This window comes from Cupressus sempervirens, chromosome 9 (assembly GCF_028749045.1).
Source record: "Cupressus sempervirens isolate cs-2001-9-10 chromosome 9, ASM2874904v1, whole genome shotgun sequence".
Taxonomy (NCBI): Eukaryota; Viridiplantae; Streptophyta; class Pinopsida; order Cupressales; family Cupressaceae; genus Cupressus; species Cupressus sempervirens.
Window position 1 is genome coordinate 249,324,717 of NC_143126.1, and position 72,089 is coordinate 249,396,805.

Below are 72,089 nucleotides of genomic sequence, written 5' to 3' on the forward strand. Positions count from 1 at the left end.
GCTTGACCAAGTTGTTAGAAGGTTCTGAGCAAAGTTAGTGGAAGCCAAGCAAAAAGTCAGTTGGAGCCAAGTGAAAGCAAATTTCTAGTGAATGGCGAGTAAACTAGTAGGTGCTAAGCAAGTTAGTAGATGCCAAGTAAAATTTAGTTGATGCCAAGCACTAGTAAAATCTAGAACTTGATGCTAAGTGATTTTACAATAGTTGTCGAGTAACACAGTATGTGCCAGGCATTAGTAAATTGATAATGCCGAGCTAATGCATTATGAAAAAGATCAAAGATTTGCCAAATAAAAGCCAACAAGTTTGTTTTCTTGGAACTTGTAAATTAGGAGGAAGATAAGATTGATAAGTTGGTGGCACAGAATCTCATATAAACTATTTTGCAGGCGAATTCAAATGGATTTTAGGAGAAGTTTCTAGAAAAGACAAGATATGGGGTAGATACATTGTATCCTACCCAATCCATCAAAAACCTTAATTTTGGTCATGAATAATGAGTGGGAAAAGTGTTCTAATTTTATTTATGTAGCGATGTCTGGTCATGAAGCAAAGATTTAGAAGTTGGAGAGTTTTGATGCGAAAATCTGACAAGGAGAAAGAAGAGGGTTTGCTTCATCAAGTGACCTAGGAGAAGAAGTTTGCAATGGTGAACTAAGCAAGAAGGATAAATAAGGATGAATGCTTGAAGAGTGAACAATCTATCAGAGCTACAAAGATTGGAAGCCAAGTAGAGATGTGAACTAAAAAGTGATTTGTAATCTGCAAGTAAGGTTGTAAGTTGTATCAAATCAAAGCTCTACTATTACTCTCTAACAATTGTATCAGATTAGGGTAAATCCTTTGCAAAAAGGTTGACTTAACAATCATTGGTAAATCCTTTAACAAGGTGGCGTTCCAAGTGAATGGCCTAAAGTCCTCGAATAGGGCTCACTTTTAATAGGGTGATTGAAATCCCTTAACTGGGTCGCATTTAATAGTGTGTGTTGTAACCTTTAATAGGGTTGGCCTTCAACAGGGCATCACTTCATAAGAGTGAAAAAGGAGTAGCATGTTACTAGTGGTTTTTTTCCAAATTGGGTTTCCACATTAAATCATTGTGTCAAATGTGCTAATGATATGTTGTGTTTTATGCTTTATATTTCTACATGTTGATTTAACAGTAACATATCAGTTTTGGTTAACACAAAATGAATGCATGCATGGTTAAGAATGTTTTATGGGTTCATTGAATTGTGAAAAGTTTTATTTTTACATCTAGACCTTGAATAACTAATTCATCCCCCCTCTTCGTTATTCTAAAATAATTCTAACAAAAACTACTTAAATTCTACACAAGAACCACAATTTGTATTACCTAGTTTATTACAGGTATATTACACTAATGTGATTGCTACGAGTGTATGGTTTTTACATGGAATTAAAAATAGTAATATAAAATATGTATTCTCTTGTCATAGGAGTAAGTTATTAAAATGAATATTCGGCGTTCCATTATTTATTAGGATGGCCATGTCCCTAAAACACTTATATTGAACTCCAATGATAATAATAACATTTAAGGTGGTTGCAACCTCTAGAAACATGGTGATCATAATTTCTTCACACATAACCAGATCCATTCAACAATAAAATTGATGTGTGTATATACATGTATGTATATGTATGTATGTATGTATATATACATATATACATACAAACATGTATATATATTAATTATATATATATAATTAAAATAGTCAAGTCAAGGCTGTAGAGAGTTCATCAATCAAAGACCTCATCCAGTTTCTCAGAGGGAAGTTTTTAGTTCTCAAAGTTGTGTAAACTAAGTGATGCCTCAAATATAAAAATATAATTGTTCAAAGTGAGGCATGCTAACTGCAATGATTCAGATGAACTTTCTCCTTCCATATGGAAGAAAATCTTGGAGTTCCACAAAGAAGCTAAGGATCCAAGAGTTACAACAATTTGGCACGTCTTCACACTTAGCAAATGCAATTTATAGATTTTTATAGATTTTGGATCACCCCCCAATTTGGTATCCGATACTCACTCGAGTTGCTTTCTTTTCTACTTTGGCAAGTGCCTCATCAAATTCTACTTTCCTTCTCATTCTAGGTAATGGTATATTAATGCTTCAAATGTGCAAAAAATTAGTTACACATATCCCTATAGTTTGATCTTCGTATTGGAAAATAGACCAACAGTTAAAATGAAGAGAAGAAATAACTTTTAGCTTGTTTTTTAATTGAATAATAGATGCCAATTTATACAATAGCTTGACTCAACAACATTCCTAAATGACTACTAGTTAGATTGACAACAAATAGCTTCATGATTGACAACACACACAAACTTGATAGCTAACTAAAGCTTATGGGTACCTAACTCAAACACATCTACAATAAGAACTTGATTCAAACTAGAACTCTTTGACTCAATCCTAAACTAAACTTGTTTTGCTAACAAATCAACAAGGCTTGTGACATGTGCAACAATTATTATTGACTACCATTGGAATATTAACTCCAACACCCCCACTTAATGTGACAACTAAAAAAAACATTATCTAAAAAATTTACTTTGAAAATATGTCATAGAGGACTAAGAGTTTCTCATAGTTATGCAACTATAATCTAGCTTTGAAACACCATTGGACACCTCATCTCCACATGAAATATCTCATAAATTATGTCAAGCTTCTAGACTTTCAGATCTTCCCAAACTATTTAAGCATCCATCTAACCCCTACTACATTCTTTCCTATTTTCAGAGCATAGACTTCAAAATAAAACAAGATCTTCATTTTTAATGCTATCATCATCACTAATAACATTAGGTGATTCAACATGAACAACTATATTTTTTTATTCTTTAATTTTACCTTTTAAAAGGTCATTTGCATGAATTTTACAATTCATTGCAATATGTCCTACCTTTTTACAATAGAAACATTCGATTTCATTCTTACCATACATTCTCTTTTCCATATTATTCTTTGAGTATAATGCATGAATGAGGTGAGTATTTTCTCTTGAATATGCTATCATTGTTCTCTTTTCTTCAACCAAGAATGCTGAAATCACATATTCTAAAGTTTGTGAAAACATTTGACAAAGAGTAAAAAAAAAATTGCTATATTTTGAAGCCAAACTATTTAGCAAGATAGCTTTAGCATCATATTTATCAATTACAACACTAGAACTTCAGCAAGTTGTTTGATTAGAGATATCAAATTACTAATGTGGTTAGACATAGTAATTTCATCAAACATTTTAAAACTAAATAGCTGCAACTTTAAAGAAAACTTTACAATTTTTTTTTTCTCTCCAAACAACTTAGTTAGTCCATCCCAAATTCGTTTAGAGGATTTCTCTAGATCAACATGATGTATTTCTAACCAATAATAGACTTAACTTTATCACCTTTTCTTTCCCAATCAATCTTCTTTTTAGCATCTGTAGGTACTATTTTAGTGCCATTAACTATGCTGCACAAACTTTTATTCATCAGTTGCATTTGGATTTTCACTTTCCATGTATGAAAATTTTGACCATTATATTTTTCTACAAGCATATCCATTTTCAGAATTTCTAAAATAAAATATGAAAATACCTTCCAATGTTGCACAACAACAAAATCTGCAGTAGCATGAGAGTTACATTCTCACATCAACAACTTCTTTTAAAATAGGGATGGCTCTAATACCATATTGGAAAAATAGAACAACAGTTAAAAAAAAGAGAAGAAAAAACTTTTAGCTTATTTTTTATTGGATAATAGATGCCAATTTATACAATAGCTTGACTCAATAACATTCCTAAATGATTGCTAATTAGATTGACAACACACACAAACTTGACATCTAACTAAAAATTATGGACACCTAACTCAAACACATCTATAATAAGAACTTGATTCAAACTAGAACTCAATGACTTAATCCTAAACTAGACTTGTGTTGCCAGCAACTCAACAAGGCTTGCCACATGTGCAACAATTATTTTTGAGTACCAATTGAACATTAACTCCAACACTTCGAACAAACTTCCTTTTTTGGGTAGAAAGAAAAAAAGGCAACCTCAATACAGCAACTTACAAATTTCTGAAGGCTAATTAAAATATATTGGACAATTAAAATCAAATCAATTTAAGGTTCATTGGGTGTAGAAATATATAGTATGTGAGTAAGTGGAGCCCTTGTATATGTGCTCACAAGGAATATTTTGTTCAAGCAAACCATTGATTAGGAAAAAGTTATTTTGATGAAGGTTTGAAATGTATCTTATGAGTTCTTGCACAAAGCCATTTATCAACACTTTGCTGAGATTATATATTTTTAGTGTCACTAGGACTTTTCTCAAGCCATCTCTATCAGAATTATGCTAGAATTGAAGCCAGTTCCCTTTGAAATAGATTCTCCTTCTCTCTTGTCTATTGTTTATTTTTTTAATATAACTAGTATGTACCAAGACTTTGTTGTATATGGATTAACTTTTGCGATGCTCAATAGACTTAAATACAACAAAATAACTACACACGCTTTTTTTGTTGGAACATATATTTGGTTCCAAAATGCATCTCTTGTGTATCTACCAATACACAAATGAAGAGTCAAACTCTTGATCATTTCTACAATTGATTGTCATTGAATATATAACTAGGGCTAGGGTTTAGAACTACATGAAAATGCATAAAGTGTGACTTCGTGATATTCCAACCCTAGACCAATAATATAACTATCTCACTTTTATTTGCATGAGGTTTTAACCTATATGTATTAAATAAAATAACTCAAAATCCACTACAAACTCTACTTCTATATAACACAGAAATGAGACTAGATGATTTCCTAGACATAATCTGGTAGGATTACGGTTTTACTCATTAACAATGAAATTCAACTATGTTAAAAACCCAAGTCTAGATGTTTTGAGTACTATTGTTTTTCTACTTTACACTTTCTGAATCTAGTCAGACAAAACTCAAAAACCCAATTTCGTGTGCTACTGCAGTTTGGTGGATGCCTATTAAAGGATTTTCTCATGAAATATTTAATTAAATGCCTCCAAGAAATTTAGTCTTAGGAAATACCATGATTAAGGAATTTGTAGACGATGGATTTGTTGAAAACACTTCAAAAGCTTTAAAGAAACTACAATTGCAAGGTGTTCATCCTCTTTCCATGTATGAAAATGTAAAACTTTAGAGTAGGGTTTCAGCATCCATCAAATCACAAGTTCATAGGGAAAATGAGGTGTGGAATTTTTTTTTCTTTTTTCCTCTCTTCATTTTGGTATTTGATGATCTATTGCAGACATATTGGTCACTCTCACAATCTAACACAACTAAATCAGATGGTGTAGTCAAACAGACAAATGATGGATTTCAAATTTAGGAAATGATTTATAATAGAGAATTGTTAAATATTTTCTCAGTCTCCTAATCATGCATTAGCATAAATAAATTCCTAATAATCTGAAGTTGTAGATAGCTCTCAAAAATCTAAAAAAATGAATTTTCTTTATCATGATTGAGTTTGGTTATAGGAATACGAAAAGATTTTGATGTTGTAGAAAATCTTCTTGTTCTAATGCATAATCAAAACTACTTGGTTCTATTTTGTGGTGAAAGAGTACAAATATGGCCATCAAATTTAACTTCTCAATTAATGAATGGAAGAAAAAAAAGTGATCAAAATAGATCTACCGAGAAATTTCTAGATTTAACCTAACAAAAACCAACTATTGAATACTAACGGATGTAGAATTCTTTAATACATGCCCCTATTATTTCAAGTGAGTACTTTGTTCCTTTGCTCCTCATCTCCAAACCCTTTTGGAGTAAAATAAAAATTGTTTTGACCATATGTATGATCTCATTGCAACTTAAAAAAAGGCCAAAACTCATGAGGATATGTAAGGTCTTTTTCTCATTCCAAAATGCAAAATAATTTTCAAAAGAATAAATCAGAAGAAAACAAAGGCTTCTAAATTTGTATGACTATAAATCATTTGCTAAAAACTTTATTTAGTGATGGAAATTTTTTGTAAACTATAATGGGAACATCATTCCAAAAAAACATAAATGTTATAAACCAACCTATTGAGATGGTCTTTTGAAAAGGGTCTTGAATAATGTATAATGGCATAGATGATCATTTACTGATGCATTCATTCTTACAGCTAGTGGAGATAGTGGTGGTATGATGTTCATCTATTTACTCGAGTCACAACAGTCAACCATGAAAGCTGCTTAGTGCCCCATAACCTCTTCCTAGCTACGTTTGTGTTGTGGTCTCTACCCCAACATAAAGTAAATTTTGTCAATCAGAAAAGTGGGATCTTGACTTGGACGAGACAATTCTCGGTCGAGAATCTAGTAGTAAATAGCCTAATTAGCTAATTAAAGAGATATTAAGAAATGTAAATATACAAAAATTATAACATGAAAGCATATTATATTGCACCACTTAATATACATGGACAATTAAATATTGAGAGAAAAGATTGTTTGTGTATCGCATCTATAATAAGAAATGGTTAGAATGGATTGCTAACACTTTTTGTTGTTTCTCCACTTAAGATTTGAATGACTTCATGACTATTTGTATTATTTTGTCATTTTCTATTTAAGAGACACACATGAATACTATATAGGGAGTAAGTCTAGAAATAATTGCAGTGGGTGCAATATAAATGTCTTTCAACATGCATCTAAAATTCAATGGATTTATATTTTACATTGGAATAATAAGAAGTAAAGAAAATCATTAAAAAAAATGATTAGGTATTTTCTACTTTGATTAGAAGTTAGTTTGTAGAATCTAGTTGACAAAGTAAATGTAATTACCCTAACTCATGGACACCAAAATTTTGTTAAGGAGTAAGAGATAAGTAGTCAATTTTGTAGAAGATATTAATACATTGCAAAAATAAGTAGCAAAATCTCATAGGAAGTATCTTTACAATGTATTATACTATAAAAAATAAAGTTATTTTGGAAACTATAAGTAGCATGATTTACTATTACAAAAGATCAATAATTATTCTAATTAAAATCATAGTTTTTTTTGGTGTAACATTATATTTATATTAATAATAACTGGTTCAAAAAAGCTCCCAGAGAAAAGAACTAGAAAAGCAAAAATTTGGCCATTGCCTGATACAAAAAATAAAATATAGAAGAAGAAATACTGCATCAAGAGAGAGTATCTATCAACAGTAATAAATCTTGTCCTAGAGATTCCCAAATCAAGAATATAGTGATAAAAAAGAGCCCAAAACTCATATGAATACAACTCATTGTTTGGTGCAAAAGAAAAGACCCATAGCCTAGCAAAAAATTGTCATAAAGATTGCCATCATTGATCTACATCTAAAACTCCAATTGAGACCGTGATATTAGAAAGCCATCTGATGCAAGTGCAATCCAAGACCCTAACTTGCATACAATATCTCAAAAGAACAAGTGGGATCCATAAAAGAAAAAACATGCAAAATCATAAACAAGTCATGATTTACTATCAAATAAAATATGAGAAGGACTCAACCTTATTCTAAACATATTCTTTTCTCATAATATTAACCAAGTTGGGGAGACCAACGAGGTTAAGTGGGGAAAGTAAAGAATTAATATAAACCCCATCAATACCCAAATTATCCAGACAATTAGCTAAAAGATTGCCTTCTCTATAAGTATGCATGATGTAACATTTAGAGATTGAATCAAGAAGAGACCATACTTGATGTATAATATACTATATGGACCAATTATATACATGACTTTTAATACATTCATTAATAATAGTGAATGAATCCCCTTCAACATGTAAGTTAGATATAGAATGTGATTTTTCAAGTTCCAAGACAAAAGGCAAGGCCAAGGCCTCAGCTTTGTTATTAGTACACTGAGGGAGAGAAGATGATTTTGCTGCAAGCACATGACCTTTAAAATCTCTAATAACTATGCCATAGCCAAAGTTTCCTAGATTTCCTCTAGAGGCCCCATCAAAATTGAGTTTGAAATAACCCTCACTTGGAGGAATCCACTTGGTTTGTGCTCGGATAAGAGGAATAGTTAGGAATTGGATTTTTTCTTAGGAAAAAAAAACACAAGGCACAATGCTTTGCACAAAACTAAACAACACTATTTAGATTTGGAGACAATCTTACATCAAATAGGTCAACTTAACACACCACTAACATACAAATAAATCTTAATTACATTTAAAATTAACCAAGTAGAAATAATACGTGGAATTCATAAAATAATAATAATAAATAAGCTCAAATCATTGTATAAATTTCACCATCAAAATTCTAATTAATTTATATTTTTATTAAAATAGAGATAACACCTAGGGGTAGGTGCACAAAGTTGTGGTGCCAAAAGGGGGGTATAAGTGGACACCTTTTTCTTAAAATCTACAAATTTTGAACTTCAACAAGAATTTGAAGATAGTTATGCTCAAAATTTTAAGATATGAAAAAAACAAAACTTGTTGTCCTTTGAATCTAGTTTCTAAACTACTAATTTTTTTTCAAAATGGTTTAGTTTTAGGTCCTCAAAAAATGGGGCCACAAAAAGTGGTACTGTTTATTCCAAAAAAACATAACACAGTACAAAGTGTGGCCCCCCTAAAATTTTAACTTTTTTTTTGAAATTCTTTAATCGCTCTAGTCAAAAGTTACTTAACACTATGTAGTTTATCCCAGATTTTTTGGGTAATTTTATAATGTGTATTTTTGTTTTAATGAATTTTTTAACTAGACACATCCCAAAAATGTGAAATATCTATGTGCTCCCCCTAGATATAATTGAAAACTAATCTAAAATCAAAACTTTTTTCTTTTAAAGTGTGTAGAATGGAGTCTAGTTTCTAAAAAATTAAGTTGTTGCAAAATTCGATGAACGAGCTAAAATCTATAGCCCAATTAGTACATGGTGGTTTTTGACAAAAAATGAACATACATTCAAAAGAAATTATAGATGAAAGGTTTGAAATAGTTCAAATTAAAAATAAATTATATGGTTAGATAGCTAACACAAAGACCTATAATGCCATGTAACCTGATCTTATTGATACCCAACCATGAGGAATCTTGAAGGGGAGCACAGAAGAAGAAACAATCATTTTTGTTATGTTTGTTGGAAAACATGTCTTAAACCTGTTCATAAACTCCAAACCTTTGGGTTGGATATCCAAGGCAAAACCAAGCCTTAGGCTTGGGTTTAAATAAGCTTTCAATAGTGCGCATGTGATATCTAAAACATAATTTCTCAGTAGAACGTGCACGCTATAGTGTGCACGCACTATTAAGACCTAAATTGCATAAGAGAAGTAGGTGGGGGGTGATAAGGGAATGGCCATGTGTGAGAGAGAGAGAGAGAGAGAAAGTAGGGGATGGGAGAGGGGAGAGAGAAAGTGAGAAAGAGTAGGGGTGACAAAGAGAGTATAGGATGGGAGAGAGAGTAGGGTTTGAAAAGAGAGAGTGCGGGATGGGGGAAAGAGATTGAAAGTAGGGGATGGGAGATAGAGGAAGTATGAGAGAGGGTACAGGTTGGGAGAGAGAGATTAAGAGTAGGGGATGGGGGACAGAGAGAGTAGGCTTTGGGAGACGGAGTGGGAGAGGAAGAGTGAAAGAGAGGAGGATGGGAGTGCGTGTGTGTGAAAGAGAGAGAGTATAGAATGGGAGAGGGGGAAGACAAAGTAGCTCGAGAGAGAGTAGGGGATGGAAGAGAGAGTAGGCAATGGGAGAGGGAGTGGGAGAGGGAGAGAAAGGGGGGATAGAAATGTGTGTAAGAGAGAAAGAGAGAGAGAGAGTAGGGGATAGGAGAGAGTGTGAAAATGTAAGAGAGAGTAGAGAGGAGAGAGAGAGAGAGAGAGAGAGAGAGAGAGAGAGAGAGAGAGAGAGAGAGAGAGAGAGAGAGAGAGAGAGAGAGAGAGAAGGCAGTGGGAGAGGGAGTGGAAAAGGGAGAGGGAGTGAGAGAAAAAGTAGGGGATGGAAGAGGAGAGAGGGGGGATGGGTGTGTGTGTTTTTTTGAAAGAGAGAGAGAGTAGAGAATGAGAGAAGGGAGAGAGAGACGGAGAGAGTAGGCAATGGCAGAGGGATGGGAGAGGGAGGGAGAGAGTGAGAGAGAGAGATAGTAGGTGGTTGGAGAGGGAGTGAGAGGGAGAGAGAGGTGGAATGGAGGCATGTAAGAGAGATACAGTACGGTACGGGAGAGAGTAGGTAGTGGGACAGGGACTGTGAGAGAGAGAGAGGGGGGAATGGGAATGTGTACTTATTTATAAGAGAGATAGAGTAAGGGATGGGAGAGAGTGTGAGAGTTTGAGAGAAAGTACGAGGTGGCAGAGAGAGCTCGTATGGGATGGGGGCGAGAGAGAGAGAGAGAGAGAGAGAGAGAGTAGGGGATGAGAGAGAGTGTGAGAGAGAGTAGGGGATGGAAGAGAGAGAGTGAGAGTAGGGGATTGGAGAGATAAAGTAGAGAGGGAGAGAGAGTACTTGAGAGAGAGAGAGAGAGATAGTAGGCGGTGCAAGAGGGAGTAGGAGAGGGAGAGAGAGGGGGGATGGGAGTGTGTGACAAATCTAGAGAGTAGGGAATGGGAGAGGAGAGGGGGAGGGAGGATGGGAGTGTGCATGTAAGAGAGAAAGAGTAGGGGATGGGAGAGAGTGTGAGAGAGAGTAGGTGGTGGCAAAGAGAGCTCGTACAGGATGGGAGAGAGAGAGAGAGAGATTATGGGATGGGAGAGTGTGAGAGAGAGTAGGGGATGGGAGAGAGAGAGAGTGATAGTAAGGGATGGAAGAGAGAGAGAGAGAGAGTAGAGAGGAAGAAAGAGAACTTGAGAGAGAGAGAGTAGGTAGTAGGAGAGGGAGTGGGAGAGGAAGAGGGAGAGAGATAGGGGGGATGGGAGTGTGTGTGAAAAATGTAGAGAGTAGGGGATGGGAGAGAAGAAGAGTGGGGATATAAGAGTGTGTGTATCTCTGAAAGAGAGAGAGTAGGGGATGGGAGAGAGTGTGAGAGTAGGGGGTGGCAAAGAGAGAGTACGACGATGGGGAGAGAAAGTAGGTAGTAGGAGAGGGAAAGAGAGAGCGGGGATGGGAGTGTGTGTGTGAGAGAGAGAGAGATAGAGTAGGGGATGGGAGAGAGTGTGAGTGTGAGAGAGTAGGGGATGGGAGAGGAGAGAGAGAGAGTAGGGGATGGGGGAGAGAAAGTAGGTGGTGGGAGAGGGAGAGAGAGAGGGGGGATGGGAGTGTGTGTGTGAGAGAGATAGAGTAGGGGATGGAAGAGAGTGTCAGTATGAGAGAGTAGGGGATGGGAGAGAAGAGAGAGAGTAGGGGATGGGGGAGAGAAAGTAGGAGGTGGGAGAGGGAGAGAGAGAGAGAGGGGGGGAATGGGAGTGTGTGTGTAAGAGAGATAGAGTAGGGAATGGGAGAGAGTGTGAGAGTGAGTAGGTGGTGGTAGAGAGAGCTCGTACAAGATGGGAGAGAGAGAGTAGAGAGAGAGAGAGAGAGAGAGATAGTAGGCAGTAGGAGAGGGAGAGGGAAAGGGAGAGAGATAGGGGGAATGGGAATGTGTGTAAGAGAGACATAGTAGGGGATGGGAGAGGAGAGAGAGAGAGTAGGCAGTAGGAGAGGGAGAGGGAGAGAGATAGGGGGGATAAGAGTGTGTGTGAGAGATCTAAAGAGTTAGGGATGGGAGAGGAGAGAGGGTGAGAGAGTAGGTGGTGGGAGAGGGAGAGTGAGAGAGAGTAAAGGATGGGAGAGGGGAGAGAGAGTAGAGAGGATGGGGAGTGATGTGATTTCACATAGTGCGTATGTGCTATAGTGGTAAAAAACCAACCTTGGGGACCATTTCATCCATTTCTTTCTTTTGGTCTATTATGCACTCTGTTATTCCGACAGAAATCATGGGTTTCAACATAGCAAACACCATTTCAACACTTTTGAAAGTTAGAAAATACCAAATTCAATCATTGGATACGTGATTTGAAGACTTTTTGAATATTCCTTGTATAGAAAAGGTTAGTGCAATCCATTTTAAATATTGTTTGTCAATATATAGATACAAATTTGATTATAATTTGACATGTTATTTAATATATAATGAATTCATTGAAAATTGTATGTTTGAATGAAATGTTATTTCGAAATGGTTAGAAATTTGACAAGTTGTTTGATATATATTGTGTATTCATTCAAATAATTATAATTTTTATATGTAATTGAATAATTTGTAATTTACACATTTTAAGTAATTTAGATGTTTGAATAATTTGACATGTAGGAATCATCATCATGCCAAGGAAGAAACCAAAGATTAAAACAAATGAAGATAGGGAGAGAGATTTGGCAATTAAAAGAGATAAAATAAAATTACTACGTGAACAATGAAAATTACAAAGCAATAATGAAGAATTGACTTTTGAATAGGATCAAGAACCACCAGTACAAAGAAACAAAGAGGAAGAATTAGAAAGACAAAGAGAACGAATGAGATTGTTATGCTCAAGAAGACAATTGAATTGTGAAGCTACACCATCCTCCAATATTGGAGTCATATCGTCTACTACACCATCTTCTAATGTTGAAGGCATATCATCCTCTCGTGTAGAAGAGACACTAATTAGTAGATCCAATGATATACACACTCCATCATGTCATGTTGAAAGCACAACATCAACACATCAAGTAGGTGATATTCCATCTTTTACATCTTATTGCCAAGGCACATCATCTTCGATTCAAGGTACACAATACACTCAACCTTATATTGATGTTCAAAATGTTGAGAGAATTGAAGAGATTAGAAAACCTTCTAGAATTCGTTTTAGAAGACCAAAATATTTGATTGATATTAATACTAACATTTTGAAATCAATGCCTGACAAGATTAGCAAGCGTACTTGTCAAAGAAAAGTTAATATTATGTGGAGATTTTTTTTTGAAGAATTAAATATTACAGGTCAATGCCAATTATTTGTTGAAACGATGACAAATTTGAAATTTAGGCCTATCATGAAGATTCTTGGGCTAAGAACGATGGACGATTCAAATGAAAGAAATATTGTAAAGAATTTAATGAGTGCTTATGAAAAAGTGGGTTCTAAATCATGCACCAAAGATAGTAATATCACAAGACGAGTACTCACATCAACAATAGTAAGTAGCCAAATGAAGAAATCTCAACTCATGAGAAAGACAAGAAAAATATTAAAAATTGGTAGAGGTACCCTAAGGAGAGCCATGCTAAGGCATGAGATATTAGAATATCCGACAAAAAATGAGTTATGGACATTTAGTGGTAGACTACCGCAAAAGGATAAAGAAATTAGTGAAGCCTTGAAATCATTGATCGAAGATTTTTGGAAAAATAATACACGTGTTTCTCCTAATCAAAGAGATGTTGTAAGAAGGAGGATTGGTAGCCAAAATTGCGAGCCACATGTGAAACATTTTTTTGACTCAACTCAGACACAATTTTTTGCAAAATTTATTGGTATGTATCCTCAAATTTGAATAAGTCAAACATTTTTTGAGATGGGTAAACCTTTTTATGTGAAGATAAATCACACACGCAGAACTTGTTGTTGTAGGATACATATTGAATTTTCTAACCATTTTGATGTTTTTAGGCATATATGCGTAGTTTTGCATTCTTAGTTTGTTTTGTAAGATTGTGGCATAAAAGAGCCACCAAGATCTTCAAGAGAATTCATATCTAAAATTTTATGTAAAATAGGGGACAACCAACAATTTTACAAGACATCATGCTTGGATGGTACATGCCTATTTTGTGGTTCTTTGCAACTTTTATCAACTTGTCAACATATGGATAGTACACATGCAATTGGAAATGAAATAGTAGATTATGGAAAATTCAAGATAGTGACATATGCTCTAAAAGATGGGAAACATGGTAAAAGATGTGATCTAGTCATTGAAAAGATTTCAGTGTATGAGTTCAGAAAGATTTTTCGTGAAAATATTATTTACAAGTATGCAAGGCATACCCATAGAGCTCGATGGTTGGATTTGCAATTCAAGTTGTGCAAGGATACGTTTCCATTGGATACCATTGTTTCAGTTGTAGATTTTGTAGGGAACTATGCACTACAACCACAAAATGAGGTGCAAGCAAAGTATTATACATCTCAACAAGTTTCCATATTTGTTTACATAACATTCATGCATTCACCTACAAGTACAGAGGATGATAGGAAGATTTTGAAGGAGTGCCATTTTTACATCAGTGATGATCGATCACATTCTACAGAGTTCGTACATGGCTATTTTCAACTATTTTATGGAGATTTGGCTAACAAGGGCATATCATATTGTAAACACATTATTTGGTCAGACAATTGTGCATCTCAATTCAAGAATGCACGGATGTTCTATTGGTTGAGTAGGATGCATAGGTTGTGTAGAATTCAATATATGTGGAATTTCATAGAGGCCGGTCATGGTAAGGGACAGCACGATGGTGCAGGTGCATGCATTAAAAGAGCCTTGGCTCGTAAAGAACTAAAGTACAAAGATGGAGCAAAATTGATAGATGAAAAATCCATCGTCCAATGGTGTAACACTACAATGGGTCGAGATAAGGAAGGTGAGTCTACAATTTGTAGATTTTTTGGTTGATAGATAATACTAACATTGCACTATATCAGGATTGTTGCACACTAATAGGATCTAGTGAGTTACACTCTTTTAGAAGCTTTGATGCAGGTTCATTGAGTATCCACACATGAAAAATGGCATGCTATTGTCCATCATGTGCAAAGGAAAATTGGGATGGCTGTGAGTCAACTGAATGGGTGGACAAATGGGATATATAGGTGTTGGATCTAATTGACACCTATCATCCCCCACAAGCACTGGAAATGGTAGAGATGGATTCGTATATTGACTTTGACCACTTGTCAAATCTAGTGCAACCTGGTTATATATATATATATATATATATATATATATATATATATATATATATATATATATATATATATATATATATATATATATATATATATATATATATATATATATATATATATATATATATATATATATATATATATATATCTTTGTAATTTCAATATGTAACTTTATAAATTTTACCCAAGTATTTTCTAAATTAATGACCGCATTTTGTACATTTGTCACTGCAGGCCTTGTTTTGTCTGTTATTGCACCTGAAGACAATGAAGAAGGGATAGATTATTATTTGTGTCGTTGTGTTGAAGCCAAACAAAAATTGGATCACTCGATTATAGATGGTGAAGGTTTAGAGTACCATGTTGGTGTGGTGGTTGTAACAAGCACATGGCTTAGATGATATCCTATGAAGAATCCTAACTTGTGGTTATTCGAGGATTGGCAAATACAGAGGAAGATTCTTCATTATTCAAACCTTTTTGTCACATCAAATGTCCACTTGATAAAATATGGTGGAAAACCACATAATAAGATTCTTTGGAAAGTTCATGAGTCAGACCATGAGGCAACACTGGAGACATTAAAATGTTGAGCAGATCCAGTTGGCTCATTAGATTGAATAGGGAGAGAGGGACAAAGATAAAAAGTGATCAATTGGATCCAAATACAATGTTACAACCTCTTCCCCAAGACTATCACATGACTAAGGTGGACCGTATTGTTATGATGTGTAAGTGATGAGATTTAGGTTTTATTTGTTTAGAATCTAGATATATTATTTGAATTTATATTAGATTGTTTAATAGGACCCATTTTAAAAATCTTATCTTAGATTTTTTACTATGCTAATTCTTCATTTGTAGGTCACCAAAGAAGATGGCTAATAAAGTTGACGCACAAGTGATAAAGGCTAAGATGCCAAAATCATTTGCGAAATGGTATTATAAATTCACATCCTCAATATTTATTAATGTTCTTTGTTCAAGTACCATTGTATACTAATCATCTTATGCCTAGAATTGCAGAGGATCACAATCATCAAAAAGTAAGAAGGAAAATAGGTCTCAATCTGATGATAATGGGGCAGTGACAGATATAGTTCTCTTTAAGGATTCCAATTTGTTGGACTTTGACTCATTATTATCATAAAGTTGGAATGCTGGAAAGGGTTAATAGTTGATTATGAATATTCATCCCATGTGTGTTAATCTTAGTGGATTAATCTTATCTTAGATTTTTTACTGTGCAAATTCTTCATTTGCAGGTCACCAAAGAAGAGGGCTAATAAAGTTGATGCACAAGTAATAAAGGGTGAGATGCCAAAATCATCTACAAAATGGTATTATCAATTCACATCCTCAATATTTATTAGTGTTCTTTATTCAAGTACCATTGTATGCTAATCATCTTATGCATAGAATTGCAGAGGATCACAATCATCAAAAAGTAAGAAGGAAAATAGGTTGTTCAAGTGACATTCAATGAGGTTGTTTGTACAAAGTAATGATTGAGTTGAAGTGATTTATGAAATAATGGTTGTTTGTACACTATATTTTTTATCATAGACTTCTTAGAACAAATTTTTTACTATGCTTTGAATGACAAATAGAAATTTCAATCTACATATAATATGATCCTCTAGTTTTGTTATAGCATGTGCATACATTATCCCTCAATATCAAACATGGAAGGCTATTATCTACTATATTTTGAATTGCTCTGGCAGTTCATACACATGTTAATAATAACTTATTTCCAAACCCAATTGAATTCAACCCACAATATGGTTAAATTATGTCAATACTAAGGTTTGTAGCACTAATTGGTCACATTCCTAATATTGACACACAACTGAATTGGGCCCAACAATTCCTTATAGGTTTACACCAGAAAACATATTTTAATGGAGATGTATATTAGAAGATTCAACACAATGGTGATGCATTTGGGTCATAGCTTTCATGAAGAGTTTGACATAGTTTAAAATAGTTATTAGTACATACTTCTGGGAAGTCACATTCTAATGACTTGAAACAGATTTACAATGCTTAGAACTTCCATTTGTTTAAAGTAGAGCAAAATCATATAGAACTAGATTCCAATAAATTCCTACAAATGTCATTCAATTTAGGATAGTCACCTCATAGTCATCTATCTTTTAAGAAAATCATCACTACTTACATGTGATACTCTATATGGCCTATTGTGTGGTGACCATTCCAACTATAAATTGTTCACCATTTCATATGAAACTAAAATATCATTGGAACCTTGATGAATTCTTGTCATTCACAACTTATCTTGACTCTTATATTGTGCTCTAAAAATTAATAGCTTTGGTTTCACTTTTTTTGTTTTTCCCTTATAAAAATCAACATTTATCCTTTAGTCTCTAAAATTAGTTAAACATAAGGATCTGAACCAAGCTATGTGCTCTAACTTCTTGACCCTCTTCTTAATCTTCCTTTCACCTTGATCATTTAATTGACACTTAATTGATATGTTCTGTACCCTTCCTATAAGCATCCATGTTCCTCTACCTAAAAAAAATCTTCCTCCAACTCTATAGCCTCCTCTTTGATAAGAAAAAAAGGTTCATTACCCTTGTCATTTCTTCCTTGTCCTATTCCTATATTATTGGTTTTTCTTCCCCTTCCTCTATTTCCATTTCCTCTACCACCTTCTTGTCTATCTTTCTTCCTATTGACCATATCTTATGCACTTATAGCCAATTGGAAACTATCTCTAAGCATCTTAGGAAAAATCAAGGTAATCCCATTTTGCAAGTTTTATATGAGCCCATTAAGATACCATGCAACATTTTCATCTTTATTCTCTGATCCACCTCTTATGCTCAACTTGTGAAATTCCTCTATGTAGGTCATCAAACACATCTCCTTTTCTTTCAAGTTATTCCTTATCCTCTATTTTTGGATTGTATTATTTGATGGAAGATGCACATTCTTCACCATTTGGTCATGTTTGTTCCACCCTTACAAAACCTCTTTTCCATTACACTACTCCACCATGTCAATTTTGTCCCTCTTAGCTATGTTTTGTATAGCTTTACCTTATTTTACTTCACTTATATCTCCATAATTATAATAGTTCTCTTGGGAATCTATCAACCCCAAAACCTCTTCACTATCTATCTTGCCATGATAGATATGGAAATCAATTATTGTATTTCTTCTACCACATTAAAATATCTTCAACAACCTTATCATCCATCTTTCTTCAAGATCTAAGTCCCCTCCATCCTCTCCATGAGGATTCTCAAGTGCTTAAGCATCACTTTCTTGTTCTTCATGCACATTCCTCGTAGGAATCCTTTCCAAAGCTTCCAAGATTTCCAAGATGGTTTTATTTTACTTGCTTACTTGTCTCAGTTCTCTTTACCTTATTGCATCTTAGTCTCATTGTTTCCTCAACTCTCTATCCATTATTTTAGTAGCTTATATCAGCTCTTGTATCTCCTTCAATATTTTTTTTTTGGAGGTATCTTCTCAATATAACAATGTACAACACAAGTAACTAATTTTACACCCCTCAATAGATCTACTAGATTTGATACCAATGATTTGAGAAGTCAAACTAGATCCCCAAGAAGTAATAAACATTCAGCAAATGACTTGTTTCAAGAATAGATTCAAACCATTAAACTAAATACCTACCCTTCTCCACAAGGGTCCCTCCAAATGTTCAAATTGGGTTACCAAATTTATTGGCTTGTCCCAACTCTTTCTAAGGTCTTCAAATATCTCAATTAGGTTTTTCCAATATTCTAAATGCATATCTTTAATAGGTTTATTCAAAACCCCGTACTTGGACATTATCTAGGCTTGATCTTAGTATCGCTATGAACTAGGTAATTCCTTATTTTCACCAATTTCTCCCAAACCCCATACAAGTAAATTATAGTTACAAATACTACTATTGGAGTATGAAACCATATAGCAATCTCATTTGTTGTTCCTTTGGACCAACTATTTGATCCAACACTATGGATTCAACAAAATAGGCTTAATTACCCTTCACTTACAAAGAAACTCTCAATATTTCTAATCCAAGGCCCTATACGGGCTATGGTAATATTCTATCATGATCTAAAACAACATATTTTCACACCCATCTACCTAGCCATGGGCATTCGATAGGCTAAGTAACAAACCCTCAGTGTTATGCCCTCAAAACTAGGGCTTTCTCAAAGTGCCTTCTCCAACCACTTCCAAATTCAAACAAAGGTTACTTCACCTTACATTACATATTATAAAGGAAAATATCACCTACAAACCAACAATTTCCATTTTGAAGAAAGAAAGCATTTCCCCTTTATCTCTAGTCATCTTAGTTTCTTGCACCAAAATCACATCCTATTTATGCTACCAAACCACATTCCGCAAAATATCCTTCTTATGAGGAGCATTCAATCCTCTAATATTCTATGATATGATATTCCTTTATAACTTTTGTTACAACTCTCCTAGATGGTGAATTGTCTCCCATTTACTATATCAACTTTACTTGCCAATTCTCTTATTTCTTTATTATTTTTCCTACCCAAACAATAATTCTTACCTTCCACATTAGGTTTTTACTTTCTCTTAGTAACCATGTTAGAAAGGGGCTAGTAGTCGAGAACTTCTTCTTCCTACTATTGACTTCTACCCATTGGCTTTGAGCTTTGTTGGTGTAGGAGCACCTAGGAAATATGCCAAGTTTTCTAAATCATTTTTGGATTGTAGTGGTCTTGGTTAGACCACATGAATAAGGGCTATGTGATAAAGCCCCAAGTGTGTGAGTTGTGTTTGTAAATAAGTTTTTGTTGTGTTTGAGTTCCCAAGTTGCTTCTATGTTGGCAAAATTGCTTAAATTGCTTGTTAGGGCCTAGAATGGTCAAACATTGACCAAGACCCCAGCAGGATGGGAAAGATGGAAAAAATGTTAAAATTTTTAATTAAATGGAAATAGGTTCATTTAACCATGTTTGAGGTCATGGAGCCATTAAATGCACAATAGTGCAAAAGTTGCACTTGGCAACTTTGCAAGTTTCCAAAGCTACTTGACAACATTAACAAAAAGTGCTAAATCTTTATAAGGGCTTCAAGAATCAGTTGGAAATCTTACTTTGCAATGTATCTAGAATCAAAAAATGGTTCAAACACCTTCACTTTGGTTATATTAGACGACTTCCAATGTAAAATGAAACTCTTGTTTAGAGAAAACTCTAAATCTACCTTTGGAGCAATCAATTTTGACTACCCAAACTTGTCTCCCACACATGGGAATGAGGTTTTAAACTCATTTAGACCCTCAAAACCAAATGAAACCTCCCTGTTGACCCTTTATATGACTTTATTAAGCCCATTTTGGCTTATATTGTCAATGTTGGCAATTTTACAAAATATTGCACTTTTAATGCCTTTTACATCTTTTAGAGGCTTCGATAGCCTTATTAAATTATTTAATACCTTTATAGGTCTTTTGTATCCACCCCTAACCTAGGATCAATCCTAATGTAGAGGATAGGGTGATGGACCCAAGTAACAACCCAAAATGAGCAAATTTGTAACAATGTGACAAGTGACCCTTCTAGGTCCTGATGGGAAAATCCTACAAACAGTCAACTCTAAGATGTTTTTAGAACTTAATAGGTTTTTTATACACTATCTAGCATGTTCCCATCAACACCTTTCAATTTCCATACCCTCCAAGCCAAAATGCATAATTCACTCAAATGTTGTCAATGCAAAAATTGCAAAGTTGCATTAGCAACTTTTACAACAATTTAGCAACTTTTAGGAAATAACCATAAAACTATCTATATTCCTATATTCCTTTGAGTTTTACTGTTGCTGAACCTTTTCTAAGTCATAAAATTGGAATCAAGTGAAAAATGTAAAAATTGCACTTTTTGTGCAAAGTTGCATTGTTGAAAGTTGTAAAAGTTGCTCAAATTTGCAACTTAGTGGAAAAAAGGTCGTGGGATTGAACTGTCTACTCCATTAGCTTTAGGTGGTTAGGTAAACCCTATCCTCAACCTCATCATGTCCCCTTTAGCACTTGAACATTCTCGGGCATGTCGAACCGGAATGTCCCCAAGGGTCACTAAATCCCACATGGCTGCGATCTTTGACGGGGCATATCTCGGAGCTCGTGCGAGGTATGGATGTGATTCTACTTCCTACAGGACCATGTTGCAGAGACCTACAATAACCTCTCTCTCTTTTTTAAGATCACATTCTATTTTCATTTTACAATGCCATCTCAGGTGATGCTGAAACTTGTAGTGTTGGCTAGTACAAAGTTGCCAACTGCCAAATCTCTCTCACCTTTTTTTGTGGGATCGATTTGTCTGCTCCATTAGCTTCGGGTGGCTGGTTAAACCCTATCCTCAACCTCTTCATGTCCCCTTCAGTGCTCAAACATTCTCAGGCATGCTGAACTAGAATGTCCCCAAGGGTCACTAAATCCCACAGGGCTATGATCTTTGATGGGGCATATCTCGAAGCTCGTGTGAGGTATGGATGCAATTCTAGTTCCTACAAGACTATGTTGTAGCAACCTACAATAACCTCTCTCACTTTTTGGAGATCACATTTCGTTTTCATTTTACAATGCCATCTCGGGTGATGCTGAAACTTGCAGTGTTGGCTAGTACAAAGTTGCCAACTGCCAAATCTCTCTCACCTTTAATTGTGGGATCAAAAAATATGCTCCATTAGCTCTAGGTGACTAGGTAAACCCTATCCTCAACCTCGTCATGTCTCCTTCTGTGCTCGAACATTCTCGAGCATGCCGAACTGGAATGTCCCTAAGGGTCACTAAATCCCACAGGGTTGCAATCTTTGATGGGGCATATCTCAAAGCTCGTGTGAGGTATGGATGCAATTATATTTCCTACAAGACTATGTTGCAAAGACCTACAATAAACTCTCTCACTTTTTGGAGATCACATTTTTTTTTCATTTTACAGTGCCATCTCAAGTGATGCTGAAACTTGTAGTGTTGGCTAGTACAAAGTTGCCAACTGCCAAATCTCTCTCACCTTTCATCATGGGATCGAACTGTCTGCTCTATTAGCTCTAGGTGGCTGGGTAAACCCTATCCTCAACCTCATCATGTCCCTTTCAGCTCTCAAACATTCTCGAGCATGCCGAACCAGAATGTCCCCAAGGGTCACTAAATCCCACAGGGTTGTGATCTTTGACAGGGCATATCTCAGAGCTCATGTGAGGTATAGATGCTATTATAGTTCCTATAGGACCATGTTGTAGAGACCTACAATAATCTCCCTCTCTTTTTGGAGATGATATTTTGTTTTCATTTTACAACGCCATCTCGGGTGATGCTGAAACTTGTAGTGTTGGCTAGCACAAAGTTGCCAACTGCCAAATCTCTCTCACCTTTCATCCTGGGATTGAACTGTCTACTTCGTTAGCTTTGGGTGGTTAGGTAAACCCTATCCTCAACCTCGTCATGTCCCCTTTAGTGCTCGAACATTCTCGGGCACACCGAATTGGAATGTCCCTAAGGGTCACTAAATCCCACAGGGTTGCAATCTTTGACAGGGCATATCTTGGAGCTCGTGTGAGGTATGGATCTGATTCTAGTTCCTACAGGACTGTGTTGTAGAGACCTACAATAACCTCTATCACTTTTTGGAGATCACATTTCATTTTCATTTTACAACGCTATCTCGGGTGATGTTGAAACTTGCAGTGTTGGCTAGTACAAAGTTGGCAACTGCCAAATCTCTCTCACCTTTCATCATGGGATTGAACTGTCTACTCTGTTAGATCTGGGTGCTTGGGTAAACCCTATCCTCAACTTCATCATGTCCCCTTCATTGCTTGAACATTCTTGGGCACGTTGAACTAGAATGTCCCCAAGGGTCACTAAATCCCACAGGGCTGCAATCTTTGACGGGGCATATCTCGAAGCTCGTGTGAGGTATGGATGTGATTCTAGTTCCTACAGGACCATGTTGTAGAGACCTACAATAACCTCTCTCTCTTTTTGGATATCCCATTCTATTTTCATTTTACAACGCCATCTTGTGTGATGCTGAAACTTGTAGTGTTGGCTAGTACAAAGTTGCCAACTGCGAAATCTCTCACCTTTCATTGTCGGATCAAACTGTTTGCTCTGGGTGGCTGGGTAAACCCTATCCTCAACCTTGTCATATCCCCTTCAATGCTTGAACATTCTTGGGCACGCTGAACCAAAATGTCCCCAAGGGTCACTAAATCCCATAGGGCTACGATTTTTGACGGGGCATATCTCAGAGCTCATGTGAGGTATGGATGCAATTCTAGTTCCTACAAGACCATGTTCCAGAGACCTACAATAACCTCTATCTCTTTTTGGAGATCACATTCCATTTTCATTTTACAATGCCATCTCGGGTGATGCTGAAACTTGCAGTGTTGGCTAGTATAAAGTTGCCAACTGCCAAATCTCTCTCACCTTTCATCGTGGGATTTAACTGTCTACTCCATTAGCTCTGGTTGGCTAGGTAAACCCTATCCTCAACCTATTAAACAAATATTTGTAGACCACTATTAACTCTATCTCTCTAATTACTTGTCGAATGTCTTTTGTTGCATGAAAATTATCACCAATTGAACCATTGATAATTACAAAAAATATTGCACCCTCTAAAAAAGACATATTCCATTTACATCATTTCTTAACAAAACCAAATTTTATCATAACTTTGTGGAAGAAATCCCTTTGAAGCCTATCATAAGCTTTCATCATAGTCAGGTTGATGACACATGAGGGAAGGGAGTTTTTTTTAATGGAACACAATACTTCATGAAAAAATAATGCACCATCCGTAGTTTCTCTTCCAAAAATAAACCCCCTTCTATTTAGAAACAATCAAAGGGGGAATATACCTTCAATTTTCTCATTCCGAGATAGAATGCCATTCAAATTCCTAGGCACAATAAATTTATCATCTTCAATGTTGGAAATAGCCTAAGAATAGGAATCCAAAAGTTTTGTCTTGTCATCACATGTAGAAGTAGGGCCATATATATTTTAGTAACAACTACTTGCCACTAGTTAGGAAAAGACTGAATATATAGCAGTGCAAGATTTATGGTTCCAAAGAATACATGAACCACCCAAAGCACGTGCAACATGAACATGAAATGAGTTCCACCTACTGAACTTTGTAATAATAGAAAAATATGATTATTGAGACAATTTTTTCTTTTGAAGCAAAATTACATCAGCACCACCTGCATCAAGTTAGATTAGAGAGCAGATCTTTTGTTTGACATTTCATGAAAGGTCCCTCATTCTTCTAAGGAGTGCCTTTTGCACTCCTTTTCCTTTTGCTATCTATCAATTTTTTTATCTAGAGTAGCTTGAATACCAATGTTAATTTTCTCCTTAATATTTTAAGCATTAGGTTTGCTTTGTTGTCTCTTACAAGTAGATACTTGAATTGAATGAGGCATGAGAGTTTGATGTGGAGAATAGCTTTGCAAAGGATCAAAATTCTTCTTAGAGTCCTTATTCAAAAAATATGACTTACTAATAGGCACCTTATGCACAACCAAGTCAAAATTAGTTAAATCCTTATAGAAATTATCAACTATTATAGGACTGTAATGAATAAAAGGAAACATTATTGGGGTTACATGGATTAATAACTATCACTATTCCCTTAAATAATAATGAACACTATTGTATACGCATAGCCAAAACTAAACAAAATTGTTGTTTCAAATGTTGTTATAGGGACACTAGTTAAATAGCCTAATATTTGCACAACAAAAAGTGGGTAAAGTAAGACAAACCTTTAATTGATGAGAAAAATAAGAAACCTGAGGAGGAGATGGCTTTAGTGCAACCGATTATATCACCAAGTACAAGATCAATCACATTACAAGACAAGAAAGAGATGAAAAAGAGTAGAAGAGATCAGGTAATAGTAGATGAAGCTATCATACTTTCAATCTATGATCGTACAAAATTGGATTTTGATGCTATGATAAATTATGGAGAACTGTGAAGGAGAAAGATGCAAAAGAGAAAGATAGGAAGTGAAGTACAAACAAGTATGATAAGATGTAAAGGACATCTTATTACAAATTGTTCTAGATGCACCAGCCAATGACAAACCTCCAATGATTGATCAATTAAGTTTACTTGTAAAATAGCTAAATGCACGTGATGTTGATGTTAATGAAAATTTGATACAATTAGAATAGAAAAGAATAGAGAAGAAGATTTTGGAGAAACTAAATGAGTCCATTATTGCTCAACAAGTTGAACTTGGTGGTATTACAACCGAGCTAGAAAACATTCTTAAGGAGATAATCCACCTACTCCAATCGTTATGTGATGTACTACATTTGACACAATATATTTTAAATAAAGTTGAAAAATATTGATGAGGATTTAAAGAATAGTGTTTCTAAGTTAACTGAGGTACCTTAGTTAATCTAGGATGATTTAAGTAAAGACATGGACAAGATGAAAAGACAAAGTCTTGATTTTCAAGCACTCTTGATACCTTACTTGGAACTCATACAAAAGAATGTTAATAAGGTTGGATAACTTATTCTTACTCCTAAAATGTCTATTATTTAACATGTGATTGAACTTTGAATGGAGATACATCCACAACACTTGGCATTGGATGGCCACTTGGTAAATATTAAGTCTATCTCTCTAATATTTGTAGACCACTATTTTGTTGGATAGAGTAATTTCAAACTGTTGATTTCTTTAATAGAGTTCCTAATAAATATCAAGGTTCTCATTTAGGTGACCAATTGCCAGGAGGTCCAGGAAAATTGCCTGATAAAGTCTATTGCCAATCAATATTGTATCAAAAATTCAAACTAATTAGGTATTGAATTAAACTTGATAAACAAATGATAGAGAAGGAAAACTTTAAACATGAACAAGATCATAAATCATATGACGATGACATATTGCAAATGATTAACTTATGCTTAAACAATGATAAAGTTTATTGTTAATCAATATTCTATCAAAGTTTTTAATAGATTAGGTATTGAATTTAATTTCATACATGCACATATCTAATTTAATGTCATACACAAACATATCTAATTTAATGTCATACATGAACAAACATGAACAAACATATCATATCATATGTCGTAAATGAACAAACATATCATATATTAAGCAATAATGTCATAAGTCAAATAATGTCATACATCAAATATAGAATGTCATATACATCAAATGTGTATCGAATATGTCCATTGATGCCAATATATATAGATGTCTGGATCAACTACATCTTTTCCTTCCCACGAGGGGAAGGAAACAAGTCTCTCGATGTCCTTTGCCATCGTGTGGAGGGAGACGGTGGAGATGACGGGGCCCTCCTAACATGCTCACTCGACCTCTTTTTGAGGCTCTTCTCCAACTCCAATTGATACAAAGAAAGTAGATATGAATCAATATTTATTATACATTGAAATCAAATATATGTACACACAAAATCAATTATTTTCTTACTGCCAACAAATAGTCACTCTGTAAGTTCATCTCAAATGCTCATGGAAGATCAGGCGTGACAAGACCCTACAAAAATTCAATAAATATAATAACTTATAAATACACATATCACCAACAAAAATATTGTACCCAAGTAAATATCACCAAAGTCATCTTATACCCACCAATTCCAACCCAAGTTTTGATTATGGGTCCAAGATATTTTGAGCGTGTGAAATTTGATCTAACAACTTATTTCTAGGTTTACAGAGAAAATACATGTCATTAATGGTAAGATAAGGTCCAATGAGTGTTAGGAGAGTGTGAAATCAATGTAGGAACCCATAATGTATATTAAAATGGGGCTAAAATTAATACCAAATAAGTGTTCTTACTTTTTCAAATGATATATGTAGTCCCCACTTTATTGGAAGCATATGTCCACCTCATGCAGACAATAAAGTAGAAGAAAAAAAGAGAAAGAGGTAAAGATTTTGGGAAAACTACAAGGAGATTAAATATAACCAAGCTAAAGGACACATAAAAGATACATTAACTATTACATTCATTTGCAAGGATACATAAAAGAACAACAAAATCCTAAAGCTTACTAAGATTCCAAGTCAACTAGTTGAAGAGACCTCACTCAAGAAAATGTTTCAATCTCAAGCATCATGTTGAAAAAGCTATAGCAAAAGCTCAAGTGGTCACTTGAGAAAAGAAAGAGAAAAAATAAAAGATAAGAAAATACTCAATGATTTATCCCACTAGCATAGCTATAAGAGTATGAAAAGAAGAGAGAAGGGCCATGAATCCAAAAGTCTAGTAAGTTATCTTATCCAAGTTTATTTTGTATGAGAGGAGGAGGAGGACGAGAATGAAAGAATGTAGAATTTTGTTATGCTAGTTCCATTCATCCCAAAGAAATAGTGAAGGAGAGTTGATGGTGTTGATTCCAAAAACTATAGTTTCTTTGAATCCCAAGGATATGCCTAGTTCTATTATCAAGTTCAACATTTGACTTTGGCCTATGAATAATATTAGTTTAAAACACAAATTCTCTTGCACTTATGAATCTACTAGACTAAGGTGAGTATATCTAATCACCAATTATATCTTTAAACTTGACTATTATTTATAGAAAACATATAACTTCCATCTTGTAGGTCCTACTCCTAGTTGCAATCAACCTTGAATACAACTAATCTTCTATTCCTATCTTTACTTTTAATTTCATTATCTCCTACTCTTAGTCCTCATACCTTTATTTGATTTTCCTACTTCTTCTCTACTTCTAACTTCAATATGTGCTCCTAGTTCTTCTTTATCTAATTCTTTCACTGCCACTTCTACCTTCACTCCTAGTTTTTGAATTAAAAGTAGCCAAAACTAGGGGCTTGACCCTTTAACAACAAACTGACCTACTATCAGTAGATAACCATTAAACAAAACTATCCCTTACCACTTAGTAAAACAAAAACAAGGTTTCGATCCATAATTAAAAGAGTATTAGTAGGCCTAACATACATACTACTTGTGTAAAAACCATAAAAGCTATAGTAATATATAAACAAAGGTTAACATTAGAAAATTTGAGATTAACTATTATAAACAACAACTAAAATCAAGAAAATTCTTTCATACCTTCGTCAATGGCTGTGAGCTAGCCACAGCTGCGGCCACTCCACTATCAATAGATTGTCGCAGATGAGGAGGTGTGTTCGACATCATGAGCTGCATTTCATACAATACACGTTACATCTAACATGAAACATAAAATAAATATAATGAAATGAATTAAATTAACATGAAACTACTATACCTGTGTGAAGTATTCCGAGTTTGTGGTAAAGGTTGAGGGTCCTGTGGAGAACTGATGCACATGCATAATTTTTTTTGTCAATCCTTAATATGATTACATAATAAATATATTTATTAATTAAAATGATTAAATCAATACATACCCTAGGACTCATGGAATGGACAAAAAATGGGCCTGGAGGATTACTGCTAGGCCCAACAACACTCTGACCCTGAATTTTGAACAATGTCAATAAATGCTAATTAATTAATCATTCACTATACATATGAAATGTGATCAAATTAGTAAATTATAATTATAATTTACCTGTGTGTCAATGCCAAATGTGTCATTCAGGAACTGATCGGTGACAAGCCCATCATCTGCACCATCTCCAGCATGAGTGCCAAATGTGCATAGGGATCTGCATGAAGTGCACATGTGACCACGACCCACAAAAAGCTCCCCCTGAACTAATGGGCTCATGGAATGGATGAGGGTTTGCATCAAAGCATTAATGGTCCCTAGAGTGCTGGCCTCTACATTTTCCTTCACAACTAAAGGAATAGTCACATGCTCATGTTGTGGCTTGACCACAGGTGCCCTAACTACATTACGGTTACGACATGCTCCCGGCCTCTCAAATGATGACCCACCACCTCTACCCTAGGATTCTAATATATCAAAATAATTGGGGATCTCCCCAAGGACAAACTCACAATATAATTTCTTCGAAAAATACATGGGGACCTCGTGATTGTTCCAAGGAGGGGCATCAAAAACCATCCACCATCTATCCCAAAAAATGATTTCTAATAGCATCGTGTATGCACCAATGGATGGGGAATCATTTAGTACCCTCTCTAATAGTATTTTTCTCACTGGGTTTTCTAAATAATGCACATATACTACCTTTTGGTATTTCTTTTTTTTAACATCTTCATATGACAATTTATTTGCATAAATTATTTTTTGTTCATCCCTCTTAACTCGCAAAATATCTAACTGACCACTAACTAAGGCTATCTAGGTGCTAATGGATTCGAGGGATGATGCCAATTGAGCCCTCATTGGATTGGTTTGTCCAGATTCTTTCAACAGAGCAATGAGTCTTTCTAATTCAATTTTGCCTCTCACTATTTCATTTATTATATTTTCTTGTGTGCCTGGCAGAGGCCTTGCAATTGGTTCAGGTTGTGGAATTTTTTGTTCTTCTTGAGGAGGGTTTTGGTTTTGAGGTTCTTGAGGGTTTTGATGTTCTTATGGATTTTTTGGTTGATTATGGACATTTCCTAATAAAAAAATCAATTGAAATACAAATAAATAAATAAATCTAAATGAAATTTGTAAAAACCCTACAAAACAATATAAAAAACTTACAAAACAATATGAAAAACATATCAAACAATGCAAAGTTAGGTTTGTATCACTTACAACATCATCGTGGTGTGCTTGTGGTCTTGGATTTTGACGAGAAGGAGGCATTTTGGCAAATGGTGGTGAAAATGCTATGTTTCCAACTCGCGTACGCACTGCTCGCTGTAGGAGTAGAAGAAAATACTGATGAAAATGATGGGCTACAGGTTTGCAGCCCATCATATACAATTTTTTTATTTTAAATAGTGCGTACGCACTATAGCACATGCATGCTATAGTGTGTACATGTTATAGTGTGCATGCGCTATTTAAAATAGAAAAAAAAAAACTACTTGTCACCTTTTTGGCACCACAAGTCAGTGCATATGCCCCTAGATTTAAACTTAAATACCTAAAATATAATGATTGATATTAAGAAACTAGAGAGAAACAAATTCCTAAATCAAATGTTACACTCCATCATTCCACTACCTTTCAAGGTGTATTCCTATGTTGATCTTGCCCACTTTCTCACCGACACTTACCTACTATCCATATTCCTAGCCTTCCATGGTATAAGGTCTTATCCTCCATATATCTTTTCTACCATATCTGCTCAACCACCCTATAAACATCTTTGAGCATCCTTTCTATGTTCTTGGCTTATCATTACCCATCCTTCTAATAGGAGCACAATCCAAATTGAAAAAGATTGAATTCTTTTCAATTTTTTTATAAAAAATGAATTCAAAAGAAAAAGAAAAAATGTGCCTTAGTGAAAAAATTTCAAACATGCACTTTGGTAGAAAAGGTAAAGGGAAATAAATCAATCCTATGGTGAAAACCACTTCTAGTGGCACCTTAGATAGATACCATGATGAGAATTTGGCAAACATGCATCTTGCATAGTTATTTCATCCATCCATTATTTCCATCTTTCCCCTATGATCTTGAAAAAGTTGAGCTACCATTTCTTATATCCTATATTATCAATTAGCTTCTCTATTGTGCTTTCTCATTCACTCAAAGTCTTCGTATCTAGCATTTTTATTATTATTCTATCCCATTGCTATCCTATCCCATTGATCCCTTGGTATTGATCACAATAAATATTAAAATATGGCTCTTAGAGGCTTCTTGACATATTCACTCTTTTAGAATGCACATGCTCTCATGCCAACTCACTTATTGGCTTCCACTTTTTATCCCATATGTTATCTTTCTTCTTGTCTTGATTTGCTTATCCTACATTCCATCTCCTTTCTTTCATTCCATTGAATATCCAAACAATGCTTTAGATGGCTATTTCACCCTTTTCCCTAGTTTGGGTACTCTTGAGGAGATAGTCCTTGAGGATCACATCATTGCCTATTCATATTACCCATCAAATTTTTAATTCATCATACCCTACATCATGGTTAATATTAAGACAAAAAGTTTTGATATTCCCTAAGATCTAAAAATAATTCCTCCAAGTGGTGAAACCCTAGAAACACATGCAACTTGAGACCCCTTGCATCTATGTGTATCAGTCTTTCTTTGCACTCATTCACTTCATTTTCAATTTTCCTTGCCTAGCATTGAACATATTATTGTCTAGGTCTAGGGAACACACACTTCTTACTTTATTTAATTCTCCTTGTGATGCATCAACTTCTGAGAGTCATAAATTTTGACTCAAATATGGGTTTTGGCTGAAATTTTATAGGAAGTTGTATGAGGAGTTATTTGGATTTTTTTTTTAGCTTAGCTCAATAGATGATCATTTTAAAAAAAATTGGGGAGCCTAAAATTTCATCTTGACCTTTGAATTTGGATTTTTGTGATTTTTTTTCTAGTTTTTAGAAAGTTGTTTTCTTTAATAAATCTGAAATCATATTCTTGATTTAATAAATTAGTTGGCAATTCATCTTGCCTTAGTAGGGGGCTTTTCATGGGAAAAATTAAAATTTGTAGGATGAGGTTTTAAAATTACCAAAAATGGAAAAATCTATTTTTCTTGAAAATCTGCCACATATGGTAATTTTTGAAATTGTAATAATTTGTTATTTTATTTCATTGTAGAGGCATAGAAGAGTTGTGAAATTTTAATGAAGAATCTAGTATTATAAAATTGCTCTGTTGTTTAATTTTCTAAGTTATCATTGTGAGGGGTTTGGGCTACATCATTTGGTATCAGAGTAGGAAGATGGCTAGGAGAAGAACAGGAAGAGGAAGAGGAAGAGGAAGAGGAGGTTTCAGTCCAATGCAAAAATATATGTTGGATATGTAGAGGAAAATTGAATGACTGAATGAGAAAATGGATATTCAAGGAATACCAGTAGTACAAGGAGAGGACGAATTAGATGAATAGTGAAATCAAAGAGGTGTTGATCAAAATACAGAAAATGAAGAAGAGCACTTGGAAGAGTTAAGCTATGAAGATAGATTGCTTCAAGCTTTAGAAGGTAAAAATGAATGGATCAAGATTGAAGTTTCAAACTATGTTGGTAGTCTTAAGCCATAAGAGTTGATAGATTGACTAAATGAGATTGGTAAATTTTTTGAATGAAAGCCTATGGTGGAGGAAAAGAAGATGAAGTTTGCATGCAAAAAATTAAAAGGACATGTAATGATATGGTGGGATCACCTCTAGAAGGAATGAACTAGAAAACAAAAGGAAGAGATCAAAACATGGAGCAAAATGGAGAAAAAGTTTTGGGAAAATTTCTTACCCTTGGATTACTCACAAACCTTGTTTCATAAGTTCTCAAATTTGAAGAAAAATTTGTCTTCTGTACAAGAGTACACAAATGAGTTCTATAAGTTATCCACTAGAATAGAGCATCAAAAAGATGATGAGCAGGTGGCTACTAGATACATGAATGGCCTTAAATTCTCTATCCAAGGTGAACTAAGCATGCATCGAGTTAATAGTATGGAGGAAGCCTACCAATTAGCTCTAAAGGCTAAAGAAAAGTAGAATTGACAGTACAATTAGAAGAATAGGGGAGGAAGAAGGGTTCCCTCAAGACCGTTCTGAGGAGGTTCTAATTATGACCGAGGAGAATCCTCCCAAGGATTCGAAAGAACTGCTAATTTCAAAAAAGATCCTGCAAAATAGGAAAGTGGAAGGGGACTTCAGCAAGGACAAGGTTATGGTAGTGGAAGAGGATGGTAAAACCAATGGAAGCCCTTTACCTATTTCATATGTGGAGAAGAAGGGCATAGAGCCTTTGAATGCTCAAACTATAAAGTGCTAGAAATAAATCAAGCATGACAACCTAGAGTGAACCTAGTTTAGCCAGAAGAGGAGGAGCAAGAAGTTTTGCCAAATACGGAAGAAACCCTCATGATGAGGAGATCAATGATCATTATAGAAAAAGATGAAGTTCCTACAAATCACTTTGATGACTTGTGGCTCTGAGATAACATTTTTAGAACTAGATGCTCTTTTGGTGAATATGTATGTCAAGTTACTATTAATGGGGGTAGTTGTTAGAATATGGTATCTATAGAAATAGTAGAGAAACTAAATTTACAATGTGAAAAACATCCCCACCCTTATCATATTGCATGGTTTAAGAAAGGAAATGAAGTAATGGTTGATAAAATATGTTTAGTCAAATTTACCATAGGGAAATTTTATAAGGATTAGATAGGGTGTGATGTTATCCCTATCGATGCTTTCCATATGTGATTGGGAAGACCATAGTAGTATGATAGGAAGGTCATGCATGATGGTGAGAAAAATACTTACACAATTTAAAGGGATGGCTCTAAAGTGGTTCTATTGCCGCTTAAGGATGAAAAGAAGAATGAAGCGATGTTGTGTGCAAAAGAAGTCATCAAAGAAATGAAAGTAATAGGTTGTTGTTATGCATTAGTACTAAAAAGAGGAGAACAACAAGAAAACTTTGTACCATCTGAGCCAATGAAGGTGCTGGAGGATTTTTTGATGTTACTCCTAATGAGCTACCTAATGGTCTGCCACCCAAAAGGGATATTAAACATCATGTTGATCTTATTCCTAGAGAAACTCTACCTAATCAAGAAGCCTATCAGTTGAATCCAACCCAACATGCAGAGTTAAATAAACAAGTGACAGAGCTAATTCAATAGGGTCTAGTCAGGGAAACCACGAGTCTGTGTATAGTACCTAAATTATTGACTCCAAAGAAGGATGTCACATGGAGGATGTGCATTCATAGCAAATAAATGAATAAGATTACCATTAAGTACTAGTTTCCTGTTCCTCAGATAGAGGAAATGATGGATTAATTAGTGAGAGCTAAGTACTTCAGCATGATTGATCTCTGAAGTGGCTACCACTAGATCTGCATTCATGAGGGAGATCAATGGAAGACATAATTTAAGACAAGAGATGGTTTGTATGAATTGATGGTTATGCCTTTTGGGCTTTCAAACACACCTAGAACATTTATGCAGTTGATGAATACTGTGCTATGACCTTACATTGGTAAGTTTGTTGTAGTTTACTTTGATGATATTCTAATATGTAGTAGAAGCAAGGAACACATCTTCCAACACCTAAGTATCATCTTAAGTGTCATAAGGAAGTAGAAGCTCTTTGAAAACTTGAAGAAGTGCAAGTTCATGCAAACTAGTTTGACCTCTCTAGGCTTTGTCATTATTCAAGCTAGTGTCCAAATGGATCTGTTGTGACCACTGGTCACACCACACCCATGCCTGGGACCCCCACCATTTTGTTTGGATTTTACCAGCTTTTTTGCCAGCTTTTTCCTTTTTCCACGGAGCGTAGTTTTAAAGAAGTCATGGAAAAAATGAAATCCTCCAATCCTTAAGAATCCCACTTTCCATTAAGGCATGGAGCACAGTTTTAAAGAAGTCATGAAAAGAATAAATCCCTCATTCCTTGAAAATTCCACTTTCTATAAAGCATGGAGCGCAGACTTGAAGGAGTCATGGAAATATTTCATAAGGGATAAAATCCTTCATTCCACTAAAAGCCCGCTCCAGCAAATTTTGAGCACAGAATTAGGGATTGCAATTTTTATCTCCAATCCAAGCATAGATATCGGGATTGATAGTGCAAGCCTAAAGATAGTAAATGAAATGTTTTAGAAAGGACAAAATCCTCCAATCCTCAAAAGCCTCGGCCTATTAAGGGAAGGAGCGCAGTTTTCAGGAAGTGGAGGAATGTTTTGGAAAAATTAAATCCTTCATTCCTTGAAAACTCTGACCTCCTAAGCATGGAACACATTTTTTTAGGAAATATCGTGAAGAAAAAATCCTCCATTTTGGGAAAAGTCAGATCCTGTGAATCATGGAGCACAATTTTAGTGTGGCATAGAAACATTATGATTAAAAAATTAAATATTGGTTTACTAATATTTAATTTGATTTTTTTTCTTTTGAATAATAATCCAAAAAAAAAAAAAATGGAAAAAAAGTTGCAAATGAATTTGATTTTTCATTTAAAAATGGCAGTTAATTAAATATTGATTTTTTTTTAAAAAAATTGATATTTAAGTAATAAAACTAAGGAAAAATCAAAATAGAAATACTTAGCTTCATCATGAAGTTAAGAGCATTAAAGATAGCAACTTTTTGAATCAAGTAGCAAAAAGGCAACAAGTGGCACAAAAAATGGAAACCTTAATGGTTAAGTAAAGCAGCTGCCTAATCTTTGTCTATAGCTTTAAAGGCATCTTTTTGAAGAATGATTTATATAAGATACCCTCTCATTCATTCAAGCTCACACAGAAATTTGAAGACCAGATCGAGAATAGGAGTAAGATTTGAGGAATTCAAGGAAGCAGATTTTTTTTGAGAAATTTTTTGAAACTATTGAGGAGTTTTCTGGGAATTCACGACAAAAGATTTTGAATCCTATCTGAAAGGAATTTTCTTCACCGTGAGTTGTGGAATTTCATTTTTTTTTTTGCGGAAGTGTTGAAAAGTGAATCTTGAAAGGAGTATGGAAATTTTGGCGAAAATCCAAAATCTTTGTCTTATGGACAAGTCATATATGTTGTTTTTAATGCTTTCCTTGCATAGTCTTATGTATGTACATTTTCTATTTTGCAGGAAAGGAAAATGGCAGAGCCCAGGGGAATAGGAGAAACGCGAGGATAATTGATAAAGAATGAAAGGAGAGGATTCTATCTTGAATCAAAAATCATGTCAAAGTGGACAGAAATTGGAGATACAAGTCTTGGCGGCCTTGATTTGAAATATTTTAATAGGAGAATGCTTAGATATAATGACTATCACCCAACACACCTGGCTACAAAAATTGTGAGAAGTGAAATTTTTGCTGTAGCTCATTTCCCTCCTTCTTTTCAGCATCCAGAGTTAATCATGGAATGTACCAAGCATTACAGTCGTAGAGACAGAACCATCTGGGATTCTGAACGAAATATTTTGGCAAATTTTTCTCTAGCATCCATTTCTGAAGCATTTGGAATTCCTTCAAATCCAAGGATGGTCACAAAACACAAGAGAAAGCACTAAGAATCTATACATCCGGAATCAATTTTTGTGAAGAAATAAAAAAAAAAAGATGGTTGGAAAAGAATAGACCACATCATTCCAAGATTCCTAAAGAAATAGTATGGCTCGACTTGTAGAGGGAATATAGTGATATGGTCATGATGTTGAGTCGCATATTTGGCATGCCTTATTCTTATAGGTTTGAATCTTGGATGTGGTATTTTGTTGAGCAGGTAATGGAGGAAGGTGACAGAATAGATTGGGTTGGGCTCATAAGTGATAACCTAAATGAGCAGTTCATGAATCTAGAGCCTACAAGGAAATTTTACATGAGCTCCTATGTCATCTACATGCTAGCACAGAGGACAAATTATGATGGACTATGATGCAAAGGACCAATTGGAAGCAGAAGCCAACACCTCAAAGTCCATGAGTTTTACCCGCAATTGCATTTATATTCAAAGGATGATTAAATGAGGGTTAATGATATATTTGCCATGCACATAGTAAGAACACTACAAAAGAGGCCACATATAAGAATGTCAATGGGTGCAATGAAGTTGGTTGAAGAATATGGCACCTGGTTCATTCAATTTCCTACCTTTTCACACATTCAAGTTCAAGGATTCTCCATAGAGCCATACAAACTTCCCAGTTATCCAACAGATAAGATGGTCTTGTTAGAGCTTACTCAACAACTTACTGCCTATGACAAGATTTAGAAAGGGAAGAAGAAGTTGGGATTGCAGTTTCCAATTTCCATAGGAGAAGGGAAAACTGAGGTATGCCCATGTCTAAAAGCTACAGAGAAGTCATCAGATGAGCTCCACTTCTTTCACCTTCTGCTTTATCCAAAGAGGAATGATTTTGATCCTTTCAAAAAGATCTCATTAGTAGGAGGGTCAAAGTACCAACACAAGGTTCACCTTGAAGACTTTTGAGCAAATGCAGCAGACGAGAATGAGATTAGAAAAAAATGCATTCAAGACTACCATTGAACATTATTAGAACATGCAACATATTCAAGGTTCCTGATCAAATGGAGGAGGACCCAAATGTGATGCGAAAAGGATTTAATCTAGAAATGATAGCTCAGCCATTTGATTGTAAGAACAAAGAAATTACAGATCTCGAAGCCCTTTCAAAACTAGTCTTAGATTTTACAAAGGGGTGGATCGAGCATAAGCTTGAAAAACTAGTTGCACCAGCTAATGGATTCACATATAGGTTGCTTGGCCACAAACCACTTAGGGATGAAAGATCAAGACATATATCTAAAGGGACTGTTGAAGAAAGGGGAACTCCATCCGAAGATGTAGGAACCAAGAAAGGGAAGGAGGTACCTTGAGAAAAGCGTCCTAGGATTGAGGAAGTCATCCAGGAATCCCAAAATAAGAAGCAAAAACACGAAGATGCTCCCTCTTCTCCAAGTTGAACTCCAAGTGTCCAAGAGATAGAAACTTTTCAAAGGTAGGATGTAGGGACAAGTATAAGGAGATTTGAGAAAGAAGAGAATTTGGATAGGCCAATTCATGATAGGCTGAGTATAAATGCTTATGAAAAATCCATGCAAGAAAGAGGGAGAGATCAAGATATTGCTACAGAAGAAAGTCTTGCCATGATCCTAGAGTGAGAAATAATTAATGATGGAGATGGTCCACTAGAGGAAGAAACTCCAGGGGTAGCAATACATCTTCCTAGTGCTGAAGCTATAGTTCCTGAGGTTACAATGGATAGTCCAGGAGGTGAAGAAGATATTGACATTCAAGTGGTCCAAAGGAAAGAAAAATTGGTAATTCTAGGGGACAAAAGTATACCCATTTCGAAATGGTTGAGGCAACGAATTCAATTGCATCAACAAAAGGAGGTTGATCCAGTAATTGAATTACAGGAAATTTTGGAACGATCAAACTGATTAGAAGAAGAAGGGAAAGAAAAAAGATATACTAAATTCATCAGAGGAGAATCAGGATCCAGAATCTTGCAAATTGTGACTCCCACAATTCACAAAGGGAAAAATTAGATTGCTCCAGATGAATATCATGTTGCAGAAGTAAATCTTGGTCAGGCCTCCCGAGAGCAAATATTTGAAGAATTTGATGACTCCACACAGGCTTTGAAGGATAGGTTGAAGAAAGTAGAAGAAGGGTATGAAAAGCAGAAAAGAGAAATTTGGGCCTTATGTCAGTACATCAATAAATTGCCTCATCCAGTAAGAGAGGAAGGTCCATCATTTGTCCCTCCAATAGGTGTTTCCAGTGAAGTGGTAGGTGATATTGACAAAATCAAGCGGATTGCTCAGGGTGCAAAGAATTGGATTGAAGGAATTCAGGAGGTAGCCTTCAAACATGCAAAAGAATTAGTGCAAGTGCACAATAGGGCATTGGCTGCAGTCTCTAGGATTCAGTGCATGGAGGAATCATGGGTGGATGAGCATATTTACCAAGAAGAGGTGATTGCCGACATTCAGAGTCTGATGGATACCCCAAAACAAGAATTGATTGATGCTCGAGTTATCAGCGAGGGGGATTTCTATGATTTTATTCAATGGTATAGTGCAGTGATCATGGCTAAGGAAATGTTCGAGAGCTTTACAATGGAATCCATTCGATGGAAAAAGATTGTTGATAACATCAAGCGAGGAATATCAAATGCAGTTGCATCGTTGTTATCACAAAGATTAGGGGAAGAGGAAATGAAAACTAATAATCTAAAAGTCAAGCTAGAGGAATTCTTTCAGCTAAACATATATGGAAGAGATGATTTTGAGAACTTCTCCATCTTCTCACATACAATGCACACTACTAAGGACTTACTACCAAATTGGGATGAAAGCTTGGGAAAAGCAGAAAGAGCAATTGCATTTCTAGAATTCAAGCAAGAATCTGCACCAAGCATCAGTACAGAGGAGTTAGAAATAGTATTAGATCAATTTCGATCTTTTAGGCAGAGAAATCAAGGATAGATGCATCAAATGCAGAGTGGGTGTGCATAGGGATCATTTATTACACCGCACTCCTTAAATTAGCATGCATGGTGAGCATTTATTACCCACTACGCTAGTGGATTCCTTATGGCATTAATGTAGATTCCTTTCCATTGCCCTAACCCTAATTAGGGCTGATGTGGCATGATCTCGGCCATTGGTTATTGTGATCATCTAGACCACCCGTTGTAATCAAGGACCTATATAAAGGCCTCATTTCTCATTTGTAAAGGAGATTTTTATGAGATTGTTGCTATGAGTTACTGAGATAATAAATTTTTCATTGGAGTTTGCTAAATACTTGATGTATCTTAGTTCTTTCTTGTTCTCCTAACATTTCTTCAAGTAGATTAAGTTTAGCATAGTCAATGTGTGGTGATTACAATGGAGAATATGATGGTGTATTGATGAATTCCTTTGGTTCATACTTTTGACATTTTAGTGATTCTAATTTGTTGTGTAAAGTTAGCCTGAACCCCTTTCATGCATATCCTCAACTTCTATCATTTGTATAAATTGTTCTTTATGATGGTGTATGCAGGGATATGAAAATATTTGGCATAACCCTTGAAGATTGTACTGGTTCATGCTTAGTTGTAGTATAACTTGGCGAACTGGAATTCAGTAAATTGAGGAATTTGTCCACTAGAATACTATTAGTTTTTATCACTACCCTTAGAATTAGAATAGAATTCTTGAACCCCATCCTATTTAATTTATGCATATTCTGTGAAAAATACAAAAAAAGTGCTTCATTGAAAATCCTTAAGATAGCTCCCACATCCAGTATGGCTTGAAATGAATATGAATAAACATGTATGGCCCCTTGTGATCATCAACAAATCACATCAATGACCGATCTTATCCACAGTCAAGACCTGGCATTAAAGGAACCTTGAAGTCATTGTATGATGTTCTAGAAATCTTAGCATACACAAGACTTTATTCAGGAGAGGATAAGATATTTTGGTATTTTGTTCTACTATTTGGTGAGTCATAAAACACACATCAACAGAAACTGGCGGTAGAAGGAGGGCCTGACTAAAAGATTTCATAGTAGTTTGACATACTAGAGAACATTAATTCATCCTTGCTCGAGGTACATTGAAGATCCTTGAGATTCACCCTGGGGGTGCACGAATTACAAGAGTTGAGTTTTGATCCAAAGCCTAGGCGAGGAAATAAAGAAGCATCTACGAGTCAAAATTCACCAAGTGTAGCTGATCTCACAAGGATATTCCAAACTCTACCACCTCAACATCAAGCACAAGGATCAATCCAAGGAGGAGTTCCACAAGGAGCTACACAAATTCAACAGTTATTTGTGCAAATACCTATACAAGTTATTTCACTTGCAACTATCCAACAAAAAGTTCCAGCAATGGCCCAGCAATGGCGTCCAAAGAATGCATCACCCCTTGCAATGTTTGCTGCATATAATAATATGCCAAAGAATCCTGAACACTTTTGTTCTAAATTCTTTGTGAATGATGTCAATCGCATTGCTGATGAACACATTAAATTTTTTGAGGATGTCCTCAAAAATAGAAATGTGCAAGATGAGGATGTTTCATGTAGACTATTCCCTTATTCATTGGGTGAGGAAGCATTTTATTGGTATATCAACCTACCTTCAAATTTAATATAGACTTGGCAACAGTTGAAGGAGGTATTCCTCGGGAAGTTTAGATTGCCTATCACCCTTGCAGAATTGTATAGGTAGTTTATTGAGATAAGGAGACAAGAACGTGAATCAATTGGTGCTTTCAATAACTAATTTAAAAGGGCTTATTCAAGATTGCGTGATCCATATCTCATAGGAGATGATGTAGCACGACCTATCTACTATGCAGCCCTATATTTTTTCACATTTATGTTTGTTCAAAAAAATCATCCAGCTCCTACAAGTTTAATCCAAGCATATGCTGAGGCGGAGAAAGTTAGTTTACAATCACCGGCAACTACAAATGGAACACCCAACTATTTTGGAAATGCAAATACTTTGAATTATGCTCCAACTATCAATCAAGTTCCTGCCACTCTGAGCTGGTTGGCATTACACCCTGGAGCACCTAGTCGCAGGCAATGCCCACAACCAATTTATCTCCAGAACATAACAAATTCTACAAGAACCCAAGAGGAAAAAGATGAGATGAGAGATTTGATTGAACAAGTGAAAAAGTTGTCCACTAAAGTCACTTACCATAGAAATCAAAATAATCAGTTGCAGAATACACAAAGGAATTATCAGTCATATCAAGGTAGCAACTGAGGTTATCAAGGGAATCCCCCTCCACATCATGATGGTAATCAAGGAAACAATTTCAGGATTCAATAAAGGTAATCAAGGATATCATAATAATAACCAAGGTCATTAAAGAAGGTCATGGAACACTAATCCAAATAATGGGTGCATATCATCACCATTGGATAATCCTCCATCTGAGAATCGCCTAGTTGATAAAGTTTTCTTAGCAGAAGCTACACTATCTGGATGGTGTAGATTACATAAGACTAGTCAACATTCTGAATTACAGTGTCACAAATTTTAAAGAGTAGCAGATATTTTCAAGGGAGAAGTGAGGAACACTACCACATCTGAGAATCCTCCTCCTATGAGATATGAGATGGTACCCTCACCAAGATATGACCAAGCATTGGTTTTTGATGATTTTAAGTTTCCTCCTCCTGGTTCTCAGGATTACATGCCAATAAAAGCTAATCAAAAATTCCCACCAGCTTTAGCAAATGGTCCTATAGAGATGTCATGTTATCAAGTCCCACCAAAAAATCAACCTCCACCAGTATCCCCAAATGAATCATTGCATAAGGATGGATTTTTATTCCCTCCTCTATATAATAGTGTCTTGGTGGAAGGAACAAGTGAAGTGCAAGCTTATCAACAAACATCTGGTAATACTCCAATAAAGATGTATCAGAGGAATTATAGGAACCATGAGCCATTAACATCATTAGTTCCTCCAAATAAATTTTCAACTCTCCCGCATCCAAATGCGAACAATAATCCTGAGCCTCTTAGAGACTCCCCTGAATATTGACAACTCACAAGCTCTCAAGGAGATAGAGGCCAATCTCCCATGACAAATTCTTCACAAAGTGATAAAGGAAAGAATAATCTTCAATCCTCTGCTCGACAAGGAGAACAAAGGCAATGTGAAAATCTAGGAAAAAAATAGAAAGGAAGTCCTTCTAGAGAGGAATAAAAAAGGTTGAGTTCTTATGTACTAGAGGAATTCAAGAAAATTAAAGTGAGTCTTCCACTATATGAATTGATTAGGATTTCAGAAATTAGAGATACACTATTGGAAAGTTTCAATGACGCCCCCACAAAGATTGTTTCTCAAAATGTATAATATCCTCCAAGAGGGGTATCCAATGTCCAACGATACAATTTTGCACAAAAAACCAGTGTTGCAGATGATGTATCACCATATGCATCTAAGCTTTTTGAGAATCCTTCAAGTTTCATTGGAATGGTACAAAACTCTCAGGATGATCAGAAGATTACATCAAATGGACAAGTATCTTCAAAGGATCCATCACTAGAAATGATCAAAGATAATTCTCCTATAGTGGAAAGTTCGATGACAACTCAAAATGGGAGAAATTCTATACATAAAAATGAGACATTTGATTCAAAAGTGTAGAAGCTAGTGGTTTTTTATCAAGGGAAGGAGGAACCTGCACCTTTCCTAGTATCTGTTAGAATTTTCGAAAAAATGTTACATAATTGTTTAATTGACTCGGGTGCATCAAGTAATGTAATGCCATTGGACATATGTAGAAAGTTGGGATTGATTCCACTTCAGACTGACAAGAAAGTCACACAATTGGATAAAATTGAAGTCCCAGTCATGGGAGAGTTGAATAATATTCACATGCAATTAGCCTCTGATCCACGTGTTCAAAGTTTTATTGACATATCTGTTGTGGATATTCCTGAAGGGTATGGCATGCTTCTTAGTAGAGATTGGGCGAGGAAATTGAATGGTTATATTGCAATGTACTTTTCACACATGTGGCTCCCATGGAAGGGAATTCCCAATCAGATAAGGATAGAGAGCACTCTAAGGCTCCGATTGTTGATCACTAAGTATGGTGAACACAATGAGATCTTGTTTATGGAAACCACTTTGGGATCATATATTCCCAAAAATGGAGAGGTTTTAATGTTGCAAGGTTACAATACAGGGGGATGTCCTGATGTGACTCCAACTTTCGCTAAGGTACCAGTTATGGATAATTTAGAACCATCACTGAATGAAGGAATGTTTGAGAATTTTAGGAATTTTGTCCTAAAAAGCATTAAGCAGGAAGTTGAACTAGGAAAAGGTGCATCCATTCAAAATCTATTGTTAACCAACTGGTGTAGAATACATGATGCTTTTCATTTTGAGATATCATGCACCATGTGCAAAGAAGCAATTGCACAAGTTTCCAAAATGGTTCCACAAGCATGGATAGTAGAAAATGTGGTCAAAATTAACTCATCCTATATGAAAACTTTAGACCCACAACAAGAAAGAATTCGAGAAGGTGAAATAGGACAAGAAGAACATAAAAAAGAATCCAAGGATTCAAAGATAAAATCACCCATGGAATATGAAAATGATCAAGTATGGACTCTATCCTTTGATGGATCCAAATCAAAGAAAGGTAGTGGAGCTGGTGTTGAACTCATTAGCCCAACTGGAGAAACATATTTGGCATCACATAGGTTGCAGTTCCCTTGTACTAATAATGTGGCTGAGTATGAATCATTGGTCATTGGATTGCTCCTCGCTATCCAAAAGGGGGCCAAAATCCTACATGTACGTGGAGATTTAGACATAGTCATTGGACAGGTATGCAAGAAATATACATGCCATGATAAAAGATTGGGTTGGTATTGCAATAGAGTTTGGGACCTAATCAAAAGCTTTGATGCTTTCAATATTAAAAGGATAAGCCAAACAAGAAATCCAGTAGCAAAATCTTTGGCTCAATCTGCAAGTTCATTAGAACCATTAGCCATGGATTGTGTGAAGAAATTTACAGTTGAGCTGACTTCAGTACCATCAGTTCCTGACAACATCACAAATCTTCAAGTGTTTGAAGATGACAAGCTCGAGGGTATTTGAAGCACAAGTCATAGATGAAGGAGAACAACAACAAGCTCAATTTGAAATCGATGAGATTATGAATTTAAGGACAAATACCATTCCAAAAGGAATGATTGAACTAGAGAGAATTTTTGATGCCGACAAACTAAGTTCCCTCAAGTACCAAAATACTGAAGGAGGGGAATGTGAAAAGGTAAACTTGGGAATAAAAGAAAATGTCAAAAATGTATTTATCAGGAAAGTTTGTACCCCCATAGAAAAGGGGGAAATATTGAAGCTTATAAAGGAGTTCCCTGATGTGATTGCTTGGGGATATGAAGATCTGAAGACATATGATACATCTCTCATTACACATACTATTCCACTAAAGCCAAATAGTAAACCATTTAGACAAAGGCAGAGACCAATAAATCCATTGTTAGAACCACTAATACATCAAGAAGTGAATAAGTTATTATCAACAAGGATTATATTCCTAGTTTGACACTAAACGTGGGTCGCCAACGTTGTACTTGTTAGAAAGAAGAATGGAGAGATAAGGTTGTGTGTGGATTTTAGAAATCTCAATAGAGCTTTAGAGAAGGATAATTATCTAGTACCGTCATTAGATGAAGTGATACAAGTTGTTAATGGTTCTAAAATGATGTCATTTTTAGATGGTTATTCTGGATATAACCAAGTGATGGTAGAAGAAGAAGATAGACTAAAGACGACATTCACAACTAAGTGGGGTACATTTTCTTATAGAAGAATGCCTTTCGGTTCGATCAATGCAGGAGCCACTTTTCAAAGGGCCATGGATTATGCTTTCAGAGACCTTGTAAAGAAGTGCATCATCATTTACATGGATGATCTCATAGTATTCTCTCGATGCAGGGAAGATCACATCAGTGATTTGAGGAGAATCTTCCAAAGATGTAGAAGATATGGGATTTCCTTGAATCCAAAGAAATGCATGTTCACTGTCACTGAAGGAAAATTGTTAGGACATGTAATATCAGAATGAGGAATCTCAATTGATCCTAAGCACATTGAGGCAATATCAAAGATAGGATTGCCAGCTAGTCAGAAAGAATTAAAGTCATTCTTTGGGAAAATTAACTTTGTAAGGAAGTTCATAACTGGATTCGCAGAGATAGTAAGGCCATTAAATGACATGATAAAGAAAGGAGCAAGGATAGATTGGACACCTAGAGCAAAAAAGGCATTCGAAGAAATCAAGCAACCATTTGTGGATGCTCCTGTTTTGTTGAGTCCTAACTACACCAAGCCTTTTTATATATATTCTTTTGCCTTAGAACACACTTGTGCAACAATCCTCACCCAGAAGGAAAATGATCAGGATGAACATCCTATTGCATTCATGAGTTCACCCATGAAAGATGCAGAATTGAGATATCCGAATGTTAAAATACAAGCTTATGCTTTGGTGAAAGCAATAAAGAAATTTTGACATTACATCCTAAGAAGCAAGGTTTATGCAATAGTTCCTAATGTAGCAGTAAAGACTTTGCTAATGCAGAATGAATTGGGAGAAAGAAGAGGAAAGTGGATGGCAATTATTCAAGAATATGACATGGAGATACAACCAATGAGGTTGGTACGAGGACAAGCTCTAGCTCAAACTTTGTCTACTACTGGTCCTGGATTAGTACAACAAGTATATGTGTTAGAAGAAGTATCCCCAGATGAATGGTATGATGATATTGTTCATTATTTGCTAAACCATAAGTCTCCATCACACTTGAACTCTATTCAAAAGCGTTCATTGAGAATGAAGAGTCAAAATTTTATGCTTCAAGGATCTATGCTATATAGAAAGAATCATGATGGGGTTTATTTGAGATGTGTTGGAAAGGAAGAGGCTGGAAACGTCATAGAGCATTTTCATAGTAAATATGGAACCAGTCATGGAAGTGGTTTAGCTATGGCTCATCAAATATCAAGAGTAGGGTATTATTGGCCAACCTTGTTTAAAGACACTTATGAACACATGAAGACTTGTCACACATGTTAGATAGCTGCAACATGTGAAAGAAATCTTGCTATGCCATTACAACCTGTTATTGAAGTAAAACCATTCACAAAATGGGGGTTAGATTTCATCGGTCCCATCAATCCACCATCATCAATACACCACCAGTATATCCTAACTGCTATAGACTATTGCACCAGATGGACTGAGGCTCAATCGCTAAAAAATTGTACAATAGAGGTTGTTTTCAAATTTCTTGAAGAAAATGTCATTACCAGGTTTGGATGTCCCCATGCATTTGTATGTGATAATGGGCCAGCATTTAGATCGTTGAAGTTCTCAAACTGGGCATTTGACTATGGGATCACACCAAACTTTTCATCAAACTGCTTTTCACAAGGGAATGGATTGGCAGAATCAACAAACAAAAATCTATTGAGTACAATGAAGAAGTTATTAGACAATAACCCTAGAGATTGGCATACATAGCTGAGATTCACACTTTGGGTAGATAGGATTAGAATAAAGAGTTCTTTGGGGACATCTCCATATCATTTGGTCTACAGACAAGATCCAGTTTTTCCTATCCAATTGAGGATTCCAACACTACAATTCATGCAAGATTTTATGGAAGGAGAAGATAGAGTGCAGACACGTTTGACCCAATTATTGCACTTGGAAGAGAAGAGGGATGAAGCATTGGAAAAGTTTTCTAAACATCAAGGAGTTGTTAAGAGATGGTTTGAAAAAATGGCAAAGGTTAAAGAATTTCAAATTTTAGATCTGGTACTTCACTGGGATAAGGCACATTAAAAGAAGGGTGGACATGACAAGTTTGATAATCTGTGGAAAGGTCCTTATCAGATTTTTGAAATTTTGGGAGATAATGCATTCAAGCTTAAGACTCTAACAGGAAAGGAAGTCCAATTGCCTATCAATGGGCAATTCCTCAAGCATTATTTCTACCCTTAGGTTTTCTTTGTAAAGCCTAACTTGTACATAGTTAGTTTAGGTTTTCCTTTGTGGTGTGTTTTTGTTTTTTTTTTTTTCCTTTTTTTAGTTAGGTGGGGGTTTTGGTTTGTCTCCCCTCTCCTGGTTAGGAGTTTTGGCTTTGCGTAGTTTAGGTTTCTTTCCCTTGTTTGTTTTGTTTTCTTTTTCCCTGGGTTGTCTTCCTCGGGTGGTTTGGTTTTCTTTCTTATTTTGGTTTTGTCTTCAATTTTGGCTTTTGCTAGATGGCTCATAGTTGTGAGAATCTCTTTTTGCAAGTGGGGTGATGTGATGATTTGGTTACTTCATGTAAAGATTTCACCAAGTTTGGTTTATTTCATTTCCTGGATAATTGTTATGAGGAGCATTAGAATCTTGGTTATCCTTCATATATTTTTAGTGGGTTAGAAAACATACTTGACTCGGAAGGTTAATCATACATTGTGTCTTGACACATGAACTCTGAGGTTGCCACATATTTCACACTCTTAACTATTGCTCTAAGTCCATTTATGTGTCTTTTGAAAGGTCATGACACGTGAAAATTTTAAAATTTGGCTTCAATGCCACTGTAACTCCTAAACCCATTGTAAGCTTCATTGCTTACAAGCCAAGAGAAAAGAAAGAATTTAAATACCCATTCAAAAGGAATAGAAAATAAAATGATGAAATAATGAGATTGGCTTTGGGGGTATGCGGAAATCTCCATAGGTGTTCTAAAGAATAATTTTCCGGAAGTGGAGCAATCTCCATTGGTGTTACAATGACAACTTCATCAGGGCTATGGATGCCTGACTGGCAGCGAGGCAATGTCCAAGATGCTTTCGAAGTCAAGAGGAACCAATAACTTGTCATGATCAATCCTAGGATTTTTGAATGGTCTTGTCGAGCTGGAATTAATACATTTGCACACACTTAGGTTGTCACAGAGTAAATGTGTTTTGATCCAATATATGATTATTCTCCCCTTTTGAGCTTGTTTTCTCTCTTATTGATGACGTAAGATTGAGAAACTAGAGATTCTGAGTTTGGATTAAGTTTTATCCTTGAAATATTTGTAACATTTCACTTGTGGAGTTGCCAGATGTTGTGACCACTAGTCACACCATGCCCATGCCTGGGACCCCCACCATTTTATTTGGATTTTGCCAGCTTTTCTGCCAGCTTTTTCCTTTTTCTGCGGAGCGCAGTTTTAAAGAAGTCATGGAAAAAATGAAATCCTCCAATCCTTAAGAATTCCACTTTCCATTAAGGCACGGAGCACAGTTTTAAAGAAGTCATGAAAAAAATAAATCCCTCATTCCTTGAAAATTTCGCTTTCTATAAAGCGTGGAGGGCAGACTTGAAGGAGTCATGGAAACATTTCATAAAGGATAAAATCTTTCATTCCACTAAAAGCCCGCTCTAGAAAATTTCAAGCACAAAATTAGGGATTGCAATTTTTATCTCCAATCCAAGCATAGATATCGGGATTGAGAGTGCAAGCCTGAAGATAGTAAATGAAATGTTTTAGAAAAGACAAAATCCTCCAATCCTCAAAAACCTCGGCCTATTAAGGGAAGGAGCACAGTTTTCAGGAAGTGGAGGAATGTTTTGCAAAAATTAAATCCTTCATTCCTTGAAAACCCCGATCTCCTAAGCATGGAATTCATTTTTTTTAGGAAATATCGTGAAGAAAAAATCCTCCATTTTGGGAAAAGTCGGATCCCGTGAATCATGGAGCACAATTTTAGTGTGGCATACAAATATTATACTAATATTTAATTTGATTTTTTTTTTTTTTGAATAGTAATCCAAAAAAAAAAAAAATGGAAAAAAAGTTGCAAATGAATTTGATTTTTCATTTAAAAATGGAAGTTAATTAAATATTGATTTTTATTTTTTTCAATTGATATTTAATTAATAAATCTAAAAAAAAATTAAAATAGAAATACTTAGCTTCATCATGAAGTTAAGATCATTAAAGATAGTAATTTTTTGAATCAAGTAGCAAAAAGGTCACAAGTGGCACAAAAAATGGAAACCTTAATGGTTAATTAAAGAAGCTGCCTAATCTTACTCTACAGCTTTAAAGGCATCCTTTTGAAGAATTATTTATATAAGATACCCTCTCATTCATTCAGGTTCACACAGAAATTTGAAGAGCAGATCGAGAATAGGAGTAAGCTTTGAGGAATTCAAGGAAGCAAATTTTTTTTTGAGAAATTTTCTGAAATTGTTGAGGAGTTTTCTAGGAATTCACAATAGAAGATTTTGAATCCTATCAATAAGGAATTTTCTTCACAGTGAGTTGTGGAATTTCATTTTTCTTTTTTGCGGAAGTGTTGAAAATTGAACCTTGAAAGGAGTATGGAAATTTTGGCAAAAATCCAAAATCTTTGTCTTATGGACAAGTCATATATGTTGTTTTTAATGCTTTCCTTGCATAGTCTTATGTATGTACATTTTCTATTTTGCAAGAAAGGAAAATGGCAGAGCCCAGGGGAATAGGAGAAACTCAAGGACAATTGATAAAAATGAAAGGAGAGGATTCTATCCTGAATCCAAAATCATGTCAAAGTGGACAAAAATTTGTGATACAAGTCTTGGCAGCCCTGATTTGAAATATTTTAACCGGAGAATGCTCAGATATAACGACTGTCGCCCAACACACCTGGCTACAAAAATTGTGAGAAGTGGAATTTTTGCTACAGCTGGTTTCCCTCCTTCTTTTTAGCATCCAGAGTTAACCATGGAATGTACCAAGCATTACAGTCCTAGAGACAGAACCATCCAGGATTCTGAACGAAATATTTTGGCAAATTTTTCTCCAGCATCCATTTCTGAAGCATTTGGAATTCCTTCAAATCCAAGGATGGTCACAAAAACACAAGAGCAAGCACCTCGAATCTATACATCTGGAATCAACTTTTGTGAAGAAATAATCAAGAAAAGATAGTTGAAAAAGAATAGACCACACCATTCCAAGATTCCTAAATAAATAGTATGGCTCAAATTGCAAAGGGAATATAGTGATACGGTCATGATGTTGAGTCACATATTTGGCATGCCTTATTCTTATAGGTTTGAATCTTGGATGTGGTATTTTGTTGAGCAGGTAATGGAGGAAGGTGACAGAATAGATTGGGCCTGGCTCATAAGTGATAACCTAAATGAGCAGTTGATGAATCTAGAGCATACAAAGAAATTTTACATGAGCTCCTATGTCATATACATGCTAGCACAAAGGAGAAATTATGATGGACTACGATGCAAATGACCAATTGGAAGCGGAAGCCAACACCTCAAAGTCCACGAATGTTACTCACAATTGCATTTGTATTCAAAGCATGATTACATGAGGGTTAATGATATATTTTCCATGTGCATAGTAAGAACACTACAAAAGAGGCCACATATAAGAATTTCAATGGGTGCAATGAAGTTGGTTGAAGAATATGACGCCTGGTTCATTCAGTTTCCTACCTTTTCATACATTCGAGATCAAGGATTCTCCACAGAGCCATACAAACTTTCTAGGTATCCAACGGATAAGATGGTCTTGTTAGAGCTTACTTGACAACTTACTACCTATGACAAGATTTAGAAAGGGAAGATGAAGTTGGGATTGCAGTTTCCAATTTCCATAGGAGAAGGGAAAACTGAGGTATGCCCATGTCTAAAAGATGCAAAGAAATCATCAAATGAGCTCCACTTCTTTCGCCTTCCACTTTATCCAAAGAGGAATGATTTTGATCCTTTCAACAAGATCTCATCAGTAGGAGGGTCAAAGTACCAACACAAGATTCACCTTGAAGACTTTTGGGCAAATACAGTAGAAGAGAACGAGATTAGAAAAAAGATTGCATTCAAGACTACCATTCAACATTATTAGAACATGCAACATATTCAAGGTTCCTGATCAAATGGATGAGGACCCAAATGTGATGCGAAAAGGATTCAATCCAAAAATGACATCTCAACCATTTGATCAAAAGAAGAAAGAAATTACAGATCTCGAACCCCTTACAAAACCATTTTTAGATTTTACAAAGTGGTAGATTGAGCATAAGCTTGAAAAACTAGTTGCACCAGCTAATGGATTCATATATAGGTTTCTTGGCCACAAACCACTTAGGGATGAAAGATCAAGACAAATATCTGAAGGGACTATTGAAGAAAGGGGAACTCCATCCGAAGATGTAGGAACCAAGAAAGGGAAGGAGGTACCTCGAGAAAAGCATCCTAGGATTATGGAAGTCATCTAGGAATCTCAAAATAAGAAGCAGAAACACAGAGATGCTGCCTCTTCTCCAAGTCGAACTCCAAGTGTCCAAGAGATAGAAACTTTTGAAAGGCAAGATGAGGCTGAGTATAAATGCTTATGAAAAATCCATGCAAGAAAGAGGGAGACATCAAGATATTGCTACAGAAGAAAGTCTTGCCATGATCTTGGAGCAAGAAATGATTAATGATGGAGATGGTCCACTAGAGGAAGAAACTCCAGGGGTAGCAATACATCTTCCAAGTGCCGAAGCTATAGCTCTTGAGGTTACAATGGATAGTCCAGGAGGTGAAGAAGAGATTGAAATTCGAGCGGTCCAAAGGAAAGAACAATTGGTAATTTTGGGGGACCAAAGTATACCCATTCCAAAATGGTTGAGGCAACAAATTCAATTGCATCAACAAAAGGATGTTGATCTAGCAATTGAATTATAGGAAATTTTGGACCGATCAAACCTATCAAAAGAACAAGGGAAAGAAAAAAGATATACTAAATTCATTAGAGGAGAATTAGGATCCAGAATCTTATAGATTGCGACTCCCACAGTTAACAAAGGGAAAAATTAGATTGCTCAAGATGAATATCATGTTACAGAAGTAAATCTTGGTCAGGCCTGCCGAGAGCAAATATTGGAAGAATTTGATGACTCCACATAGGCTTTGAAGGATAGGCTAAAGAAAGTAGAAGAAGGGTATGAAAAGTAGAAAAGAGAAATTTGGGCCTTATGTCAGTACATCAATAACTTGCCTCATCCAGTAAGAGAGGAAGGTCCATCATTTGTCCCACCAACAGGCGTTTCCAGTGAAGTGGTAGGTGATATTGACAAAATCAAGTGAATTGCTTAGGCTGCAAAGATTTGGATCAAAGAAATTTAGGAGGTAGCCTTCAAACATGCAGAAGAATTAGTGCAAGTGCACCATAGGGCATTGGTCGCAGTCTCTAGGATTCAATGCATAGAGGAATCATGGGTGGATGAGCATATTTACCAAGAAGAGGTGATCGCCAACATTCAGAGTTTGATGGATACCCCAAAGAAAGAATTGATTGATGGTCAAGTTATTAGTGAGGGGGATTTCTATGATTTTATTCGATGACCTATAGTGCAGTGATCATGGCTAAGGAAATGTTTGAGAGCTTTACCAAGGAATCTAGTCGATGGAAAAAGATTGTTGATAACATCAAGCAAGGAATATCAAATGCAGTTGCATCCTTGTTATCAAAAAGATTAGGGGAAGAGGAAATGACAACTGATAATCTGAAAGTCAAGCTAGAGGAATTCTTTCAGCTAAACATATATGGAAGAGATGATTTTGAGAACTTCTCCATCTTCTCAAATACAATGCATGGTACTAAGGACTTACTACCAAATCGGGATGAAAGCTTGGGAAAAGAAGAAAGAGCAATTGTAGTTCTAGAATTCAAGAAAGAATCTCCACCAAGCATCAGTACAGAGGTGTTGGAAATAGTATTAGATCAATTTTGATCTTTTAGGCAAAGAAATCAAGGATAGATGCATTAAATGCAGAGTGGGTGTGCATAGGGATCATTTATTACACCCCACTCCTTAAATTAGCATACATGGTGGGTATTTATTACCCACTATAGTAGTGGATTTCTTATGGCATTAATGTAGATTCCTTTCCATTTCCCTAACCCTAATTAGGGCTGATGTGGCATGATCTCGACGATCGATTATTGTGATCATCCGGGCCACCCATTGTAATCGAGGACCTATATAAAGGCCTCATTTCTCATTTGTAAAGGAGATTTTTATTAGATTGTTGCTATGAGTTACTGAGATAATAAATTTTTCATTGGAGTTTTTTGAATACTTGACATATCTTAGTTCTTGCTTGTTCTCCTAAAATTTCTTCAAGTAGATTAAGTTTAGCATAGTCAATGTGTGGTGATTACAATGGAGAATATGATGGTGTATTGATGAATTCCTTTGGTTCATACTTTTGACATTTTAGTGATTCTAATTCATTGTGTAAAGTTAGCTTGAACCCCTTTCATGCATATGCTCAACTTCTATCATTTGTATACATTGTTCTTTATGATGGTGTATGCAGTGATATGAAAATCTTTGGCATAACCCTTGAAGATTGCACTAGTTCATGCTTAGTTGTAGTATGACTTGGCAAAGAAAAATTCAGTAAATTGAGGAATTTGTCCACTAGAATACTATTTGTTGTTATCGCTACCCTGAGGATTAGAATAGAATTCCTGAACCCCATCCTATTTAATTTCTGCATATTTTGTGAAAAATCCAAAAAAAGTGCTTCATTGCAAAACCTTAAGATAGCTCCCACATCTAGTATGGCTTGAAATGAATATGAATAAACATGTAAGGCCCCTTGTGATCATTAGAAAATCACATCAACCACCGATATTATCCACAGTCAAGACCTAGCATTAAAGGAACCTTGAAGTCATTGCATGATCTTCTAGCAATCTTAGCATACACAAGACTTTATTCAAGAGAGGATATGATATTTTGGTATTTTGTTCTACTAATTGGTGAGTCATAAAAGACACGTCAATAGGATCTAGAAAAGGTAAGAGCAATCCTAGAATGGTCAAGTCCTTCTAGTATAATAGAAGTATGAAGTTTTCATGGGTTAGAAAATTTCTACTGAAAGTTTATCCAAAATTTTAGCAATATTGTAGCACCCATAACAGACTGTAGTAGAGGAAGGGAGTTCACATGGACAGTGGATGCTAAAGAGAGTTTTAAATTATTCAAGAAAAAGGTAATTGAAGCTCCTATATTGACACTTCAAAATGTTAGCAAAGTTTTTGAAGTAGAGTGTGTTGCTTCACATGTTGGGATAGGCATTGTTCTTAGCCAAGTAGGTAAGCCTATGGCCTTCTTTAGCAAGAAATTCAATGAAGTAAGAAAGAATTATTCTACCTATGATCTAGATTTTTATGCTATTGTTCAAGCATTAAGACATTGGAGGTACTCTCTGGTCCCACATGAGTTTGTGCTTTTTATTGATTATATTGCTCCTAAATATCTCAACACATAAAAGAAGCTAAATAATTGACATGGCAAGTGGGTATCTTTCTTACAAGGATATACCTTTGTTATAAAACATAAGTTTGGAAAACAAAATTAGGTTATCGATGCCTTAAGAAGGTGTAGTACACTATCAATCACAATGGGAATTGAGGTCATTAGTTTTGACGCTATTAAGGCCTTGTATGAAATTGATGATGATTTTTGGGAAATTCTAGAATAGTTGAAGGCTTCATCTTTTGGTATGTTGGATCATGTGAAAGGTGACTATTTTATGTAGGATGGTTACCTCTTTAAGGGTAAATAACTATGTATACTAGGTGGATCCATGGAAGAAAACATTATCAAGGAATTTCATAGTAGTGGACTAGCTAAACACTTTGGAAAGGACAAAACAATAGACTTGGTTGAAGATAAGTATTATTGGCCCAAGATAAAGAGGGACATCACTAAATATGTGGAAAGGTGCAAAATCTATCAAGTGGCTAAAGGACATTCACAAAACATAGGATTATACATGCCAAACCATGGATTGAATTGAGTATGGATTTTGTATTGGGTCTCCCATGCACTCAGTGAGGTAATGATTCTATTTTTGTGGTAGTTGATCAATTTTTTAAAATGGTCCACTTTATTGCTTGTAAAAAGACCAATGATGCAACTAGAGTAGCAAAACTATTATTCTCAAAAGTTGTTCATTTACATGGCCTTCTGAAGACCATTACCTCTAATAGAGACACTAAGTTCTTAAGCTATTTTGGAGGACTCCTTTGAGGAAATTAGGAACAAAGTTACAGTTTAGTAGTGCCTATCATTCTCAATTTGATGGACAAACATAGGTAGTCAATTAGAGTTTGGGAAATCTATTATGCTACATTGTGGGGGAGAATCCTAAATAGTAGGACTTCGCATTGCACTAGGTAGAATTTTCCCATAATACTTTTGTGAACAAATCTACTAGAAAATCTATATTTCAAATAGTCTATGATTGAAACCCTCAAGGTGTTCTAGATCTTGGGTCACTACGCTTGGGAGATGTTGAGTTGTTGTTTTGCATAATGCTTAATGGAAGGAATCCTTCCAAACTCCTCACTTGAAAAGTTAATCTAGGATCAACTCTAAGGTTACGGGCAATCTTGCAACCTACTAAAATCTGCTCAGTAGAAGATAAACGTATTTGTTCATTGGGAGGCCTTTGCTAGTTCTAATTGATTTTAGATAAGATGTTGAATCTGCTTGCTATCTCAAAAGGTAACCACACACAAAAAGAAATTATTATTTTTGCTTAATAATGAATGCAATTTTAATTATGCAACTATATGAATTCCTAATTTAACCAAGTGTTTGTGAAAGAAAATAACAAAGATAGTGTAATAAGAATTTTAAGAAAATGACTTGAAAAAATAAATTCCCAATGGACATAAGCCATGGAAACAACATGTTTGCGAGTTAAGCCTTTGAAAAGATCGGTAGGTAACTGATGAAAATAGGAGTAGCGCTTCCCCTATTCCATTGATGCAATCGTCGATGGCAATTTAGTAAACCATAAGATGTTTTAGGTTTCATTAGATCGCAAGGCAACAAAAAGTGTTCTCATGTGAGACAAAACGCTATTAAGGAACAAAATAGTGATCTCTTCTCCAACTAAGTATGTCAATGGAATTCAGAAACATGTGGAAAATACCAAAACTAAAAAATTGGTCGATGAAAATAACACAATAAAACTATTGGCTCAATTACACAACATGAACATACATGCAATAAATATAACACACTCATGCAAGAATAACTACACTCTAAATACAAGAACCAATAGCATATATTATTGCATCAAATAACAATGGCCTGGAATACATATTACATTCCTAAATTTATAAGAAATTCTCTCCTCAATTTGTGTTGAGAGTGAGAGATCTCTCTATGCAAACATATGCTTCTAAAATAATAAAACAAATCTATTCATGTACAAATTAACTCTCTAACTGGTGCTAAGTAGGACTACCCCCTTGTTTATATCATTTAATGGGTGCATGAGCCTTTACATGTCTGAAAACAATGAAAGTGTGAGAAAATAAGAAGAAGAAAGGTCCTTGTGGTTGGGGCAAAAATTGACTCCAATCATGTTGTGGAGGTTGATTAATCAAGGTATCCCTTATCTTATCACCTACTAGCTCAGTGCCAACCAAAATTAAATAAAAATCTGACATCTTAAAGACATCAATCCCTTGGTTTTCTTGCTCATCAATCCATTTTTGTAACTCATCCTTTGAAGTTGTAGCCTAAATAGGGTGTGTAGGAATGGATGGTGGTGTTATAGTAGAGCTTCTTCTCCATTCTACCTCTGTAGCCCTAGCAAGATGAGTCCTTTGACTTAGGGAAGGGTTACCCTCCTCATCTTTATCATCCTCTTCTTCCTCTTCTAGAATAACTTTTGGGACTAATGGAAAATGAATAACCTTTCTTATCACATTTTTTCTCTTTGTACTTCTAATCAAAGTTTTCATATTTATTTTCTTGGGAGCTAATGGGGAGGCTTCTTTCTCTTGCCTAGGCGAAGACACTTCCTCTACTTCTTATTTAGCTTATTTCCATTGTCCTAAAGGTGGCACTAGCAGGTTATCCTAAGATTGTGTGACTTCCACATTCTCTACCCCTTATACATTTTCCACCCATTAGTGCTTTGATGCTTGAGTTGCCTCTTCTTCGAGCTCGACTTGTTGAGGAGAAGTGCTTTTCCTTTTACCTTTACCTTTCTATGCCCTAGAGTATCCAACTTGTCTATCAAGTTGATGCACTATATCTAGCCTTACTGGAAACTAAGCTATTAATGATGGCATCAACACCTTTGGTCCTCTACCTTTCACTGGGTAGGCTATAGCTTGGAAAACTATAGTTCATAGAATCAGATCCAACTTGAATGATCTCTTGACCCAATCCTTAGTTAACTGGATAATGTGCCATGCCCTATGATTGATGTTTGAGTTTTCTTCTCTATTAATCTCTACATTAATAATATGCTAATCATTTATCTTATCTCTATTATATAAGGGATCTAAGAAATCTTTAGTATCTTGTTGCACTATCTTTAATGGGATCTTCGTTTTCAAGGTGCTACCTGTCAAATAGAGAGTCATCCTACAATAATCCCTTATTTAGATTTTGTAGTCATCCACTACATTCTTCCAATGATCCTCTATGACATCCTCATGTTGGAACTCTTTTCCTACCAAGTACTAGACTCTGCCAATGCTATCAAAATAGGGACAAGGAGAGTTATATTCCTCCAAGGGCTATTGATCCCACTCAAATTTAGAAGCCACAATATCCTACATCCAGCTAACACTAAATACAGCTATAGTGATGAGCCATACCCAGGTCTTCTCACATTGCTTCCTTACTCTCTCATATGAAAACACGAGTTGTCATGCAATCTATAATTAATGCCCTGCCAAGGGATCCAAAAGAACTAACCTAAAGTTTTACTAAGTTTTCTAAACATTTTTATTTTATTTTAAAGAATAACATATACAACAATCATAAAGTAGTGGAAGCAATAACATGCAATCATACATAAGCAAACATAATGGATTACATTCCTTAAGGATTCCAAGATGTTGAGTTACATTTAAATTTAAATAATGCTAAGTAAAATAAATAACACATCCACATGAAAGAACAACTACAAGTCTAGTTGTTTTAAATAATATACATTTGTTCTGAATGTCACTTGGGAAAATTTGGAATGTACAATCATCCACTGTACATGTCACAGGGTATGAAAGGTTGAAAGAATACACATTTATAAAATAGATTACATCGTCCCTTTTAGATCCATGAAACAAGATACAGTACAATAAGTAAAATCATCCATCAAATTGATATAACCATTCATAATAATACACAAAGATAGAATGAAAGGAAATGCAGAACAAGTAACTCCAACCATGGCATTTATGAACAAATCTCAATGGTAAAAGAAAAAAGCACTACCACCCGACCTCATGGTAACCCAAAAAGGTCCACTCCCATCGTGTTGAGGAGATAGTCTCAAGTCCCATACAAGATATCAATCCCAAAAATCAAAAGTAATATCTTGGTTAAGGAAATTCCTAAAAGTAATCTAACTCAAAGGTTCCAAGGGAAATTGACATCTAAAAACATAGGAAAACAAAGACACGTAAGAAATTTATATTGCTAGTGGGAAAGTGTCATTGCATGAACCAACTCTAGGGTTACACAACTAGTCTTTTAATCATATGACCCCTTAGTTACTCTATGCGGCACTAGTATCCTTTCGTACTGACAAGGCATACTAACAATGCATGGTTGCAACCAAGTGTCCTCTTTACTCCCATCCTAGTTTGTACTAGCACTCAAGGCATGGGCAAGGAAATACAAAGACTTTTATTAGGTTCATTTTACTCTCATTTAGTGTAGTGTTATCACTTAATAACTACTTACAATGGGTTACCCTGGCAGCCACTTTGGGCCCTAGCCTACATTGCAAGCCACTTCCCAACTTAAGATACAAATTACCTACCCTAGGCTCATAAAATTACAAATCAAAGAATCACAATTATCACCTCAGTCTTATACAAGTGACAAGAAAGCATCAAAAGATAATCCACAATAACACCTCGGTTCTTTACAATCAACTAGAAAGCATCCAAAAAATAACCGATTGAAAACTTAAAGGTTAAGTCAAATATGACATACCATTCATCTCAATTTCACATAAGAACATTGAAAGCAATAACAAATAATAGATCTAAACCCATCATAGAGCATACTAGACACATTACCATGGTTGAGTTTAAAAAGATCAAGATCAAATCATCATCAAGACATCACAAACACAGAACTGTAGAGCCTCTAGTAAGCATCCTAAGACTGGTCAACACTCTAGTCAACCCAGACCCAAAACATAAGATGACATACAGTTAACAATTCATTTTCATAGTTTGGTTTGATTTTGAAAACACATAGTTGAGTTAACAATAAAGTTTTAAGTTTCCATTTCAATGGAAGTTTTTGAATACATAAGAATTACATTTTAACCCTTACTATTTAACCCATTTCTTGTATTTGATCAAATTGCACAATTGCCCTTATCTTATAAGATAATCAATAACTCATTATTTTAATAATTAAGTAAATAAATTATTTTAAATTACTATTTTAATAATTAATGATTATTTTAATAATCAAAATCATTAAATAATAACATAATGAATATATTTAAACTTTTTCCAAAAGTATTTATCATTAATTTAATTACACTTCATTTTATTAAATTCAACTAATAATTATAAAAGAAATTATAATAATACATTAGCAATTATGAATTAATTAATAATTAATAATAAAATTATTAATAATTAATTAAAATAACTATATTAAAAATTCATTAATTAATTAAATTAATAATATTAAAAATCTTATTATTAAAATTATTAATAAAATAATAATTAAATTTTAATAAATATTATAAAACAAATTTTTAAAAATCAATAGAAATAAAAGTGTGTTTTAGGCCTACATGGCCGATGTTTAATGGCTATGACCACAATGGCTTGCAGCTACAATAACAACACAAGGTACTGTTGTTGTTGTTGTAGTACCTACTACAAGTAGCGATGACCATTAATGCCATCGGGTGGGAAGGTGTGGTGTGGAACCCACCTCCCACCCAATTTAAATTATATTATTATTATTTTTAATAATTATTTTATTTTATTTTATTTTAATAAGATTTTTTTTTTAAAACAATTCCCCTCTCCCATATATATATATATATATATATAATCAATATTGTGAATTGAGTCTAATAGGAAAATCAAGATCAACTGGTCAAATTTTAAAAAGAAAATTTATTTTTACTTGTCAAAACTAACTCTGATCAATTAACAACTATTAAATTCATGGAATGAGGTTTTCCTAGTTTTTTAATCTTCATGTATAGAAGGATTCACATGAGTAACAATAATTCATAATGAGAGATTGAAAAATTTATCACTAAAAAAATTTGAAACAAACGAATGAACAAGCACAATGAAGATAGGAAATTCGAAGAACATAAATCATTGGGTGAATAAAACACAAGGTTCTACTTAGTTCTGATGCTAATTCTCAATCTTCCAAAGATCGTGAGAGAATTTTCTTCTCTCAAAACCTTCTCTCTAAAAAATCTCTTCTCCAAAATTCCTAGTCCCTGTGAAAAGAACTATCAATCATTGATATGGAGTTCTTCCCTAAAATTGGGGTATTGATTGTGTGATCACATGAGAGAACTCATTGATCACAATCTTTTAACTCTTTATTAACTGTTTTGAATATTCATGCATACTTTATGCAATTTGAAATGTCTTTAATAAATTAACTCGTTGTTCACTTTTTATTTAATTTTTGACGCATTTTTAGAGCATAATAATATTTATTTAATTTAATAATAATATATTTAGGAGATCATTTTTAATGAGAGCAATGTTTCTGGATTAGATTGTGTGAGTTTTTTTAGCATCAACATTTTAGATCATACTACATGATCCATCATCAAGATGAGAGAACATCAGAATATGAATATGAAATGGGCACATTTCATATTCTGATGTTCTCTCATCCTGATGATGGATCATGTAGTATGATCCGAAACGTTGATGCTAAAAAAACTCACACAATCTAATCCAGAAACATTACTCTCATTATTAATGGATTGTGGAAATCTAATAATGTTAATAAGATCACCTTTAAATAAATGCTAAATATAATTTATTGATTGAGAATTAACATCAAAACTAGGTAGAGCCTTGTGTTTTGTTCACCTAGTTAATTATGTAATTTAATATTCCTGTCTTCATCGTGATTGTGAATTATTTTTCTTTTCCAAATTACATTGTGATGAAATTTTCAATCTTCCATTGAAATTACTGGTATTCATATCAATTGCTTTTGTATATGAGAGGATTGAATATTTATAAAGCCCCTCGTTCTATAGATTCAAAGTTGTAAATTAAATTGGGAAGGGTTTTGAAAGAAATGAAAAATTTAGAATATAAAATTTGGCTGGTTGGTCGTATTTTCTCTATCAAAGTGTTGATAGAAATTTTGTAAACATATATATGAATATATTTTTAAAAAATTAGGTGGGATTTTTTTTAGAAAACAAAAATTATATAAAAAATTCTTAAATAAATAAATGATTGGAGAGGACACGGGCCACCAAACCACCACCTCCCCTTTTCCCCTTTTTAGCCTTCTGCGACTTAGCCCTTTCTACATACACAAACTAGCTGTTGGCCATGACAACATTATTTAATACTGATGAGTGTGGCAATAGATAGTCTATGGCCACACAACAACTGCCTGTAAAGGCCAGCCATGTAGGCCTTAAACGTATTCGCTATTGCATTTTTTAATTTTTAAAACAATTTGTTAATATTTGTATTTAATTTTTAATTATTATTTATTAATGATTTTATTAATAGTTTTATTTTATTATTAATTATTAATTTAATGAATGATTAATTAATATTAATATAGCTATTTTAATAATTATTAATTAATTAAATTAAATTTAGTTTAATTAAGTTTAATTAATAATGAATATTATCTATTAAAGTTGTAAATTTATTTTATTATCATTATTAATCATTTTGATTTTTAATTAAATTGTAATTATTTTATTTGAAAATCAATAATTATTATTGTAACAATTTAATAAATAATTATCTTTAAATTATTTTAGGATATTGAACTTGTAATCAGATAAGGGTAATTGTGCAATATGTTCAAATAAAAGAAATGAGTTAAATAGTAAGGGTTAAAATTACAAATCTTATGTACTCGACAACTTACTTTAAAAATGAAAACTTGACCTTACTATTAACTCAAACTATGTGTTTCCAAAATCAAACCAAACTATGAAACTACATTGTTATCTGCATATTGTCTTATTTTTAGGTTTGGATTGACTAGAGTGTTGACTAGACTTAGGATATCTACTAGAGGCTTGGGAGTTCTGTGTTTGTGATATTATGATGATTTGATCTTGATCTGTTAAACTTAACCATGGTAATGTGTTTGGTATGCTCTATGATGAGTTTGGTTATATTATTTGTTATTGCTTTCAGTGTCCTTGTGTGATTACGAGATGAATGTTATGACATAATTGTCTTGACCTTTGAGTCTTCGATGAGTTATTTTGGGATACTTTCTAGTTTCTTGTAAAGAACTGAGGTATTATTGTGGGGTATGTTTAGGATCATGGTCAACCAAACTATGCTCTTAAGTGGCAATACAAATTTAGAAAATTAGGGCTATGTCAACTTGACATGCAATTTTCTACTTGTTATTAACTCTATATCAAAAAGTTGAGAGAAAAAAATCTCTAGCAAATTGAATCTATTTTATAAACTAGTAGGACTTATCTCAAAAAAATAAAATTTGATTGGTCAAAAATTTGAATTTTAATGCACTATTACAAAAAAATTAGAACAAAAATAAGTAGTAGACGTATGTCTGACCACCTTAATCAAAATCAAATGATAACACTTTTTAATAATATTCTAGATATAAGTAGTAGACTCATGCCTGGATGTGACACATATTTTTAGGTATTTTTATTCTAAATAAATAATAATTAATTAATTTTTCACTTTAGTATTTTTGGAATAAAAAAACTCTCCTATATGACCACCTTAACTAATTCAAAACTCTACAAAATTCAATTTTTCATTTTTTTCTCTTATAGTAGAAGAAACATAGAATGTGATGCATCTTTTGGATTTAAAAAATGTTATACCATTTTAAAGTTATAGTTTATTTTCAACTAGTGTGTCAATCAACACTCTATACACTCTATACGTAACTCCATAGAAAATAAGTAATAATTACTTACTAAACTCATAATTTGACAAACTTTAAATTTATGGAAAGATAAGAACATTCTTAAGAAACCCTTTTCATTTCATCAAATTTTGGTGAAAAAAAAGTCGTCAGCTACTTGTTTGAAGTAAAAATTACATAAAAATAGGCCAAAATAGGATGTTTTTAAATTTGACCATATAGGTTTGGTATCAAAAGATATGGTTGACCTTGTAAAGATATTAATTATTTTCATTTATTATTAGGGTGGGTGGGAAAATAGTTGGAATAGATTTTGAAATGGTTTGAGATATTTTAGAACTACAGACTTTTCAGATCGCCACTTTTTGCAACACCATGATCCTGCACATACCCTGTGATTTATCTTTTTATGTTTTCTAGTCACTTGTATAGGACTGAGGGAAATACTATGATTCTTTAATTTTCTCTTTTATGAGCTTATGGTATTTTATATATATGTAATATTAGGAAGTTTCTTACAATGGAAGCTAGGGCCCAAAGTGGCTACCAGGATAGCCCATTGTAGGTTTCTTAATAAATGAAAACACTACACTAAATGGGAATAAAATAAACCTAATAAGATTCTTTTTCTTTCCTCACCCATTCCTTAAGTGCTACTATAGACTAGGATGAGAGTAGAGAGGACGGTTGGTTGCAACCATGCATCGTTAGTATGCCTTGTCAGTACGATAGGATACTAGTGCCGCATAGAGTCACTAGGGGGTTGGGGTTAAGTTAGACTACCAAGTTAACTCTAGAGTTGGTTTGTGTGATGAAAATTTCTCGCTTACATAGTAGATTGCCTACGTTTCTTTGTTTGCCTCTGGGTGTAGCTATCAATTTATCTTGGAACCTTTGAGTTAGATTACTTTTAGGGATTACCTTGACATAGATATTACTTTTGATTTTTTGGATTGATATCCTATTTTGGACTTGAGACTATCACCTCAGCACAGTGGGAGTGGGCCTTTTTGGGTTACCATGAAGTCAGGTGGTAGTTCTTTTTACTATTACCATTGAGATCCATCTATAGATGCCGTGGCTGGAGTTTCTTGTCTGCATTTCCTTTCAATCTATCTTTGTGTATTATGACGGATGGTTGTATCTATATGATGGATGCTTGTATTTATATATGGATGATTTTACTTATTGCATTGTACTTTTTTTCATGGATCCAAAAGGGATGATGTAATCTATTTTTATAAATGTACATGTTCTTTTAACCTTTCATACCTTGTGACATGTACAATGGATGATTGTGCATTTAGAATTTTATTGCCGAGTGGTATCCGAAACAAAAGTATATTATTTAAATGGACTTGGACTTGTAATTATTCTTTCATGTGGATGTGTTATTTATTTGACTTTTTATTATTTAAATTTAAATGTGACTCAATGTCTTGGGATCCTTAAGGAATCTAATCTGTTATGTTTTCTTATGTATGATTGTATGTTATTGCTTCTGCTACTTTATGATTGTTGTTATATGTTATCTTAAAAAAAAAAAGTTTGACAAACTTAGTAAAACTTTAGGTTAGTTCTTTCTGATCCCTTGGTGTGGTGTTTCACAATCTCTAGCAATATAAGTCTATCAAATAGATACCTAGGGAGCTTCTTTGTATTAACAATCATACTCGCTACTGTCAAATAGGTGAATGTCTTAAATTGGATGTAATAGATGCTAACTTCTATAATATTTTCCACTCCCTCATTCGAAATCCTCTTCTCCTAATCTCCCTTAATAAACTAGATGATTGCAAAAATGAAGGCATCATTCACTATTCTATAGTCCTTATTGTGTTCTAAAATCTTTTTCCTTACCAATTGGAGGTATACCACGTAAGGCCATGTGTTCGCATCTTGCAAGTTACCCCTTTTGAAAAATCATGGATAATCGGTTGCTTTTATAGCTAATAGGTACACCAAATAAGATGTCATATAGAACCTTTGGTTATTCTTGACCACCACCAGTTTCTCATCTAAATTGTGACTAAGAAGTGAAGCCCAATCAATAGGCATCTTCATTGTTTTGATGGTATCAATGAAGTGTACCATCCATATATTCAGATATCTTGTTGTTGGTAATCCCATAACTCTAGTCAAGAGAAATATAGAATGTTTGACATCATCTTTCATATAGCCCCTTTTCATGTCCACTTTGCCTGCCTTTTTCCCAAGAGGAGTCTTCTCGATGAGATACAAAGATTGGATAATTTTTTATGCTTCCTCTCCATGCTCTCTATACCACCTTTTTGCTTGATGATATGTTAACTTGATGTACTAATCAGCTCTCAAAAGATGGAATACCTTCTCTATATTCTTAGGTCTTAGATCTAGGATGATCTCTCCAGTTACACTTTTCACAACCCTTTCCTCAAAAGCATAGTTCTCTACTAATGCCATGATCAACTCAAAAGATTGTATTGATACTGGGTGTGACATTATGTTAACTAGCCCTGATCATATAAGTGAAGATACCATAGGATACCTTTTGGTTGGTTTGTTGCATAAAAATAGGAACATGTTCCAGTCGATATGGCCAAGCTCAGTATCATGGATCTCTAAATATTCATCCCAAAAGTGTGACTTTGCTGGAACACCTTGGAATTTGAAGACCACTAGTTTTAGAGCCATCTTTGTAGCAAGGGAGGATGAGAAGGAAGCCATTTAATCTACCAAAAATAAACATCCATTAGTCTAGAAGATTAAAAAACTTAATTAAAAAAACCCTAATTACAACAAAAACACAACCCAAAAAACCTAAAAACCTAAAACACCCCTAGAATAGAAAAAAAGTGACACACCTTCCACACCTTAGAGGTGCACTAGGTGCACCTTTCCCAAAAAAAATTCTCCATACTAAGGGTTCTAAGGAAAGGGGTAGTGTTGAAAGGGGAGTGCACTTTGCACGCCTTGTGGGGTGCGCTATGTTTGCACCCTTATCTACACTTGGGGAATGTTTTAGCTATTAAAGGGGTGCATGTGCACACCTTGGATAGGTTCACACATGAAAACCTTTAACTAAGGTGGTTTTGTTTGTTAGTTTTATTAAGTGTGTGCATGGTGGACACCTTTTCCTTTATTTTTAAAAATGTTTGTGTGTTTTGTGTCCAGGATATGAATTGGAGTGGTACACCTTATGAGCTGCAGAGATGTTCTAATCTCTTGGACTTGGAGGAGAAATGAAGTAAGAGGGAGGAGCCCTGAGCTTTTATAGTCCTGAGGTAGAGTGCACCTTTAGAGGTGCACACCTATGCATGTGCGTAGGTGCATACTTCCAAAGGGAAGTTCTCCCACTAGTGTATTTGGCACACTAGTGCTACTTTTGGGGTATGCTAGGTGTGCCAAGTGTGCTAGTGTGCCCCTTTATAAAAAAATTAAAATTTCCTAATCTGAAGCTCTAGTTTCTAGCAAAATGGGTTCTCAAGAAGAGATCCATACTAGGTAAAAACACCTTTAAAACAATTAGACCATAGACCAGGGATCTAAAAAGATAAAATAAATAAATTAGGGGGTCCCAATTTCTAAGAGAAATGAGGCATGCATTGTGAAACCACAACATGAGACAAAATTATGGATGATGGAGTTGCCTTTGTTGAATATCTTCACCAACTCCAATAAGATGTCAAACAAAATTTATAGGATAGTAATGTGACTTACAAGATTTATGCAGATGCTACTTGGAGATATTTGTTGTTGATGACTTGGTGATGGTTTACTTGAGGCATGAATGGTTTCCTACAAGAACATATCATAAATTGAAATATAAAAATATTTATATTTATAAATCTTCTATGGAGATGTTCCAAGTGTAGATGATGTTGAGGCAATGGATTGGCAGCATCACCTTCCCAAAAAGAAGAATGAAAAGATTGCTACAATTCTTGACAAGAAAACTACCTCTAGAAGGCATGGATAACATCATAGATACCTGATATGGTGGGATGGTTTACCTGAAATGGAGAGTATATGGTTGTTTGAGTGGGCAGTAACGCAATTAGATCCATTAAAATTGCAGCAATTCAGAGACAACCACTTGCAGGAGCTATGTTTTTTTCAAGAAGGGGAGAATGATGCATCAATTTCTGAGAGTCATAACTTTTGACTTGGATATGGGTTTTGGCTTGAATTTCACAGGTAGTCACGTGAGGAGTTTTTTGGATTGCCAATTTAGCTCAACTCAATAGGTGGCCTTTTTGACATTTTTTCGAGACCCTAAAATTTCATCTTGACCTCTAAATTTGGATTTTTGTGGTTTTTTCCAATTTTTAGAAAATTATTTTGTTTAATAAATCCAAAGTCGTATTCTTAATTTTGTAGATTAGTTGGCAATTCATCTTTCCTTAGTTATGGGCTTTTCTTTGGAAAAATTGGGATTCGTAAGATGAGTTTTACAATTTACCAAAAATGGAAAAAATTGTTTTTCCTGAAAAATCTTCCAAATATGGTAATTTTCAAATTTGTAATAAGTAGTCATTTTCTTTCATTATAGAGGCAAAGAAGAGTTGTGAAATTTTAATGGAGAATCAAGTATTCTGAAATTGCTCTGTTGTGTAATTTTTTATGTTACCATTGCGAGGGATCTAGGCTACATCACCTTGTGTGTAGGAATTTCTTTGGTATCTCTCGAACAATTTTTTTCAACACTTCCCCCTTGACATCAAGTTTTTTTCAACACTTATTGGATACTTAGTTATATAGCCTAGGATATTGCAATATATCTTCCATACATATTTGATTCCTAAAGAGATGATCATGTGACTTACACACACACACACACTTGAACATTAACATTGCTAAGAATAGTTGTCTTTATTTTCTTTGTCTGCAATCTATGATTGGGAGCATGGGGCATATTTTCTCTTATTTTTTGCTTATGGGTATGCCTTGTTGATCTTACATGTCATGAGAATTCATCCTTTTCTTACTCAACACTTGGGATATAGGTGTAATCCTAACATTTATGCCTTGATATATATGTAATATTACTACACTCAACTTATGGAACCTAATTGTGCTAGTCATCTTGACCTATATGCCTTTGATGCATAGGTTGGGTTCCCACAAACAAATTTGATATAGATCATATTCATATCCTTAGAGTTATGGTAGTGATGATTGTACCACTAGTAAATTTTGGCAAATATGTGACTATGCCACTAAAACTTTTAGTCACACCATTAAAGAATTTAGTCATATGAGTAAAACTAGTCACATTCCACTATTTGTTAATAATTTATAACTATAGGTGATTAATAAGTGATCAATTTGGTCACTTGGTAAAACAACATTATCAATCAAGTATAAGTGACTAAGTATACTACTAAATAAGTGACTAGATAATTGGACACTTTAACACAAATAACTAAATAAACTATCAAATAAATGACTAAAGAAGTGACTGATAATTAGTCATTTGTGCTTCCTCTCTTCACTTTCGCCAAGGTTTATTTATTAATAGATTAGGTTGATTATATTCTCCATAACTCATTCATGAAACTTGAGACTTCTTTTTCTCGTACTAATTATGGTTTCACTTTCTATCTTCTTGGATATAGGCACCTTGTTAAATAGTTTGGGAGATTTTACTCACTATTTTGGCCCGATCTTTGATCAATATAACAAATTGATTTAGTTTTCCTCTAAGAGGTATATCAATAAATGGATGGATTAATAATTTTTTGCTTACTTTAGTTCTCTTCTATTTTTATTACTAATTTGAATTCTAAATTGATTATTCTAATAATTATAATTAAAGGAATTAATAATTCATAATAGTTAGTTAAGATCAATATAGTAAAAAATATTGATAATTTATTACTTATTAAAAATATATTTAACTAGTAGAGACTCAAAAAAATAAAGGGATAATTGAAAAGAGTAAAATAGAAAGAGATGGCTAGAGAAACATATCATTTGTTGTCTTTTCTTGCTTTGTCACGGGTGACCTCATGGTTGTTCTTTTTGGAGGTCTATCCCATGTTGTTCTGTATTGCTTTTCTATGTTGTTTACTTCTCTTGGTTATCTCTAGACTTCTGGTTTTATGTAAAAGGCTTTGGGTCCTTTAAAACCTATTTTTACTTAATCAAAATATGTCATTATGAATATGTATTATATCCACATCTCTCTCTCTCTCTCTCTCTCTCTCTCTCTCTCTCTCTCAATTTGGGAACACTATAATTGGTTTTTTAATTATATTTGTTACAACCTTATTTGGATCTTATATTTCAAATCCTAAATTTTTTTTGGGTTTCGTTTTGAAATACTTGGGAATAACTTTGGCCATGTTAGGTAAATTCGCTTAGACAATGTACCCTATGGGTGTGGTGCCTATCTAATTCTCAACAATCCAAACTATTGAGCCTATTTTTCTTCTATAGATTTCTATGTGGGCTTTTAGTTCTCACATTTATTTTATTCCACTACTACATAAGAACAAAATTTCAAATAGTTTTCAAAGACAACATTAATATTTCATCTTAAACTATTAGTTATTATAAATTAAAATTCTATTACTTGTACGCAAGAGCCTATATATAGCACTATGGTAATTTTTAGCTTTTCATGTGGGAGGTCTTGAGTTTGAGTCTACTTGAACCTAACATATAATAATAATTAATTTAGGCTTGAACCAACTACTTATAAAAAAAATAAAGATTTGATCAAATTAATATCATTCATTATTCATTTTATGAAAAATATTGATTGTCATTTTTATTGTATTTTATATACAATCAATTTTAAGAAAATTAAAATAAATATTTAAATTCTTAAATTATTATGCAAAGTATAAAATTAATTAAGAAAGTTTCTAATTCAAGACTTCATATGCTTTATACTACTTTAAAAAAAATTGTAAATTAATTTAAACATAATGTTGTAAATAATATAAATTTAAAAATATATATTAAAAAATTATATATATACACATATATCTATATATAAATATAAATATATACATATACATAGATACATATATATGTATGCATATACACACACATATATAGATATTTATGTATGTATATACACATATACATATGTGTGTGTGTGTGTGTGTGTGTGTGTGTGTGTATACATACATAAACATATATATATACATAAACATATATATGTCTATATATGTATATATACATATACATATACATTATTATGTATATGTATATGTACATGGTAGATGTATATATAGGGTATGTGTAAGATCATGGTGTACCAAACTATGGCCTTAAGTGGTAGTGAAAAACCAGCAAATCAGGGTTATGTCAACTTGACACATAATTTTAAAGTGGTTCTGGACTTTATATCAAAAGGTTGTAAGAAAATAATCTATAGGAAATTAAATCTAGTTTCTAAACTACAAGGTCTTATCTGGAGAAAAAATTATTTGATTGGTCAAAAGTTTGGATTTTAATGCAGTGCTACAAAAATTTCAAGGCAAAAATAAAAAGTAGGTGTATGTCTGACCACCTTAATCATAATCAAATGATAATATTTTTAAATATAATTTTATATATAAAAAATAGACTCATGCTTGGATGCGACACATATTTTTGGCAATTTTTATTCCAAATAAATAATTAATTATGAATTTTCTACTATACTATTTTCAGAATTAAAAAACTCCTGTGTCTGGCCACCTTAACTAGTTCAAAAAAAATCAAAATTAAGTTTTTTTTTTTTTTCCTTATACTAGTAAAAGCATAGAATGTGACGCATCTTTTGGATTTCACAAATCTTATACGGTTTGAAAGTTATAGCTATTTTTCAACCAGTATGTCAATTGGCACTTTGTAGCTAACTCCATTAGAAAATAAGTAATCATTACTTACTGAACTCATAATTTGACAGAACTTACATTTATGAAAAGCTAAGAACATTCTCTTAGAAACCTTTTTCATTACATCAAATTTTTTTTTTTAAAAAGTCGTCAGCTACATGCTTGAAGTAAAAAACACATAAGAACATGCCAAAAATATATTTTTGGGATGTTTTAAAGATGACCATATAATGTTGGTATTGAAAGATATAGTAAGAATTATAAAGGTATGAATTGTTTTCATTTAGTATCAGGATGGGTGGTAAAAAACTGGGAATAGATTTTAAAATTCTTTGAGGCATTTCAGAACTACATATTTTTCAAATCACCGCTTTTTGGAACACCATGATCCTGCACATACCCTATACATATATGCATATATATACGTAGATACACATACATATACACACACACCTTCTCCCATCCCCTAATCTCCCTCTCTCTCACTCTCTGCCTCTCCCATCCCATACTCTCTCTCTCTCTCTCTCTCTCTCTCTCTCTCTCTCTTCTCTCTCTTCCACCTCCTACTTTATCCCCATCCTCTACTCTCTCTCATTCTCTACCCTCTCTCATTCCCTCTATATTGAAATTCAAGCTTAAAGAGTGCGTGTGCACTAAAGCATGTATGCAGTATGTAAGTATGAATTTAAAAAATGTTTTAACTAGCATGCACATGCTATTTAAAGCTTTGGATTCTACCAAGCCTAAGGCTTGGTTTTTCCTTGGGGATCCAACCCAAAGGTTTGGAGTCTCTAAACTGGTCTGAGACATGTTTTGCAGCAAATGTACAAAAAATGATTGATTTTTCTTGTGTGCTCTCCTTCAAGTTTTCTCGTTGTTGAGCATCGATAAAATTAGGTTACATGACATTGTAGATTTCTATTTTAGCTATAGAACCATATAATTTATTTTGAATTCGAACTATTTCAAGCCTTTCAACTATAATTTCTTTTGAATGTATGTCCATTTTCTATCAAAAACTAACG